General features: G+C 43.9%; 1 protein-coding gene across 1 annotated transcript; it reads right to left on the minus strand.

The window, feature by feature from the left end:
* Nucleotides 1–9,397: 9,397 nt before the first annotated feature.
* On the minus strand, nt 9,398–52,354 carry BCAS1 (brain enriched myelin associated protein 1). The gene is made up of 12 exons (XM_083873168.1): nt 52,292–52,354; nt 47,425–47,498; nt 47,231–47,333; nt 39,192–39,679; nt 33,443–33,598; nt 32,896–32,940; nt 29,643–29,774; nt 26,444–26,479; nt 25,243–25,443; nt 21,995–22,159; nt 14,571–14,819; nt 9,398–10,440 (listed from the first exon to the last, which is right to left on the minus strand). The coding sequence occupies exons 2-12, from the start codon at nt 47,491–47,493 to the stop codon at nt 10,366–10,368; spliced, it is 1,719 nt and encodes a 572-aa protein (XP_083729294.1). The 5' UTR covers nt 47,494–47,498; nt 52,292–52,354; the 3' UTR covers nt 9,398–10,365.
* Nucleotides 52,355–71,844: the final 19,490 nt, after the last annotated feature.

Consider the following 71,844-nt stretch of genomic DNA (forward strand, 5'->3'; position numbering starts at 1 on the left):
TCATCTGTGCTGATGGGAACTTAATCCCTGAGGAACCAGGAATGCCGGATGGGGGGAGTGTGTGCACACACTGACAGAAAACCTCATGGAAAATCTGCATAGAACAGAGATTTCTGCACAAAACAGACATTTCTGCACAGAACAGAGATTTCTGCATAGAACAGAGATTTCTGCATAGGACAGACATTTCTGCATAGGACAGAGATTCCTGCATAGAACAGATATTTCTGCATAGAACAGACATTTCTGCACAGAACAGACATTTCTGCACAGAACAGACATTTCTGCATAGGACAGACATTTCTGCACAGAACAGAGATTTCTGCATAGGACAGACATTTCTGCATAGGACAGAGATTTCTGCACAGAACAGATATTTCTGCATAGAATAGAGATTTCTGCATAGAACAGAGATCTCTGCATAGAAAAGCTCCTTCCTGCCCTGATGGAAAAGCAGCATCTCTGATTTTATTGCGGACGTGGAGTTTGCAGGATGAAGAATTCCTGTGTCAAACAGAAATGCAGGGAGATGAGATTTTATTGAGCTCAGTGATCCACAGGATCCTCTCAATGGCTTCATAAAACTTCAACCAAACTGATATTATTATAGAATTATATTATATATGTATGTTACAGTACCAACAGAAGGGCTATGGTTAAAAAAAATTTAAAATTAAAAAAGCAGCAAACTTTGATAAAGAACATTGAGATTTTATTGAGCTCAGTGATCTAAAGAATCGTCTCAACTGTCTCCATAAAACTTAAACCAAACTAACTATTATAGATTATAGATTGATATATTTTATATATATATATATAAAAGATTAACTGCAGTACCTACAGCAGGACTATGGTAAAAAAAAGAAAATTAAAAAAACCCCAGAAAACTTTGATAAAGAACATTGAGATTTTATAGAGCTCAGTGATCCACAGGATCCTCTCCACTGCCTCCATAAAACTTCAATCAAACAAACATTATTATAGAATTATATTCTAGATATATATTATAGATTAACTGCAGTACCAACATATATATATTATTTATATATATAAATACATAAATAATTAGATAAATAATATATTCTATATATACAAATATATAATAATATAAATAATAATTTATTTATATATAAATATATAAATAATATTATATAAAATTATATATAAAATATATAAATATATAAATTTATATATATAATATATATATCTCTATCTCGTGTTATACATATATATAATATATATGTATAACACTAATAATATAATATATATTATTTTTATATAAATATATAAATAAATATATAAATAATATAAAATATATATTTTATATATAAATATATAAATAATATATAAAACTATATATTTTTTATATATAAATATATATAAAATTATAAATATATCTCGTGTCATAAATATATATATAATATATGTATAGCACTAATTATATAATATATATTACAGATTATATAACACTATATATAGTATAAGAATTACATATATATATATATATATATATATATAACAGATTATATAACACAAAAAAAAATTAAAAAAAGCAAAAAAAAAGGAAAAGTCTGTCCTGCCTAAGAGTGAACACCTCTCAGCCAAATGGTGAATCAGAGCTCTGGCTTGTGGAGAACCAGCTCAGGTATAATTAATTAATAATTAATTTATTAATTTCCTGGGAAAAGGAAAATTAAGCACTGGATGCAGCTCTTTTATTATCTATATATTTCTGCCTTGAATCTAAAAAATACCATCAAACCCTAAGACATCCAAGAAGGATAAATAAGTGCAGGAAGAATAAATCATTCTCCTCCTGGAGTTGCCTGATTTGAAATCAACACTGCAACAATTTGCAAAAAAACACCAATTAATTTTATTATTTTTTTTCCTACAGACAGTTAGCAGCAAAATCTAAATTCAAGCTAACAACTGGAATAAAAAAAATCTCACTTTAAATCTCTGAGATGGCTGTTGGTGATAACAACGAGGCTGCTGCATTAGTTTTATCTCTCTGAGATTGCAAATTGAGACTTTTCAGGAGAACTTTGTGTTCTCCTGTTCCCAGGGCAGAGCTCAACTAAATGTATCAAGCTGTTGTGGAGAAACAGCTCAGGTATAATTAATAATTAATTTATCAATTTCCTGGGAAAAGGAAAATTAAGCACTGGATGCAGCTCTTTTATTATCTATATATTTCTGCCTTGAATATAAAAAATACCATCAAACCCTAAGACATCCAAGAAGGATAAATAAGTGTAGGAAGAATAAATCCTGGAGATGCCTGATTTGAAGTCAACACTGCAATAATTTGCAAAAAAACACCAATTAATTTTATTATTTTTTTTCCTACAGACAGTTAGCAGCAAAATCTAAATTCAAGCTAACAACTGGAATAAAAAAAAATCTCACTTTAAATCTCTGAGATGGCTGTTGGTGATAACAACGAGGCTGCTGCATTAGTTTTATCTCTCTCAGATTGCAAATTGAGACTTTTCAGGAGGAGTTTGTGTTCTCCTGTTCCCAGGGCAGAGCTCAACTAAATGTATCAAGAAGTCAGATATAAAAAAAAAAAAAAAAGCACTTAGATAAATTGTGGAGTCCAACAATAAATTGAAAACAGATAATTTCCCTCAAAAACTGTGATTTGTCCCCAAATTTCCACACCCAGTTCCAAAGTAACTTCAGATTTTTCACCTTTTATAGGAACTAACAGCACAATCTAATGAAAAATCAGCGAGGAGTAAATTCAAGATAAAGGAGAAGTTGAAAAGGAGCTGACAGTGTCAATTTGGGGTGACCTCCACAACACCAAAGGAGCTGCACTTATAAAATATTTATAAAATATTCACTTCTTGGAGAAATTACGGACAGAACCCCCCCAGATTTGAAGCCTGAATAATCAGTAGTTGCTTAGGAAATTCTTGGCAGGCTGGTGGCTGCGAGAACAAAGCTACATCTGTGAACAACAAGCCTGAGGAACACGTTCTGCAAACCCCTGAAATTCTATTTCCAGCCTCCAGCACAGACTTTTACAAGCAATTCTGCCAGGAACCAGCGAGTCATTTTTAGTGCAATGTTTGTTTCCAAGTTCTTGAAAGCACCTACTCTGTGTAAAGGGCTGGGAATAGCAGCTCCCATCTTTACCCTGTCTGCTGTAATTACATTTTTTTTTTTTTTTCCCCCTCCTTGAAGCTCCAAAAAATGAGGCACAGACTGGAGGGAAAGTGAGGAAATTTTTTTCTGAATTTTTCCCTCTTTTTCAGCATATGGTTTAGTTTCATTTTTTTTTTTTTTTTCAAGCTAGAACAATGTGCTGTACAGGAGACAAGATGATGAATGCTGAATTTGGGGCTCGGTTAAAATAAACAACTTTCTCTAAAAGCACAAATGCTTTGCCTCAAAGTGACGTTTGGTAAAAGCCTCCTCAGTGTCCATATTATGTTACATCAGTGCAGGTCAGTCCCTGACTGACACACAGGACCAGGGGGGAAAAAATGAGATTTCCTTTAACCCTCACTGTGCCACAGCCCCTGTGTGCCCTGAAAACAGAATTCAGGTTCCTTTTACACCTTTCCTTAATCCCTTTGCACTGATCAAGGCGCTTTATTTGAGTTTGTAAAGTTGTTCCTTCCCAGCACATCTTACAGGGAAAGGCAACTTTACAAACTTGAGAGATGCTGAGAATTTTATTTGTTGAGAATTAATAAAACACAAACAATTTCCCACCAAGATGAACCCAAGAAGGAATATTTCCCTTTTCCAAGAAGGAATTTTCCAAGAAGAAAATTTCCCTTTTATTTGTAGACAATTAATAAAACACAAACCATTTCCCACCAAGATTAACCCAAGAAAGTGTATTTCACAATTTCCTTCACCATGAAAGCTTTTCTGATACTGAAATTCAGATTCTTTTTAATCTTAATTCCTTAATCTCCTTGCACTAACCAAGGCAGTTACAAATTAAATTATGCTGAGAATTTTATTTGTTGATAATTAATAAAACAGAGACAATTTCCCACCAAGATTAACCCAAGAAGGAATATTTCACAATTTCTTTCACCAAGAAAGCTTTTCTGGTGCTGGAATTCAGGTTCCTTTTACACCATTCCTTAATCTCTTTGCACTAATCAAGGCAGTTACAAACTTAAGAGATATTGGTCATTTTATTTGTTGAGAATTAATAAAACACAAACAATTTCCCACCAAGATTAACCCAAGAAAGTGTATTTCTCTATTTCCTTCACCAAGAAACCTTTTCTGATACTGAAATTCAGATTCTTTTTACACCATTTCTCAATTTCTTTGCACTAATCAAAGCAGTTACAAATTTAAAAGATATTGATCATTTTATTTGTTAAGAATTAATAAAACACGAACAATTTCCCGCCAAGATGAACCCAAGAAGGAATATTTCACAATTTCCTTTCTTTCTGATGCTGATGTTCCAAAATCCATCATTTTTTCACACCCAAACTCTCAATACCAGCCCTGTTTGGGTCTCTCAGAGGCTTTAGTGTCACATCTCCTCCTCCCCAGCACATTTTACAGGGAAAGGCAACTTTATAAACTCATTATTTCTGTGCTAAAAATTCCCCTGTACTTCCAGGCTCCACTAAAGTCACATTTTAGCGTTGCTGTTCCCCTTTAAATGGATATTGAAGGAAGTCAGAGGTGTTGGATAAGGTGGCCAAGGGCAGGTTTTGGGTTCCAGCACAAAGGGGAGAGAGCAGAGGGATGAGCTGGGGCAGAGGTGGGGAGCACCTCCCAAAGGTGGGGATGGGGCCAAGGGACTGCACAGCCCTGCCAGGGGAGCGGCCCCATAAACCAGAGGGGATCACCCCATAAACCAGAGGGGATCACCCCATAAGCAATAGGGGATTACCCCATAAACAATAGGGGATCACCCCATAAATCACAGGGGATCACCCCATAAACCAGAGGGGATCACCCCATAAACGATAGGGGATCACCCCATAAACAATAGGGGATTACCCCATAAATCACAGGGGATCACCCCACAAACTCTAGAGGATTCACCCCATAAGCAACAGGAGAATTACCCCATAAACAACAGGAGAATCATCCCATAAACAACAGGGGATCACCCCATAAACAACAGAAGATCACCTCACAAACCAGAGGGGATCATCCCATAAACAAACAACAGGGTATCATCCCATAAACAACAGGGGATCACCCCATAAATCACAGGGGATCACCCCACAAACTACAGGAGATCACCCCATAAACAACAGGAGAATCATCCCACAAACTCTAGAAGATTCACCCCACAAACCACAGGGGAATCACCCCATAAACCAGAGGGGATTCTCCCATAAACAGCAGGGGAATCACCCTACAAGCTCCAGAGGATTCACCCCACAAACCACAGAGGAACCGCCCCACAAACTCCAGGGAAATCTGGACCCATAAAACCCTCTCATCACCTCACTGCTGTCCCCTTGGGAAGGCACAAAAAGACAAAAAATGCCCCAAACACACAACCCTTACCTGCTCCTGGGAAAATCCAGCCCCTCTGCCTCCCTCCCCATCCCTTTCAGGGGATTAAATCTCCCAACTGGGCTGAGCCCAGAGCAGCCCTTAACCCCTTCTGGCACCTGCAGACCCCCCTGAGCAGATGGACATGGGCAAAAACTCATTTTTACCTGGCAGTTTTACTGTTCTAGGACTGTGTGGAGGCAGCAGAGTGGGAGAAGAGAGCAAAAAAAAAATATTTTAAAGTGTAATCACAATGGCAATAAAAGCCTTTGCATGGGTTTAGTCTCGTTGGAATTAAATTTGTGTGGTTGTGGCTCTGCCAGGGCTGCCCCACTCACTGCTGGGGTCACCAAAGTCCTGCTGGTGTGGCCCAGTCCTGGGTTCTTGGGGTAAAGAGAAGTTTTTTTCTATAACATCTAACACTGGTTCTGCTCCGTGACTGGGGTTGTGAATATTGATACAGCATTTTGTGCCAATAAACAGGGAGTAATAAAGTAATCCAGTTGTGATTACTGAGTTTGATGAGTTCCTGAACAGGGCATTGGATAATTACGTGACTTTTCAATACGTGCAGTGGTGGTTAAAAATAAAATAAAATAAAATAATAAAAATAAAATAAAATAAAATAAATAAAATAATAAAATAAAAAAATAATAAAATAAAAAGAAAAAGAAATAAAAAGAAATAAAAAGAATAAAATAAAATAAAATAAAATAAAATAAAATAAAATAAAATAAAATAAAATATTACTTCAACTCAATTTTACAAGCAATTTTTTTTTCCTTCACTCATGGCAGCCATTGCCAAGGCTCAAAAGCTACAGAGAGAAAAACCTCCCTGTGATGACAGAGTCCCAACATTCTGGGCTACTTCAGTTTAATCCACCAAAGTAATAAAATTCTAAAATAAAATAATAAAATTCCAGCCTATACCAGCTCAGAATCTATTTCTCCAATGGACTCCCAACTGCTGACAGCAAAAATAAAGTGAAAATTCTGCAGCTTCACCCCCACTTCCCTTCCGTGCTCCAGACAACTCCAGTGAAATAATCACAAACATCACAAAAATTGAGTCTGCAAAACTCTGCTTTGTGTTTTAAATGTCATCGTGTCCAGGGTTTGTTTTTTATCAATCCCTGTGAGCAGAATAAAGGGTGTGCAGGTGGGTGAAGGGGCACTGCTGGGTTCTGCATCACCTGTGATAAAAATGGAATTTGGACTTCGTCCCTTTCTGGTTTAAAGTCAAATCTCTGGTGCTTCCTGTGCAAGAAGGTTTCTCCTCTTTGCCCTTCAGCAGGTGACAGATTTAATAGGAAATGATTAAGGAAAAGCAAAAAGTGCTGATGAGAGGTTTATTCTTCTTCTTCGAGGCTTTTGATAATCTGATTTTTTCAGAAAGTGTCGCTTCTTTCAGGAATTCGTGCGCATCTTCAGCCTCGGCCGGGGCTGCTGCAGAATTTCCTGTTTTTGTGTTCTCAGAACTTGCTGAGCTGCCCAAGTTGCCAGTAAAGGCCGGGGTGTGTTATCCAGAAGAGGAGGAGCTATAACAAATCCAGATTCTTCACTGATATTCTCTCACAGAGCGTGTGACTGTGCAGAATTCAGATTTATTCCACCTCCAGCCTCGGTGCCCGCGGTGTTTATCTCCTGTCGCATCATCACAAAACTTTGGATTTTCTTGCACTGAGTGGCTTTAAAGCCAGCTGTAAATATTTATATCTGAAAAAAGTCATTCAGGTGCTCTTCAAACACTCTGTGGGTGCAGAGCTGTGAGACACAAACCCTGGAGGTCAGTCCTGGCTCAGGGGGAGCAGACTCAGCTCCTAAAGTCAAGAATTTTAAATTTCTAAGGGACAAGATCCTGCTCAGAGGGTAGACACAGGTCTGGCAGGGTCGGCAGGGAGAGATTTGGTGCTTTCCAGGCACTCTCAGAGGAGTTTATAGCTCTGCAGCTTTTATTTTATTTTATTTTATTTTATTTATTTTATTTTTTTAGCTTTTTTGATGTTTGCATTTTTGTAGTAGAGTTTTTTTTTACAGATTTCAGGTAAAGAAAAGTGATAGAATATAAACTTCGTGTCTATTGCTCTTCTCTTGAGGAGGGGCAACTGATGGATTTCTAGGTTGACCAGTGTGGTTGGAGAGGTGGAAACCTCATCCTCCAATCCATGGTCATTGTCCAAAATCTCTGTAAATCAAGGGCTCAAATAAACTGCCCTCTTTTCTTGCCCTGACTGTGTGTGTCCTTCATTTCGTGTCTTTTAGTGACAGAATTCCCTCCCTGGGAATGCAGAGAGTGGGATCAGAGCGGGAAGGACACCTGGCACAGAGGGAGAACCTCCCTGCTCTTCCTGAGGGCCAAATAAACCTCCCTGTGCTCTAAGCCAGAATTTCTTACAAAAAAAACTTGCAAATTTTGATCCATTCCCTTATATATTTATTTATATTATATTTTTATATTATTTTAATTAATTATATATAATTAGATACAAACTCTTGCTTATTTCTTTGCCAAGAGCGTTTCCTGACTCCTCAAATCCCCTTTGCCAAGGGAAAGGGGCAGAGCACAGAGTGCCCTGAGCACAGGGCTGTTCCCAGGGTGGGAGAGCTCCTCTCCTCCAGAGAAGGTCTGGTCTGTCCAAAAGATAAGATTCTTTAATAACTACACAGTCTGAAATATAGTAATATATAGATATATTTTGTATTTTCAAGCCTGCAAAAGAAAAGCTTTGGGGGGGATCTCAGTGGGGCCTGAAGGAGCTGCAGGGGAGATGGAGAGAGAGGATTTCCAAGGGTTTCAAACTGCCAGAAAGGAGGTTTAGGTGGGATATTGGGGAGGAATTCCTGGTTGTGAGGGTGGGGAGGAGTGTGATGGAATTCCCAGAGGAGCTGTGGCTGTTCTGGATCCCTGGAAGTGCCCAAGGCCAGGTGGGACATCCTGGGACAGTGGGAGGTGTCCCTGCCATGGCAGGGGTGGGATGGAATGAGCTTTAATGTCCCTTCCCACCCAAACCTCTGTGCTAATATAATAATCACCATCACAATTTTTATTTGAAAACGACTGAAATGCTCTGTCTGAGGTAACCAGAGCAGGGTGAAGTCAGCAGATCACACACCTTGTCCCTCTGCTCTGAGCACAGCCCTGTCCCACCCCTGGCACTCCCACACCCTGTGTCACCACAGGGCTTCTCACCCTGACTTTATTCAATTCAATCTCATGTCATGCAAAGACAAATTTTATTTATTTCTTTTCCTGGAGCAAAGCTGGGTATGACAACCCCAATTCTTCTTTCACACTGGTCCTGCCCAGATGGACAGGGAGGGGGTTGAGGATCAGGCTGGAATCCTGTGAGAAATCACCATGGACTGAAATCCCTTTATAAGGCATGGAAATGCAGAATTATAACTAAATAATAACTTTACAAGGCATGGGGAGCAGAATTATAACTAAATAATAACTAAAGAACTAATTATAACTAAAGGCATTGAAATGCCAGGGAGAGGAGCAGAATTACAAGTAAATAATAAATAAAGAACTAATTATAACTAAAGGATCTTTACTCTGTGCTCTCTGTGCACAGAACCAGCAGCAAGTTCTGGCTGGGCACCTCAAACCTGCAGCTTTGCAGAACCCAGAGCAAAAATCCCACTGAACTGCAGGGGCTTTTCACCTCTGTCCTCTCTGATCAGTTATGAACAGAATCGTGCAGAATTTACAGAATTCTCCCTGGCTTTCCAGGTGTAATCTTCACTGAAATAAAGAGAGAATATCAAAGGCTTGTCTGTGCTGATTTATGCCCTAATGTCACATCCATCACCAGAGCACACGGATGTAAACCACAAACTCTGTCTGAAAATTGAAGCAGCGACAGATTTTTTTGTTTTAAAGGATAAATATTAGTTTATTTAAAGATAAGGACGCCAAAATATACAATATTACATCATTAAGATCAGTGTGGATGGATTAAAATGTCAGGCCAATGGTTCCCTGTACAGGCTGGGACTGAACCAACAGAAATCCTAATTCTCTGTAAAATTTATTAACTACAGTTATTACAGGAGTCTTGTGAAGCAGACAGCTGCCTGAACAGCTTTGATTTTGGTTTTTTTTTTTCTTTTAATTAGGATTAATTACAAGCACGGATATAAACAGGTATCAGGATGAAGGACTAAGTTTCCTATGAACTAAGGAACATTAATTCGCCTTAGGGGACGTGGCTGCCCTCTTGTGTCCCATTAGAACCTTAAATAGCTTTTAATTTGTTATCCCACCTCGCCCGGCCGAGAGAGAGAGAGAGAGAGAGAGAGGAGAGGAGCCGCCTCAATCACATCAAGCTTTTTGCATTTTAGCGTTTTAATTTCCATTAATAACGGGCAGGGAGCAGGATGTGATCACCGCGGGTTCTATGGGAGGGTTCAGCTCTAATTTCAGCTCTGTCCAAACTCCCCCCCAGAAGGCCTGGGCTGTTTCACATTGAAGCAGAACGTTTTTCCAAGGGAGGATTTGTGATTTTCCTTTCAAAGCCTCTCCAAACTGGAGCACTGACCGCCCGTGCCTCGCTTTGTGCCCTCCTTTATCACATACTTTGTTTTTTCTGCAGTTTATTTCTCCAATTCTCTTCCACCCTCATCCCTGACTCCTCTCCACGCTTCAAACCATCCGCACCACTTGCCTTTAAACGCGTTTCTTGGGGGGATCTTTTTAGAGCCGCTTCCTACAGGTGAGACACAAACCCTGCCGGTGACAGTGATGATAAACAACCCCGGAGTTTGCTGACAGCCCTGGGAGGGAAAAGGAGCCGCTTCTGCTGCCAGGAGCTCCCAGAGAGATGCTGAGCCTCCCTCCTGCAGCCAGGCCCGGGCACTACTTGGATTTGGCAGCAGGGAGGATGGAGACGGGGTCTGTCTGCACTTCTGCATCCGATGTCCTTTTGGAGCCCTGTGGGAATGAGAGGAGACACCTTTAAGACACATTTAGAGACGTTTCTGAGTGTTTCAGAACTCTCAGGTCTGGAATTTTTTGCTACCGGATATTTCTCACTGATTTAATCTCCCTGCTTCTCTTCATTCATCCTTTATTTAATACAAGCACCATCTGCATCATGAGAACCACACCAAGTTTCTGCCTAAGTGTGGGGGTAATTTTAATATAATTGTTATTAATATAATAGTAATATAATTGTATTATAATATAATAATTATTATAATGTAATTAATATAATTTTAATATAATTGGCATAGAAACAATTGTTTTCAGGGGCTGGGCTCACACAGAAGAGCCAGGCTGCTGAATTTCTGTAGTATTTGAGTTTTGGCACAACTTTTTTTAAAATTTCCCTGCCCTAAACGCTTCAGTGCAACCCTGCTCAGAGTCCTCCAGGCATGATGAATGGTGTATTATAGCCAGGCCTGCTCTGCTCGAGCTTAAAGGAACATTAAATACTTTTATGCATGACAGGTATTCGACAATGTTGGAGTGATAAAGCTTTTTTTTTTTTTTTACACTGCAAAACCTAATTCTGGGTTTGGAGCCGCTCCAAGGCACTAATCCAGCTTAGATGGAGGAAATGTATAGCTCTAACTATACCAACTGCATTTCTCACTGGCTGATAAAAAAAAAAAAAACTTGGCTCTGCTTTAGAGGTGCTTGACCTAATTTTGCTGGCCTTGCAGCTGCCAAAACTTCAGCAAAACGGAGCCACGAGCAGAGTTTGAGGTCAGTGTTACCACTGTGGGGTGTCAGGGCTGTTTGTCACCCAAATCAAGCACAAAATGCAGCCTGGCAAAGCTAAAGGTGACTCTGTGCTTTCCCTGGGAGAGGAACCGGGCAGAATAATGTGGGAATTGTCCTTTCCTGGAAACCTGAGTCACCCACTTCAGGACGATTGGAGAGTGAAAGGTCTCGACTTCCTCATACCCTTCAGGGGAGTAAAAACAGAGAGGTTTTTACACTGATTAAGCTCCACCTCGCTGATCTTCTTGTAATGTTTCACCTTGGAGGATCTAAGAGCAGCCAAAGATCACAATGGACTGAAAAATCCCATCTAAAAACTGATTGGAACTTTGTGCAGCTCAGGTGGCTGCAGTGGTTTTGCTTCTGCTTCCCCTGATGGTGAGTTTGGAGGATGCTCTAGAGCAGAATAAAAGGAATAAAATAAAAAGGTTTGGCCATTTACAGCAGCAAATCCATCATTTATCCATCAACCAAGACTAAGTGAGCTGTTTATTCCAAATTCACCCAGAAATCCCTAAAAATCTCCCCATCAGGTAAAGATTTCCCCCTTCAGAGGAGTGATGGGCCCTGCCACTTCCAGCTCCTGCCTGAGAAGCTGCTCATTCCAAATTCACCCAGAAATCCCTAAAAACCTCCCCATCATGTAAAGATTTCCTCCTGTGATGGGCTCTGCCAGCTCCTGAGCATAAAGAAGTCACTTCTAAACTGATCCAGGGAATAAGATGATCCAATCTGCCTTTCCTCCTATAAAAGGGTGGAGGGAGGAGACAGGAGAGGAGAGAATTCCCATTTTTTAGCACTCATTTAGCAGAGCTCACTGTTATTTGCTCACTGCAGTCTCTTGCTGCACCCATTTTCAAGGTGATTAAAGCAGGAAGATCAGACTGGCTGAGGATTCTGGTTCAACTGGAATTTCCAAGCCCGGTGTGGAACAGGAAGAAAGAACTTTGTTCTGCCTTTTTCTAATGGAAAAAATTCCAGCTCTGCCCTGGGATTCAGGAGCTCAGGGCTTTGTGACAGTGATGGTTTGGGCAGAGCATTTTGAAGGGCACACACAGAAAAATCAAGGAGCTGGAGTATTTTTTCCCCAAATTTTGTGCAGCAGCACACTCTGATCAGAATAAATCCCAATATTTTTCCATGTGCTGAGCACTCCGAGCTCCTGACAACTGGACTGTGAGTTATTCCAGCTCAGGAAACAAAGTTATTCATCCTTTTTCCCTCCTTTCCTTCTTCTTTCCAATCTAATCTTTTAAAGACTCCCTAAATACATTTGCTACAGCTTATAAATTAATCTCTTTTACCATAGGAACAATTTTATCAGTGCTCAAACCCTGCAGCCAGGCAGTGATGCTGTTTGCTTGTATAAATAGCTCCACTTGTAGCCAAAATTTCAGTGTTTTTAGCCAAAATTCCAGCGTTTTTAGCCCAGCTGGGAGCAGAGGCTGGAGCTGGAGGGTTCTAATCTGCATTTCTGTGCCATTCCCAGGGGAATCAGGGCCCAGGAGAGGGGAGTGTTAAAATACAGGAGTTGTTCAGTGAGCACAGGCTGGATCCTCCCTTTAATATCTCCTGTTCCCATTTTATCAACAAAAAGCTGAATTTTCCTTCTGAGTTGTTCCCAGATAAGTGAGTTGTTATCTTGAACTGGCAATGCTGGCACTGGTTGATCTGATACTTTCAGATCAATGGTTACACCTTCTGATCACCTTGGAGATGAGGAGATTATTATTATTTTTTTTTTTTAGCATTGCAGAATGAGTTTCTTAGCTCTTGGTAATCTTGAGGATATTCAAAGACAGGTAATGATTTTCCATGAGAGTTTTTTCCCATATGCAGACCCCATTGTTATGGGGTTTGCTGCCACTTTGAAGCACAATAAACTGACCAAATCAGTTTTGCTGTTGTAAAAAACTCCTTTTTTAAACAGTTAATGGGAGAAAGAAGCTGCAGGAGCACTCTCTATAATTGCAGCAGAAGATAAGGGACTGCACAGCCAAACTGAGGTGAGCAGAAAAAAATAAAATAAAATCCTACAGAACATCTCTACTTCCTCTACAGTGATTCTGTTTTATTCCTCAAATTGTCTTTTTACCTCTCACAATCTCCTCCCTTGATCTAAAAGCTTTTCTTGCCCTTTCAAACTGAGCCACCTTTCCTGCCTCTCTCTGTGTCTCTCATGAATTCTGGAGGTGTTTCCTCACTCCTTCAGATCTCCCTTCCTGGAAGAATTCTACACTTCATTAAACTCCATAAAGGAGTTTTGATTTTGATCACCTCCCTTGATGTTTTGAGCTTGCAGGGATTTTGTTTTGCAGGGATTTTGTTTGGGATGTCCCAGCTGCAGCACCACAGGGGCAGGTTCCTCTGGTAACCCAGCCCCACTTTCCCTGCATGAACACCCTGTAATGTGCAGGAACATTGAGCCAAGGCACAAACCCCAAACCCAGCCTTGGGACAACCTGGGCAAACCATCCCTGCTTTAGTCAGAACTCCAAGGCCTGAATTTTCCTCCCTTCCTCAAAACTTTGTTGTTCTTTACCACCCTGAGACCTGAATTTTCCTCCCTTCCTCAAAACTTTGCTGTTCTTTGGCACCCTAAAGCCTGAATTCTCCCCCCGTCCTAAAACCTTGCTGTTCTTTGGCACTCTAAGGCCTGAATTTTCCTCCCTCCCCCAAAACCCTGCTGCTTTTTGCCACCCTAAGGCCTGAATTTTCCTCCCTCTCCCCAAACCTTGCTGTTTTTTGCAGCCTGAATTTTCCTCCTTGTCCCAAAACTTTGCTGTTCTTTGCCACCCCCAGGCCTGAATTTTCCTCCCTTCCCCAAAACCCTGCTTCTCTTTGCCACCCTAAGGCCTGAATTTTCTTCCCTGTCCCAAAACTTTGCTATTCTTTGCCACCTTAAGGCCTGAATTTTCCTCTATTCCCCAAAACTTTGCTGTTCTTTGCCACTCTGAGGCCTGAATTTTCCTCTCTTCCCCAAAACCTTGTTGTTCTTTGGCATCCTAAAGCCTGAATTTTCCTCCCTCCCCCAAAATTTTTCTGTTCTTTGGCATTCTTAGGCCTAAATTTTCCTCCCTTCCCCAAAACTTTGCTGTTCTTTGCCACCCCCAGGCCTGAATTTTCCTCCCTTCCCCAAAACCCTACTGCTTTTTGCCCCCCAAGGCCTGAATTTTCCTCCCTGTCCCAAAACTTTGCTGTTTTTTGTCCCAAGCTCTTTGGGTGAAGTTGACACACAAATTCCCCCCGGATCAGACCCTGAGCGCTTCAACCAGTTGGAAAACGACCCAAAAAAAAAAAAAAAAAAGGAAAAAAAGGAAGATAAATGAACCTACAAGGCCTTTAAAGAACCCTCCAAGGGACTGCCTCTTCTCTGTCTTCTTGTAGGAGGGTTCCTTGGCGTCGCCACCGTTGTGGACGGAGTCGGGCTCGGCTGCCGGCGGCTCTCGGGGCTCTGGCTGCTCCCTGCCCTTCTGCCTGCCCAGATCCACCGTGGATTTCTTGTCCTTGGAGCCCTCTTTGCTCCTTTGGCCCCCAGGGTCACTCTCAGATGGGGCAAGAGGCTTCTCCGTGGCGTTTAAAGTCTGCAGAAGTTTCAAACGGGGGTTATTTTGGAGCGGGGAATAGGAGAGGGCAGAAGGAGATCAGTAAAAATTATAAAAAATAAAAACAAAGTGAAAGGGCAGGTGGCAGGGAGGAATCCTGCTGCCCCAGCAGGTTTTGGGATGAGCTCCTGCAGTGTTGGCTCAGGGAAGGGCTCGCAGGGAGCTGCTGGAGTTCCATGAGCAAAGACTGAGAGGTGGAACCATCCCTGAGAACGGGCACAGGAGTCCCACTGAAACACCCCCAGGGTCTGCACCCCAAAAACTGCAGGGAAAAGATCTGAGAGAGGACAAAAAATCAAAAGAGATCATAAAGCAAAAGATGAAAAATTCCCTGGAATGAGCAACAAATCTCTTGGAATTCCCTGAATGAGCAACACTCCACCAAAAAATTTAACAACACAGTGGAAGGCCAGAACATCATAGAAAAAATTCATGTACAAGTGCAAAAGAAGAGACAGGAAATCTTCCAAAATACCACAATCACAAAGCACCTGTCTGGAGTAAAGGGGAAGGTTGTGGAACTCAGAGAAGTTCAGGAAATATTTGATGTTCACACAAGAAAAAACATACCTGGCAAACAAAGGATCAGACAGTGAAATTGTCACTGTTTGGAAAGCAGTAAATGAGGGTGGTTTTTGCCAGGAAATCTGTTTGCAAATAGGATTTTCTTTTTTTTTTTTTTCTTATGGAAAGAAAAAGACCCATATGGCTTTATTTATTACCATCATTAAAACAGCACAAATTTACCATGTTGAAAAGCTGGAACTCTCACATCTGCCCTCAGGCCATGGCCCAAGCTTAATGCTGTGTATTTTTCCAGCTCTGGGAATTTTACCATTTAGTCTTGAAATATTTGGTGTTCCTCTGAAGGCCTGGGGGTTATGTGCTCACACGCCAGGCTCGGCTTTCATTCAAAACAAAAAAACATTTTTAGATCTCGTGATTTCAGAGGAAACCCTGAAAGCAGAAACTCTAGAGAAACAGAATGCAAATACACCTCTTGGAGTTAAAAATAAAAAATAAATGTTCAAGCCTGTCTCATTTTGGGGAAACAAGAATGAGAGGGGACAATCCTTCTGCTTGCCTTTTCCACTCTATTCACCTCTTCTTCCTAATCAATCTTAAAAAAATTCCATGTTTAAATCACAGAACCCATTTAATACATTCAGGTTTGACCAGGAGATTCAACTCCTCACTAAATAGGAGCTTTTGGAATGATTTCTTTATCCAGAGACAGATATATGTGGGTAAATATTTCCTCATATTTTATGAATTTAAAATTCCAGTCAGCAGCTTGACTTTGTGCAGGAGAACATGAAGGAGGGGATCAGTGGGTTTATGGTTCATATTCATATTCATATTTTATATATAAAAACATCTATTCTATTCTATTCTATTCTATTCTATTCTATTCTATCCTATCCTATCCTATCCTATCCTATCCTATCCTATCTAATAATATGATATATACTAATATATTATAACAATATTAATATATATTAAATATATAGAATATCTATTTTTATATGGTTCAAAGTTTATATTTTAGTTTATATAGTTGATAATATAGTTTATAATAGAGCTTATAATATAACTTATAATATAGTTGATAATATAGCTTATAATATAGTTGATAACTGTTGATAATAGAGCTTATAATATAGTTGATAATATAGTTGATAATAGAGCTTATAATATAGGTGATAATATAGTTTATAGTCCATCCCAGCAGACTCAGAGGGGTCAGAGGAGAGCAGAGGTTTGGGCTGGGGCTGCACAAACACCTCACACACCCCACCCATGTCCTGTCACCTGGGAAATGCCACTTTGCAGCACCCAGGGGATGCAGGAGCTCTCCCAGGACACAAAGGATTGACAAAAAAAGATTAATGTTGTCTCTGGGAGCTCTGAGCTGCTGCCCCAGCAGTTGGTTCCCAAGACTTTTCTCACGGTGATTTCCCTCAGTTCACCTTTAAAACAATCCTTTGGTGAAAATTGCCAAAGTTCACCTTGGCTGCAGCAACAACCACAGCTCTGGGGCTGAGCCCAGTTCAGAGGGACCCAGGAGAGCCTGGAAGCCTCAGAAACACTCTGAGCAATGTGTGGCTTTGCTCTGTGGGTGTAAAATGAGAATTTTCCTCCCCACACGTGGCTGAGACAGCGCTGCAGCCAAGGCACAACGGGCCCGGTGGCCCAGAGCAGGTGGGGTCTTTGATGTCAGCCAGGCAGACAAAAACACTTCTTAAAAAATATTCATATTACATTTTCCAGGCAAAAAAAAAAAAAAAAAAATTAAAAAAAATCAAACCCTATCAGATAATGTCTTGGAGGTGTTTCATATTAGCCATGAAAGGCAGGAAATTGGCATTTTTGATATCGACAGGAGCAGATCAGGAAATGCAGAGTGAGGTCTGTGAGAAATGAGAGATGTGAAGGCTCCTTGTTCCAAAGGGGAGCAGCTCCTGTCAGGCTGCTCTGCCTCCTCAGCACCAGCACTGCCACTGAAATAAAAAACCAAAAATGGACAGTATTTTCCATGTTGTCTTAGAGGAGGCCTTGGCCCAAGGCTGGATTTTAAGCCCAGGATTTCTGTGGGTTTTGGTGCTGAAATTAATTTCTGGAGGGGCAGGGATGGGAAGGGGAGAAGAATCGCAGCATTGCAGAGACACTAGAGCATAATTTGAGGAAATCCTTTCAAAGAAATCCCCAAAAAAGGAAGAAGTCAGGAGCAGATCCAGTTTTCCTTGGGCTCCTCCGTGGAATAAAACTGTTCTACTTCACACCAGGGCAAGGGAGAGAAGGAGGAAGAACAACAAACTGATTTACAAAAATGAAAGAAAGGTGGCTGCTCGTTAAAACAGTAAAATAAATGAGCTGGATGCTCATTTATAAATAAAATAAAATAAAATAAAATAAAATAAAATAAAATAAAATAAAATAAAATAGATCCAGGGCTGAAACTTTTGGTGTCTTACCCAGATCACAAAAGTCTTGCATGAAATAAGGATTAAGTGTCACAAGACAAGGCCCTTCTATATTTAGGATGTTTTTACAGACATAATTTGTAAACTTTAACCTTGGTGTCATCAGACGTTGTGAAAAGAGGAAGAGGGAGATATAATTTTACAGCTGTTTGAAAAAGGAAATTCTGAAATGTCAGTTTTGAATGTAACTTCAGTTTTCCTCTGAAAGGAAACTGTCTGTAGACAGAACCTTGTTTTATTTCTCATTACTGAGAGATTAATTCTTCTGGATATTCCTCTCTTGCAGCAGATGAGGGTTTGGCTCTCCAATTAACAGAATTTGTATTTCTGATGAAAATATGAAGGATTTTGAAAGCCATGAAGAATAGAATGCAAATATCACACCCAAAGGTTGAGTTTAGGTTTTGTGAACACAGAACGAAAGAAACAAAAACAGAACAAGAAACAAAGATTTTTCGTGGCTTTTGTTACATTGCACTGAACAGTTTTCATTCTCACTTTCATTTCTCTTCTGTAGAGTTCCCACCTAAATGATTCTTTCCTCAGAAGACGAGTAAATCAACAAAGTAAAAAGAATTCTGTGTATATTTAGTTCCACTGCCTGTGCCAAGGTACTTGCAGAAAATCAAAAAGCAGCAAGAGAGAGGAAGAAGACTGAACATAAACCCAATAATTATTTTAAGAAAAGGAACACATCTGGAAAAAGCTTTAAAAAAAAATGATGTTGACTCTTTAAAATATTAATATTATGACTAGATAAAAGAAACAGAGAAGTGCTGTGCAAACAGATGAAGCTCAGTGAGTGCAGCACTTTTCTCTCAATTTGACTTTTACACCTCAAGAGGTTGAGCTCTGTGGAAGGAGGCGACAAGAACCCAACACCAGAGGATGGAAAAATCCAGACCAAAAATAAAAAATCCACTTCCGTGGGGTCTGGGGCTGGGCCCACCTCCCTCTTCTGAGCTGGGGCTGCCTCCATCACCCTTGACTGACTAAAATAACAAAGGGTCCTGTTTGAGGTGCTCAGTCAGGATGGAAACCCACAGGAATTGAAGTCTGAAGGCACTTTGGCAATATCCCCATGTCCAGGGTGGATTTAAATATCCCCAGGGTGGATTTAAATATCCCCATCCCCAGGGTGGATTTTGCTGTGGTTCTGTGGGATTGTCTCTTGCCAGGCAGCTTTTCCTGGGCAGGGATCACTTCAGGCTCTGAAAATCTCACTGCTGTAGCTCTGCTGCTGGAATTTTCTAGGAAAGAGCTTTTTCTTGTTTTTCAGAGCCAAATCTGTCCTACAGGACCTGGTGGGACTTGTTCTCTATTTATCCACCCAACTAAGTGCATGTGCTGTGAATAATTAAAGCCCACTCAGCTCTAGAGAGATGTTTTTATATTTTGTCATCATCCTGATTTTTTGCTTTCCAGTTTATTCCTGCAATTCTTAAACCTCTAAATAATAATTTCTCCTTGATTCCCACTCTTCCCAGCCAGGACAATCCAAGCAGAGCCCGAGGCTGCAGCACTGGGAGGTCACTCAGAGCAAACCTTGACTCTGAAATATCTTTTTAAGGTAAAATCTTGTTTCCATCTAAATTTAAAAATGAGAATCACCCTCGTTAGACCAAACTGAGTAAATAGCACAAGCTTTGTGAGAATTAGGCTAAGCTTAAGTTATAATTAGTTCTATAAAAGAGACAACAGGGATGAGTATTTGTGTTTAAAAAGGTGTTGGAGGGTTCATTGCGCTCTCCTGGGTGCAGAGCTCAGCAGCAAAACATGGAATAAACTCCAGGATTTCAGAGTGCCCGAATTTAAAAATGTCATTTTTTTCATTGCAGAAGTTCAATGAAAACAATGAAAGGATGTGACTTTTTTTTTTTTTTTTTTTTTTTTTTTGTTTTGTTTTTTTTTTTTTTGTTTTTTCTAAATTTATCTCAGGCAGAACTGCGGTTTGCTGCAGCTCTCTGCATTCATAAGGTGAGGCACAGCAGCACCAGCCTGCTCCCACACATGGGGTTACTGCAACTCTGAGCCTGATTCTCCTCCAAAACAACAACAATCAATACCTGGCAGCAGCAGGAGAGAAAAGGAAAGCACTCCATGAGAATTCATGGTTTTTGTGGGGACAGTGCTGTCCCTGGGAGTGGCACTGCTGAGCCTGGCACGGGTTTGTGCTCGTGGAGCTTTATCTGTGCAGGAGGGGAGGAAGCACAGTGTGGTCTGTGCTGGAGACAAACCCGGTCCAGAGTGTAGAAAGATGGGTTGTGATAAGATCTACTCTGCATTTCTGTGTTAGCAAGTCCTCAAGTGCCTTGAGAAAAAACAAAAATCTGCTCTGACAGTGATCAGTGTTACCTGTCCCTCTATAAACACCCCAAACCCAGATAAAAATAGCTCTGCTTTAGCCAATCTCTCTATTTTTATTTAGTTTTATTATTATTATTATTACGATTTTGAACCAAAAATAACAGAGTGAAGACCTTGAGGTCTAGACAAAGCTTCCCCTTGCTGCCAGTGAGATGAAGATGAAACAATCCCAAGGATTTTTCTCTCCAGAGCACTGCTGACCTTTTATCCTTGCTCTGCTCACTCGGGGCTGCTGCTGGCCAAGGCTTCCCAAAGTCTCCTGCAGCGAGCAGGGTGGGCTGGGATGTTTTAAATGGAAGAAGGTGAGGACAGCCAACACCCTGCTACATTTTTCTTAATAGTTGTGACAACACAAAACAGTGATTCTCGATTCTAAATACTATTTATTGCCTAAAAGTTTGATTATGTGGGGGAGTAGGGCAGCACAGGCACTGATTTAGGAACAATTTTCCTCTGGTAAGCAGGATTAGATTCTACTTTCTGCTTTTCCTTTTTTCCCCACCTGATGGATCTGTGCAGGAGTGACTGCCTCCTTTCCTTTCAGTTCACCTAACCTGCATAAACTGCTAAAAAAAACTTGTGTCAGTAAAAACACAACTCCCTGGAGGCAGAGCAGGACAGGACACAGCACAGGGAGCCCTGACGGGGCCGCAGGCAGCGGGAGATGGATTTGGAGGCGGGTTTGGAGGTGGGTTCCTCCACCGGGGATGGGTTTGTGAAGCAGAGCGTCCTCTGGAGCTCCCTGGGCCACCTGGGCGGGGAAAGGGCCACCGGAGCCCTCGGGACGTTCCGGGAGGAGCCGCGAGAGGGAGATGGAGGACGGGGAATGCGCGGGGGAAGGAGGGGAGAGGTCTCAGCCGAGCATCCCTGAGCACCGCGTGTCCCTGAGAACCGCTGAGCATCTCTCACCCCTGAGCACCCCTGAGCATCCCTGAGCATCCCTCATCCCTGAGTATCCCTGAGCAATCCTCATCCCTGAGCACCCTTGGGCATCCCTGAGCACTTCTCATCCCTGAGCATCCCTGAGCATCCCTCCTCCCTGAATATCCCTCATCCCTGAGTATCCCTGAGCACTCTGCATCCCTGAGCATCCCTGAGCATTCCTCATCCCTGAGTATCCCTGAGCACTCTGCATCCCTGAGCATCCCTGAGCATTCCTCATCCCTGAGTATCCCTGAGCAATCCTCATCCCTGAGCACCCTTGGGCATCCCTGAGCACTTCTTATCCCTGAGCATCCCTGAACATCCCTCATCCCTGAGTATCCCTGAGCACTCTGCATCCCTGAGCATCTCTGAGCACCCCTGAGCATCCCTCATCCCTCAGCATCTCTGAGCATCCCTGAGTATCCCTGAGCATCCCTCAGCATCCCTAAGCATCCTTGAGCACCTCTGAGCACTCCTCATCCCCGAGCATCCCCGAGCATCCCTGAGCATCCCTCATCCCTGAGCACTTCTCATCCCTGAGCATCCCTGAACATTCCTCATCCCTGAGCATCCCTGAGCACCCCTGAGCATCCCTGAGCATTCCTGAGCATCCCTGAGCATCCTTGAGCATCCCTGAGCATCCCTGAGCATCTCTGAGCATCCCTGAACATCCCTGAGCTCCCTCATCCCTGAGCACCTCTGAGCATCCCTGAGCATCCCTGAGCACCCCTGAGCATCTCTGAGCATCCCTCATTCCTGAGCATCCCTGAGTACTTCCCATCCCTGAGCACCCCTGTGCCCTCCCAGACAAGGCCAAGTGTTTTCCCAGCCTCTCCCCCAGCCCCCTGAGGGATTTCCAGAGGGAAGAGCTGCTCTCACCAGCTTGAAGAACTTCCTGAGGTTTGCCTTGGGCGTTTTGCTCTCGGCCCCTCGCGGTCTCCCCTCGGCGCTCTCCGCACTCTTGTTCTCATCCCTGTCGGGAGCCACGGCCTCGGGAGCCACCTCTGCCTTCTCACTGCCCACAGCCTCTGCCTCCTCTGAGTTCTGGGGTTGGGAAAGAAGGTGGGAAACACATTCAGACTCAATCCATGAGGAGTTGGTTGATTTTTTAAAGTTTTACAATCAAACAGGGCAAAAAAGCTTCCTCAGGTTCACTTGGTGTTGCTTCAGGAACTTGATGAATCCCAACTGAAAAGAAGTTATAAGTGTTAAAATCCCACCAGTTTATATAAATGAAAGAAATAACCTTTCTTGAGTTGCTGGTTCCCAGTCACAAGAGTCTAGCTTTGATTATGATGTGAAAAGAATGAAAATGAAATTACACACAGCAATGGGTGTCCTGAGGAGATGAGGCTGAAACAAATCCAGTAAATACAAGAAAAATCATACTCAAGATTACTTAAAGATTATTTAAAACACACTATGGACACTATTAATTGCTGAAAGCTGGCCTTGGACACTTCCAGAGATGGGGCAGCCACAGCTTCTCTGGGAATCTGTGTCAGGACCTCACCTCCCTCACAGGGAAGGATTCCTTCCCAACACCCCATGTAAACCTCTCTGTGTCAGTTTGAAACCATTCCCCCTGTCCTTGTCACTTGTTTATTCTTATTTGTCACCACATTCTTTTATTTGGACTCTGCCACTTTTCTGATATTTGCTGTTCCCCTGGACAGCAGTTTTTCTGTGTGCTGTTGTCATCTCCCTTTTTGAGCAAATAAAACCCAAATTTATTTAGTCCTTCATACAGAAGCCATCCAATACATTTACTCAGCATTCTATTACACCTTTTAGTTCTGTCATATTTTTAATTTGCAGGTAACTCCAATTCAGGAAAGGGACTCACCATGGTCTCCTAGAGCAGTGAGAGATTTTGCTTTGTTCCTGATTCCTCTTTTGTGTAAGAAACAACATTTTGGAGGTGGGGCAGTGGGAGAAGATGAGGGAATAAATATTCCTTATCCCCTGCTGCCTGGGGTGGCTGCAGCACATCCCACTGCCCCATGGAATTGCAGGTTTAATTTATATTTATGAACAGCTTTGAGATAATCAATCTGTAATAATTTTCCTCTGGATCTCCGCCTATTCACACATCCATATCATCAATTCCCCATCTATTTGCTGGAAGGAAATAATTCAGAGTAGAGTGGAACCAGTGGCTCAGCAAAGCAGAGCTCAGCTCCTGGGATCTCAGCATTCCCAGGGGAAGTTTGGGATCACATTGCTGCATCCCAAAGGAGTTTTGTCCCTGCACTGGAATTGGTGACACAACCAACAAAAGCACCCTGGGACCAAATGCCAACCTCCAAAAAGCCCTGTCCAGTTAAAGGAGGGTCAGTCAGCTGTTCAGAGATTGAGTTGTTTGAAGTGTCAGGGATTTTTTGCACATTTCTTCAGGAAATTCTTCCCCAGGACAAGGGGGAATGGCCTCACACTGAAAGAAGGGAAATGCAGGTTGGATATACAGAGGAAATTCCTCTCTGTGAGGGTGCTGAGGTCCTGGCACAGTTTCCCAGAGAAGCTGTGGCTGTTGTGGATCCCTGGAATGTCCCAGGCCAGGCTGGACAGGGCTTGGAGCACCCTGGGACAGTGGGAGGTGTCCCTGCCATGGGACTGGATGGGCTTTAAGGTCCCTCCAACCCTCCAAACCATCCTGGGATTCCATTTTCTCCTTCACCCAGGAATTAACCAGTTTGCTGTGTGCACATCAGTGAAAAGAGGACAACTTTCCTGCAGTTGCATGGCAAGAGTTGCTTAAAATTCCAGTTTTTTAATCAAACACATTTGCTTTTAAAGACAGATCCCAGAGCAGTGTAAATAACAGTGCCTTGATCACCTCCCACCCTGGTCTGGCCTGCTTTGATCAGATAAATGTGAAGCCTCATGTTTCTCTGCCCTGATCAGATATCTACGAGTAGCTTTCCAACACAAATATTGGAAATTGCCCACTGTGATTCCCTATTACTATTCCTTCTGAAAAAAAAAATAATAAATGCTGGCACAGCAAATATTTGAGTAACAGCTCTGAAAATTCTCGTGAAGACTGATCAGGAAATGGGGGCAAATACAAAGTGGCTCCCAGCTGAGAAGCTGAATAAGGAATTTTGCATTTTCCCTTTCCATATTTATTCATCTGCAGGCAGAGCAGCAGCTTTTACTGCCACGTGTTGACAGGCACTTCATTAGCTGCACTTTGAAGTGAAAGCTCATCAGAGGATGGATATTTAAGAGACTGCCTGGAAAGAGAAGCTGGAGCTCAATCCCACATCTATTGAGTGTTGTGGTTGCTGTTTGTGAGTTCAAAAGCAAAGCTGCTCCTGACTTTGAGTTCTCCACCTATTTGAGCTTGGATTTTCTGTCCTAGCAAAAGGACAGTGCATTAAATGTGCCTGAAAAAGATCAATTCACTGCAGAACAGCCCACAGAATCTTCAAACCAAGCTGAGTTTGAGGCCAACCTGTTGTCTTTTGGGTTTTTTTGTACATCTCTCCTCATTTTCTTTAGTTTTGAGCTGACTGGGTGTTTGGAAGGAACAAATTTCTGGGATTTCAGCTTGAGTAGAAGCCCAAAAAAGCAGTTATTCAACATCCAGTGACTCAGTAAAGTCTCATACAGCCCTTCCATGAAATGAAATGAAGAACAAATAAACTCCAGCTCATAAACCATAAGGAAAAACCTGTGTTTGTAGAGTTAGCCCTAAATTTTGTTAAAATCATTATTTAACCTGAGGAACAATGTGTCTTCCTAAGCCATTGAGACTCCCAAACTTAAAGAAACAGAACATTTTCTGTTGAGTAAGAACTGACCCACCTGGTCCCAGCTTTTCAGACATTTAAAGCAAAGAAATGAAACGAGTTTCATTCAAACCTAACGAGGTTTTAGAGGTTTATCTCTATTGATGATAAATTTTAGTAAAGAACGCTGTGACCTCTGGGGGATATTTAGAAATATTGAATTGAGAGAGAACAACATTCCTGATCCCATAAAAACAAGAAAAATACCCCAAATCAATTCATGGCTCTGATGTTTTGTATGCGGGAACTGCTGCCTGTGGTGGGTTTGGCTGGTTTGCTGCACCTTGGCATTAACTCCAGTCTCTGCAGGGATTGATTTCCCAGCTCCAGTACCTTTTTCCAGAAGAGTTTGCTCAGGGGCAGAGGGGTGGCCGAGCCCTTGTCCTTGGGGGCCTCCCGGGGGGGGTCACTGCTCGCTGCCTGAGGAGGCACCACGGCCTCGGGCACCTTCGGGTTCTGCTTGGGCGGCGGCTCTTGGGAGGGAGGGACATTCCTGTCTGCCTTGACACAGGGGACAGCGGGCTGCTCAGGGCTCTGGGAATCAAAAATAGAAAGGACAGGGATGTTGTGAACAAATCCAGAACGCCCAGGGAGCACCTGGGGCAGGTGAGCATCACCACTCTCCATTTAGCTGCATCCCTGCCCTTCCATCCTTGCCCTTCATCCCTTCCCTTCCACCCCTGCCCTTCCATCCCTGCTCTTCCATCCCTGCTCCTCCATTGCTTCCCTTCCCTTCCCTTCCCTTCCCTTCCCTTCCCTTCCCTTCCCTTCCCTTCCCTTCCCTTCCCTTCCCTTCCCTTCCCTTCCCTCCCTGCTTGAGCAGAGGAAGGAAAAGATCCAGCAAACCCAGACCACTGATAAAGAAATTAAAACATTTAGAGACTGTTATAAATGCATATTATATGGTTGTTTTTTTTGCAAATATTAACATAAGTACTATATGTATAATTGTATGGTATTATGTTTTATTAATAGAGTTTAGAAAAATAATGAATGTATATTTTTTTAAATATACCAAAAAAGTTGACAGTAAAAGACTGAGGTTTTTTTCTTCTTTATAACATCTCAACTGACCAAGCCAAAAAGTACAAAGGAGAGGTCATCAGCTTATAACCTTTCATAAAAACTGCTAACTTTGTTTTCTTATCCAAAAAAAAAAAAAAAAAACAACCCCTGAGAAAAAAGATTTATGAGACCCAAATAAAGTTACCTGCAAATAAATCTAGATAAAATGATTGAAAATATTTAAAACAGATAGAGCTCAAAAGAATGTTTCATACCTAAAGATTTATTAATATGCAACACAAAAATTCTTAAAATATAGAAGTCCAAAAGGGTGTGTGTGCTGCTGGCAGACCTTGTGCCAAGCACCCTCAGCTGAAAGAATTTCACCTCTCTGTCTCCTAATTGTCTATTTTTAATTTTTATTAAACTTATAAATTTCTCTAAAAGACTAGAACTCGTTTTTCACAGAGACTGAACCTGCCAGGGAGAATTCCCCCTTGCAACAGATAATTGAACCCCTCCTACTCACTTTGGTGTTGGTTGTCTGCTGGGTTTCTTTCGCAGCCTGCAGGGAAAACAAAACACAAAGATGAGTCTGTCTGAGGCACTGCAGCTCCACAGGGCCAGGAATTGTCTGTGCCACCGATTATTTGGTTTTTTAGTCAATGTGTGTGCAAGTCTTGGTCCTGCAGCCATGGAAACTGATCCCTGGAAGAGGGGAAGGAATGCCAGGTCCCATCCTTGTACCTGCACCAGCCTGGTGCTGAATTCTTTGTGCTCACACTCCTCAATTCATTCTTTAAAAATTCGTGTATTTATAGATGTGTTGCCACATTCACATTCAGTTCGGGTGAATCGTGACAGAGAATTTAAAGAGAATAAAGAGAATCGAAAGGCATTGACAGATTTTTCTGGGTGTTTTCCAGTGCTCCTGGGTGTTTTCCATGGGAATCCCAACACCATCACCAGGGATGTGCTCCCATCACCTTCCAGCAGGAGGTTTGGATTTCTGGGATCCAAAACTCAGGGAGAACAGGAAATCCTGGAAAGCCAGGGCACAGAACAGCCCTGCCTTTGGAACTGGGGCAGGAGCTGCAGCTCTGCAGGTGCTGGAGTTGATTCCACCCATCCTCTCATATTTTTGAGCACGAGGTGGGATTTCTTTTGCTAAAAAAATTCAGTGATGGGGCTCCTGATTTCATCAGGATTCACAAACCCTGGAGGACACAGTTAAATTCCTCCTCAGCCAGGGATGTTACCCTGCAAATCTCATCCCTCACCCAGCAGAGCTCACACTGAAGAATTATCTGAGCTGTACAAAATAAAATAAAATAATAAATCCAGCCACAGCCTGAGACCAGGTTCCAGCAACCTGAGAAGTTCCAGCACTTTGGGAAGTTCTGGACAGAACTTTTGCAGGTGAGATATCTCACCTGCCCTGAAAATATTTTGCAGGAGCCAAGAACTTTTTTGGGTTTGTTGGGTTTTTTTTGGGTTTTTTTTTTTTTTGTTTTTTTTTTTTTTTTTTTTTTTTTTTTTTTTTTTTGTGGTCAGGTCTGACAAACAACATCCAGAATGGGAGGTGAGAACAAAGGTGGCTTCAAAATTAGTGCTGCAAATGAGGGAAAATTCCATAAATCAGCACAGTTATACCTCAAAATTAGCATGGGATGAAGGGAAAGGTGCATGGATGGGAAGAGCATCACAAGCTGCTTCAAAGTTAGGATTTTGTAACTCAGGAGGCTGAAAAACAATGTTTCTGTTAACTCACAGCCAGTCCAAGCTGGATTTAGGTAGAGAAATGTATTTTGGACATGCACAGGAAGCACTGTCAGAGGAGAGAGTCAAGTGTTTAAACACAAATATATCTATTAAAATGATCATTTCAAATAAAGGAATTGGTTATCTATTCATCCAATTCATACAAGAATCACAAATTTAAGGATCTAAACTGTATTTTTAATTTTTTTTTTGTTTTACTAGGAGTGGTAACTGCAGGGCCTGCCTGTCACATCCCTGCTCTGAGCTCAATTCCCACTTTTGATCAGCCTTAAAAGCAAATTGTTTACAAATTTTAGAAATTATTTACAAATACACCATTTTAATCCCTCTCCTTAATTCCTAACCGGTCACAAATAATATCCCAGCTCCTGCTTCTGTATTTTGGATGTGGAAAGAAAACTGTGATAATAAACATAGAAATGAGAAAAAGGCTATTTTAGAAGTGATATTTTATTAAAAAGATTTTACTGATATAAAAACTTACTGCTCTTGCATTCCTTCAAGGTAAGTGTTGTCATTCCAGACAAAAAACTCTTTAAACTTCCATTAAATATTCCAGGGAATTTTCTCACTACAACTTATTGCAAGATTAACTAATTGTTGGAACTGAATCTTTAAAAATTCCAGGCAGGTTTGGTTTTTACCAGGAAGCCTCAACTCATTATGAACAAATAATTAATATTTTAATTTTATTAAGAAATGAAGCTGAGATCTCACATTAAATTTTTGGCCAGAACTGCACACTTTAATCCATTTGGAATATTATTATTCCTTCAGTAATATGCAGATGAATTTTTTTTTCTCAAAAATGGGATAGTGGAAAGAACATTTTTGATTTTAAAATGTATTAAAGAATGACTTATGCCCTTGATTATAAAGCCCCCTACTCACCAGAAATTCCACGTGGGTGTCTGGAGGGAGAATTAAATATTAATTATGTTCCTCCCCCACTGGAAGGGTCTCTGTTTCTGCATTCTCTGGGTTAAAAAGCTGCAATTCTCTGCTTTCCTGCCATGATTATCTCCAGAGAGTGCAAAAATCCCCAAATACAGAGTTTGAGACCAAAAGTTTTGGTGATTTCTGGGGTTTAATATAAAAGCTCACAGCCTCTATTGGCTTGACTGTGCATTTTAAGCACTTTAAAGTACCCATCAAACCCAGACTTTTTTCTACTTCAAACTAAAGTTGGGCTAAAATAAATTAATTTTCTTGTTTGCAGGGAGAAATCCCTATTTCTGCAGGAAATTCCATGTATCAGATGCCCCAAAATGCCAATTTTAGCCAAATTCTGGTACACATTAAAACAGAAAACCTGAGCTGTGGCTGAGCTCCCAAACCTCTCTGGTTTCAGGCTCTGTTCACCTCTACACAACTCATTGTTTGTCAGCAACTCGGATTTTATTTTGGTTTTTACTGGACAGGGGAGTTTAGTCCGAGTTAGTAACCAGGGCAGGGATTGTTATAGGAATTTTTAGAGGAATTGTTGAAGGAATTGTTGTAAGAATTGTTATAGGAATTGATACAAGAATTGTTAGGAATTGTTGTAGGAATTGTTGTAGGAATTATTATAGGAACTGTTGTAGGAATTGTTGTAGGAATTGTTGTAGGAATTGTTGTAGGAATTGCTATAGGAATTGCTATAGGAATTGTTCTAGGAATTATTATAGGAACTGTTATAGGAACAGTTGTAGGAATTGTTTTAGGAATTATTGTAGGAATTATTCCAGGAGTTGCTGCAGAACCCCGAGCTCACAGAGGGCTCAATGAGAGGAACGCTGCAGCTCAGGATGGTTTCCATCCCCCCAGGCACAGAAATGCTTTTTTGGGGATTTCCAGAGCTCTGCACATCTGGCCAGATGTTGGGAAAGAGCTCCTCTCTCTCTCTCTGTGCCAGCAGCCAGCTGTGATTGCTCAGGGCTCTGCTCCTCCTGGAGCTTCATACCGACCTTGTGCCTAAAGAGTTTGCTAAAGGTGCCGTGGCCCAGCTTGGGGCTCTCTGCCTTCTTTTTCTTGGCTCCTTTGGAGGGGGATTCTGCTCCTGCCTTCGGGCCAGGCTGCCCCCCTGGGCCCTTCTCCACCTTGTGCACAACAGCAGGTGCAGGTGAGTGTTTATTGCTTGGTCAAAGATGTTATTCCATCACTCACACACGTGGGGTTAAAGGAAAATATTCCCTCTTAGCCCTGGACCAATCGTGGTTTGTTTTTTCCTGAGTGATTTCTCAGCTCTCCTCAGATTTTCTTTCATATGAGCAGCAAAATAAAAGCCAAGGAAATCCACCTTATTGCAAATTAAACCAAAACCTTCCCTCTCAAATACCTACTAAACTGAAACCTAAATCCCACCAACTTCTGTCTTTTCAAGACATGAAGAAGCAATTTAGGAATTATAATTTTAAACCAGGCAAATATAGAAATCTTTGGAGGAACCTTCAGTCTTTTTATTGCAGCATAATAGGGACTTTAAAATGTTCTATATAATGCATTATTTAGGAAAAGGGCAGTGTGAATATTAATGATATAGACTGCCTGAAATATTTCAAGCTTGCATTAATGTCCTTGAAATTAATGAATGAATTGTTCAAGGTCTCAGGCTTTAAAGCAGGAAGATGCCTTTGATTACCTGGCAGGGAGGAGGATGAAGGATTATTCCTTACTAATTTTTACAGCAAAGTTCACCCTTTTTCCTACAAAATTCTCACTTAGAGTGACACAGGATCAGCTCAAGGTCTGCCACAGGAGGGTCAGGGCTGTGATTTGGGGCAGATTTTGTCCAAACAACCTCCTGGTTTGTAGGAAGTGCCTGAGGAGGTGTCTGTGGCCCTGATACCTCTGGGGCTGAGAGATTTCAGCCTGCTGGCAGCTGCTGACTTTTTCCCAAGGAAAAATTTCTCAAAAAAGCTTCTTCTCAAAACAATCTTGGCAAACAACTCTCCTCTCTCAGAACAATCTTTCTCCAGGTGGAGTTTTGCTGTTTCTCTGGTTTAACCAATGGGGTCAGAGAGGTGTCGTTCCTATTCCCCAACCATGTTCAGTCTGGATGGGAACACCTTATAAAAGGCAGTGAGAATTAGACAATAAAAGCCTTTTTTCTGTGCTCTTTGCCTTCTGGAATATTTGGAGTCTCTCATATTTTCTTTTGTGTCCTACAAGGACCTGTGTGACCGGGCTGAGACACAGAATTAGGGCCAAAGGGACAGCAGGAGGGTGTGCCCAGCTGCAGCACTCGCGGCCCAGCAGCTGATTAGAGCCGGAGCCAGCGCTGATAAGAGCCTGATCTTACAAAAACAGAAAGATTTTTTCCCCTGCAGAGGGTGCTGGGGAACTCTCCAGAGATTGTTCCCTGCTCCAAACCTTCCAAAGCTCCAGGAGTGTCTCAGTTGTACACCACAATGACAGAGACTCCGATTTCAGAAGGCTGAAATGACTCCTTTATTTCTGGGATGTGTCTCCCTTTTATCCCATTTCACACAGACCAATTGGATTGGTGACACAAAGACAAACCTCTTCACTCCCATTGGGCAGAGCAGAGGGACAGCAAGGAGAAGTCCCTCCTGGGGAAAGGAATGAATAACAAAGTTACAACAACAAAAAGATGTCTCTTGTTTACAGAAAATTCCTTGAGAAAAGAATTTCAGAATCCAAAACGTGTCAGGCACAAATCAGGGCTACACAGAAGCACTTGGACAATGCTCTCAGTGGGATTGTTTGGGGTCTGTGCAGGGCCAGGGGTTGGAGGATCCTTTGGATCCCTTCCAGCTCCAGGATATTCCATGATTTGAAAGCACAGCAGCCACCCAACAGCCCCACAGCACTCGGGAAAACTTCACTTAGCAAAGCTTTAACACACAAGTTTGTAGCCCTGATTTCATGTTTGAGGTGTTTTGGTTTTCTGAAATTCTTTTCCCAAGGAATTTTCTGTAAATGAGAGACATCTTTTTGTTGTTGTAACTTTGTTCTTCATTCCTTTCCCCAGGAGGGACTTCTCCTTGCTGTCCCTCTGCTCTGACCAATGGGAGTGAAGAGGTTTGTCTTTGTGTCACCAATCCAATTGGTCTGTGTGAAATGGGATAAAAGGGAGACACATCCCAAAAATAAAAGAGTCATTTCAGCCTTCTGAACCTCAGAGTCTGTGTCCTTGTAGTATAAAACAGCATCACAAGTTGGGTTTTTTTTTTTGAGGAAAAAAGAAATTACCATTATTTCCTATCAGCCAAAAAATCTGCAGCCTTTCTACCTGGAAGCTGATAAATTAATCTCCTAAACATATTTCCTTTTTATGAAATGCCATATCAGATAAAGGAATTCCCAGTAAAGGAGAACTCCCACTTAATCTCCTGGAAGGAGTTTGCACATCCTGCAAGTCACCTGGATTTGTTTGCCCAGCCAGGTGTGTCAGCAAAGCAAACCCACCCCCAACATTGGTGCCCAAATTACAGCAACAGTCACCTGGCACTGGGACAGGTGACACAGGCAGGGATGGAAATGGGGTTGTTTCCATCCAAACTGGATTATTTCCATCCAAACTGGGTTGTTCCCATCCAAACCAGATTGTTCAGCACCTCTGGGAAGAGCTGAAGAATCTCCCCGAGCCAGGGTGATTTAATAACTCCATTTTCTGCCCAGCTTGGAAGATTTTCACCCTTATTCGATTATTTTATTCTGAATTATTGAGAATAATTTTCAGGGTTATTCAGAATTAAATCCCCCCTGTACTCATCAAGCTTGCTGCAAAGATTGATCATTGAATAGGAAAAAAGAATAAAAAAATAGCAGAAAACCCAAAAAATGTTGTGATTTTGGCTAATACCTGCATGGAAAAATCACTTCCATTTTTGGGGTTTTATTCCTTGTTTCTGAATAAAGTTTTTTTCAAGGCACAAGGAAAACTGTTCTATGAGCAAACGGATTTTTTTTTTGTGGACTCAAAGTTTTCACTGAAATTTTAGACCAAGGGCAAGTCAGAGAAATAACCAAAAGTGTCACCAGTCATCACCCAGCCTGCAGAAAACAAAACAAATTTTGATTGTAACAGATGATATTAAGAACTTCACTCTTTAGTCTCTTCCTTCTCAATTTATCCAGGAGAAAAATATTTGAAATTACTTTAAATGATGATATCAGCTGGGGAAAAAAACCCAACAAAATGAAGAGAAAATCCCTGAAAATCACCAAATGACCAATGAACAAGGAATTACTTACCTTATCTTCAGAATCACTTTTGGCTTCAGCTTTGCTTGGGGAGACCTTAAATGGATTTGAGAAAAAAAAACAGTCACTGAATCCAGCCTTTCAAAGGATCACAAAGATATATTTGAAATCAGCAGGTTTTCTTTGCACAAAGGGAAAATACAAATATTGCTTCCCTCAAATAGGAAAATTTATAATACAAATATTCCTTGAGAACAACGTAATGGCTAAAATGAAAAACGCCTGGATCGAATATTTACTGTTCAAACTTCTAATCAATTAATAAAAATGAACTTTTAGAGGTGGTACAAAAGGAATATCAAGCAGAAAATCTTTGAGAGAGTTAAAGATCTGTGCAGAAGTGGAGTTTGCAGAGCAGGTGGTGCTCACTCGATCATTTCACTGTAACCCCTCACTCACCCCTCCAGTGCCCAGCACGGAGAACATTTCACATTTATTTAGACATTTTTACAATATTTATACAATTTTTTTCAATCCCAGAGAAGATTTTTGGAAACAATTAAAACACAAAGAGATGGAAAGGTGAGGCAGAACTTACCAGTGTTTTGAGGAAGCTCATGACTGAGCCCTGTCCTGCAGCAGCTGCCTGGGGACTGTCCTGCTGTGCCTGTGTCCCTGCAGGTGCTGCAGCAGCCTGGCCCTGGTCACCTGCAGAGTCCTGCCCAAGCTCCTGTTGCCTGCACTCATCTATCTCCTAAAAAAAAAAAAAAATAAAATAAAAATGGGGGCAGAGATCGCTGGGTGCCAGCTCGCCTGATTCCCGGCGGAATGTAAAAGTGACTTTTGTGACTTGCCCGGGAGTCACAACAGCAATTCCAACCATTCCTGCCCAGCCCACGGGCTCAGAACAATCCAGCATTTATCCCTCTCCTTGCCCTCGCTCCTCACACATTCAGCACTTGCTGCTGCTCGGGGGGAATGTTGTTCTCAGCCACAACAAGCACAGGGCGAGTCCTCAAACTCCACTTTTCTCTTTTCGAGGCTGAAGTTGTGAAAAAATGGGAGCAAATGTTGAGGTTTTGGCCTCTGCCAGCTTCTGATTCTTCTCTGTTTTGCCATGCCAATAATCATAAAAGGAATCAAATCTATCTATATTTATTTTACACAATTGTGACACCCATTAAAAGAAGGGAAAAGGCAACAAATCCAAATAATTCCCCTTAGCCAGACAGAGCTGCCTCTTTTCTTCATGGATTTACAGTTCTCAGTGCCCCAAAAGGTTTTCCAGTGCTCAAACACTCACAGGTAGGTAATATTGAGGTACTTGTTTTCTGTTTAGACACCTGGAAAAGGGTCTGGTTCTAAAAGATCATTTCTTGAACCAGTTTTGGAGAGTTTGGCACCTCTCACACTGAATTTACCTTCCATTGTGGCCACCTTTGCCTTGAGCCTGCACAGGAAACCTCCACACAAGTGTTGTGCAGTGACATCAGACAGTGCCTGAATGATCAAAGGGTTTCTCCCTAACCAGCCCATTAAGCTCAGTGTTTTTTAGTGGGGAAAAATTAGAATAAAACGTTCTAAAGAACTTTTCGCTGTGCTGGGTGATTAAAATAGCGCAATAATTTTATAACATGGATTTCTTTATGCCACCAGTGGAAGGAATTGACTTTAAATGCTTTTTAAACTTCAGAGAGATGAGGACAGCTGGGATGTGTGGGGTGGGCAGTGCCAACAGAACACAGAGAGTTAAAATGTACATTAAAATGCCAGAAAAGACTTGAGTGCAATTCCCCACCCACCAGGTTCTCCAAGGCTGGCCCAGGAAGCAGCAGAGCAGTGCAGGAATGCTCAGCAGGAATGCTCAGCAGGCTGCCCGAGGGTCTCACACAGCACTTTGTGCAGCTGCCAGCCCCAGAGGGGCCCCGGGAACAATCTGTCCCGTGTGGGACACGCGTGGCCACGCCAGCCCAGGGTGCCATCCACACTGCCCTGGTGCCATGGAAAAGGCTGGCTCTGCTCCAGGGGTTAAAGGGACAACTGAGGCAGCAGCAGGAGGAGGAGGAGGAGAAGAAGGAGGAGGAGGCTGATGTGCTGCTAAACAAAACCAGCTTCACAGCCCGAGTGCTTGGTGCCATGCAACTCTTTAGTGCTGGATGCTATCAAGAAAAAAATAAACAGATTAATTTTTTTTCTTTTTTTTTAATTCTAGGCAAGCCCAAGCCCTGGCTTTGGGATGCATTTCAGGAGAGAGCTGCACACAGCTCCTTCCAGCACCACCTCTGGCTGATCCAGGACATCTCCCTGACAAAGAAGAGAAAGCCACTGCAGATCCTGAGAACTGGGGCCTTCCCCAAATCCCTGAACTCCAAATTCAGAGCTCAGATGTGTCCCATTTGATGTGCCCATTTCAATGTGCACTTTAACTCCCTGTGCTCTGCTGGCACTGCCCACCTCACACCACCCTGCCCTGACCCCTCTGAAGTTTTAAAGCATCTAAAGTCAATTCCTTCCCCTGGTGACATAAAGAAATCTATATTATACAATTATAGTGGTATTTAAACCACCCAGCATAGGGAAAGGCTGTTTAGAACACTTTTATCCTGATTTTTTCCCACTAAAAATGACCCTGCCCTGCTGGAAGATCCCTCTCTGTGATTCCCTTGGCCACAGAGAATCCCTCAAATCTGACCTCGGGAAGGGGTTCAGATCCATCCAGAGGAATATTCCTGGGATGGGGCACAGGGAATGCACAGCCCTAAAGGATCTCGTTTAAAATCACCACAAAAGCCTCTGTGGCTGCTCCCCGCTCAAAGCCCTGGGGGTGAATAATGAAAGAAACCCCCCGGAATAACAGAAGATCAGTATTAGGAGTTAATAAATGCCATGTAAATGTTCAATTCATGCCTTTGAGGAGCTAAATTTGGGGGTAATAAACACCTTAAATATATACTGTAGTTTCAGTTCAGTCATCAAGAGAAAAAAAAAAAAAAAACCCAACAAAAAAACAAAAAACCAACCCCAAACATATCAAAAGAATGTATTCCTGCCAGCACTTTTGTTTGCATGAATCATGGCTCAGTGAAACATTTCAGGCATATAATTTATCTTTTCTTTGGCTCACATAGTCAATGCTTCATGAATTCATGAATTCTGCCCTTGTTTTAATTATGCTGCGCTCTGAATGTAGTTTTGTGGACCACAAAAAATAAAGAGTGGCTCAGCAAACACAGAATGTTTGTGCAGCTCTTAAGCTACAACTGTGGAGCCTCTCTCTTACTCACCAGCAACGCTGTTTGTTTTGTCTTGGCACTCAGTGCAGGGAAACTTTGCTTTTAGCATTTACAGATACTACAAGCCATAATCCACAAAGAGATTAAAAAAAAAAAAAAAAAAAAAAAGAGAGACAGAGAGAGAGAGAGAGAAAGAAAAAAGGAGTTGTTGGCAGCGATATCTTGATTTTTAGTATGATTATTTGGTAACAGTTTGTAGTTACTGCAGTAACAGTAATTAAATTAGGCTTGGTCATTCTCTCATCCAAAGGGAGAATTGGAACTTCAGAGGGAACAGAAGGCAACTGTGCTGCAAGGCAGAGCCACAGCCTTTGTTTTAGGGATTGAGTTAAATTTGGCAACACTTTGCAGTGTTTGGCTGATGTGTTTTCCCCAGAAAAGGTGTTTAACTCCTCTCTGCCCCCAGCATATATTCCTTTTCATGGCTGAAGAACCAAAGGCAAAATTATAGCCCAAAAAACTCAAGCATAAGGTTAAAATTCCTCTCCTTGTGCCCCAGATCTGTCAGTTATTTACAGTGAACCCCGATTTGGTGAGTCCTCAAAGATTTCCATGGTGCAGCTTTGAGCACAACCGAAGAGATGCAGAGGAATTTTTGATAACCAGAGTTGCCCCCAGGAATATTCTTGGGATCCAAAAAGCTACAGGCACTCCCAGACTGACCCAAAACCATCCAGGGCTCAGCAGGGCCTGGGATTTCCAGGTTATTCCCAGCAGGGACCTCCAGGATATGGATGGGTCTAAAGGGACTGGAGCAGAATTGCAAATCAGTGGGAATTAATAAGAAATCCAGGTGTTATTGATATAATAAAGCTTGATCTGGGTGAGCAGTGCTGCCCTGTTTGAACTGGGAGAATGATTTTAACTCCCTTCTGTCCCTGATGATGCTCCTACTGTGCTGCCTCATCTGAGCTTTCAACAGGACTTTCTGCTCCCAGCAATATTTAACTCTGAATTTTAGTTAAAACTGCTCCAAATTGTTCTTTCCTTAGACTTTCACACCACTCACTCAGCAGCACCAGCTGTGCCTTTCCCCACTCTGTAAATGAAAGGCAGTGTCACTGCAGTGACAGCAAAATAGAAAATGAGAATTTAGTGTTTGGGAAATGGGAAAAGAGACAATTCCTGCAAACCACTCATGTGTGTGACAGTCAAAAATAAAAATATCCGCAGGAATTTGGGGTGCTGAAAAGCCTCTCATTCTAAGAGGTTGAGCACAGAAGTGCCAGTGAACAGAGGAGTCATTTCAAATGTACCCTCAGAAAACTATCACAATGTGTAAATGTATAAAAGAAATGTGATCTTCAAATTTGAGAAGGTTTAAGATAGAAAAGAGAAAGATTAAAAATAAAAGGATTTTGGGGCAGTTTGCAGTGCTGGCAGTGAGTATCTCATGAGTTAAGTTCAGCACTACCCAAGGCAGCAGTGAGCACAATCTTATTTGTCAGACTGAATTGGCCAATAAAAGCAGTTATTGAAATGGTATTTACACATTGGTTTTTCCCTCCTGTTCCTGACAAGAGGCAGGGTTTCAATTTGATCACCAGTTCCTGTGTCCCACCTCTCCAGCAGAGCTCAGAGTTACACCATTATTCTTTTTCTGCAGTTAATTCCCTAAAAATTAATGTTCTAATTCCCTTGTTGAGCTCAGACTCAACAGGAAGTGCAAAAATCTAAACTCATATTAACTTTCAGATCAGAGTGTTCATTCAGTTAAGATCCATAGTTTCTTATATCACATCCTCATCCTGTAAAATAATTTCTAATGAACCACTTTTCCTTGACTAAAACATCACAATAACCTGGAGTACAAAAATCGTTGTTCCATAATATTCCTTTTTGAATATTATTATTTTTGTAAATATTATTATTTCGAATATTATTCCTTTTGAATATTCATTTCCCTATTTTGATGAATAGGGGTATCCAGCATCTATTGCTTGAGAAGCAGGACTATTTTAAAAACGGCAAAAAACATACCAAAAGAACTTTTAGAAAACCACCCCGTGTCAAACTCCGAGGTCCTAAAGCACAAGAAAGAGTTTTAGTTCCAGGTACTTTTGCTTTCATTCACACCTGGCAGCTGCTCCTCCTGGCAACTGGAGCTGTGCTGCCCAACCCTTTCTGGGAATTATAAATTATAATTATTATAAATTATAATTATTATAAATCATAAAATAATTATAATAAAATTAGAATTATAATTAGAAATGAAATTAAACTGGAGGTGATGGAGTCAGAGCTTCACTCCTTGGCCACAAGGTTCATCCTCCACACCTCTGTCCAGCCACCCCTGTGGTATTTTAGAGTGAAAAACTGATTTATTCCCACCCCTACATGGAGTTTTCCTGTTGTAACATGGCAGGGCTTTAAGGGCTCCCACAGGTTCTTCTGGGATGGGTGTTACCTGTGCTCATTTTAGAGTGAAACACTGATTTATTTCCACCCTTACACGGAAATTTCCTGTTGTAACATGGCAGAGCTTTAAGGGTTCCCACCTCCCCACCTCTGTCCAGCCACCCCTGTGCTCATTTTAGAGTGAAACACTGATTTATTTCCACCCCAACATAGAGTTTTCCTATTGTAGCGTGGTAGGACTTTAAGGATTCCCACAGATTCATCCTCCTCATCTCTGTCCAGCCACCCCTGTTCTCATTTTAGAGTGAAATACTGATTTATTTCCACCCCAACATAGAGTTTTCCTGTTGTAACATGGCAGAGGTTTAAGGATTCCCACAGATTCATCCTCCCCACCTCTGTCCAGCCACCCCTGTGCTCATTTTACATTGAAACACTGATTTATTTCCACCCTTACATGGAGTTTTCCTATTGTAGCGTGGAAGGACTTTAAGGATTCCCACAGATTCATCCTCCCCACCTCTGTCCAGCCACCCCTGTGGCATTTTAGAGTGAAAAACTGATTTATTCCCACTCGTACATGGAGTTATCCTGTTGTAACACGGCAGGGCTTTAAGGATCCCCACATTACCCCGCTCTGCCCCCATTCCCAAGAGGAGAAGATGAAATTAAAGGACATTTAAGGCCATCACTTGCCTTTCCCAGCGGGACCCCGTTGGGCGCTCCGGCCTCGATGCTCCCGTTGGGAAGGTCCGAGCTCTGCCTTCCCTCCTCAGGGTCACCTCGTGTCCTTCCCTTGCCTTTTTCCACCCTGAAGATCCTGTCCAAGAGCGTCACTGGCTTGGCTTTTGTGGCGGCCTCATCGTGTCCCTCAGGTGTCCCCTGGGGCTCGATGGTTTTGTGGCTTTTCTGCTGGGCCGCAGCCGCTCCGGGCCGCTCTGTGCCCTCACTGGGGGCTTTGTTCAGCTCGGCGGCATCGAGAGCGGGCTCGGCGGGGGCTGGAGGAGCGGCTGAGAGCTCGGAACGCCCCGGGACAGCCCAGGGAAAGGGCAGCAGGGACCGGGGCCGGGCGGGTGGGGAGGCTCCTCTGGCGGCGCCCCCGCCGCTGCGCCCGCCCGCCCCGGGGCCCGGCCCCGCCGGGGAGATGGTACTGTCAGCGGGGTCTGCTCCGGCCCTGGGGTGTCCTGGAATGGAGGGGAAAGGGAGTTATCCCTGAGAAATGCAGTAGCTTTATCCCGGTGAGCTCCCGCCGCTCCGCCCGCCCGCCCCGGGGAGATGGTGGTGTTATGGGGGTCTGCTCCGGCCCTGGGGTGTCCTGGAACACAGGGGAAAGGGAGTTATCCCTCAGTAAAGCATCAGCATTATCCCGTTCAGCACCAGCCTTGGCATCCCCTGGAATAGAGGGAGAAAAGGAACTATCCCTCAGCAATGTGGCGGCATTATCCTGGCCAGTGCCTGCCCTGGCATCCCTTGATACAGAGGGAGAAAAGGAGTTATGCCTCAGTAATGTGGCCACATTATCCCTCAGCAATGCAGTAACTTCATCCTGGCCAGTACCAGCCTTGGCATCCCCTGGAACAGAGGGAGAAAGGGAGAAATCCCTGGCAGCATTATCCTGGCCAGCACCAGCCTTGGCATCCCTTGATACAGAGGGAGAAAGAGAGTTATCCCTCAGCAATGTGTCACCATTATCCCAGCCAGTGCCTGCCCTGGCAACCCCTGGAATTGCCGGGAATTATCCCTCAGCAATGCAGTAACTTTATCCCGGCCAGCACCAGCCTTGGCGTCCCCTGGAACAGAGGAAGAAAGGGAATTAACCCAGAGAAATGCATCAGCATTATGCCAGTGAGCTCCGGCCTTGCTGTGCCCTGGAATGGAGGGAAAAGGAATTATCCCTGAGAAATGTGGCCACATTATCCCGGTGAGCACCTGCCCTGGTATCCCCTGGAATAGAGGGAGAAAGGGAATTATCTCTCAGCAATGTGGCGGCATTATCCTGGCCTGTTCCCTCCCTGGCATCCCCTGGAACAGAGGGAGAAAGGGAGAAATCCCTGGCAGCATTATCCTGGTCAGCACCAGCCTTGGCATCCCTTGATACAGAGGGAGAAAAGGAGTTATCCCTCAGCAATGTGTCACCATTATCCCAGCCAGTGCCTGCCCTGGCATCCCCTGGAACAGAGGGAGAAAGGGAATTATCCCTGAGAAATGCAGTAACTTCATCCTGGCCAGTGCCTGCCCTGGCATCCCCTGGAACAGAGGGAAAAAGGGAATTATCCCTCAGTAATGTGGCCACATTATCCCGGTGAGCAGCTGCCCTGGCATCCCCTGGAACAGAGGGAGAAAGGGAATTATCCCAGAGAAATGCATCAGCATTATGCCGGTGAGCTCCGGCCTTGGTGTTCCCTGGAACCGAGGGGGAAAGGGAGTTATCCCTCAGTAATGCAACAACTTTATCCCAGCCAGCACAAGCCTTGGCATCCCGTGGAACAGAGGGAAAAAGGGAATTATCCCTCAGTAATGTGGCAGCATTATCCCGGCCAGCACAAGCCTTGGCATCCCCTGGAACAGAGGGAGAAAGGGAATTATCCCAGAGAAATGTGGCCACATTATCCCGGTGAGCACCTGCCCTGGTATCCCCTGGAAGAGAGGGAGAAAGGGAATTATCTCTCAGCAATGTGGCCACATTATCCTGGCCAGCATCAGCCTTGGCAACCCTTGATACAGAGGGAGAAAGGGAATTATCCCTGAGAAATGCATCGACATTATCCCGGTGAGCTCTGGCCTTGGTGTGCCCTGAAACAGAGGGAGGAAGGGAATTATCCCTGAGCAACGTGGCTTGGCTTCTGCTGAGCTGGTTTGGAGATGTGGAAGAACAAACTCTGGAATCCCAGTGCTGCTGCTCATCCCCCAGAGATGATTTTTGCTTCCTTGCCACTCCTGCATCCTGAAATCAGTGCAAATTTTACCCTCTGCTCATTCCCCAGAGATGATTTTGGCATCCCTGCCACCACTGCACCCTGAAATCAGTGCAAATTTTACTCCCTGCTCATCACCCTCACAGTACCAAAGTCAGCTGCCAGCCCCGTTTTGACACTACTCAGGCCAGTGGACAGCAAATTAAAATAGTGAAATGCAAAATAGAACCACCCCAGCAAAACCCGAGACTTATATAAAGCTTTACCCCAGTAAAACTCCAGGGTTATATATCAATATCTCACCCTCTCCTCTGTCAAAGCCAAAGAAACACAAAGAATGGGATTGATCCCGTTTCCTGGCTCCTACCTGCACTCCTCCTTTGCCTGTGGGTTATTTTAAGCCTGATTTGAATACTGCTAAACCATATCCGATCCAGGTTTCTTATCCTTACATTTTTCCTCTTTATCCACAAACCATGGCTCAGAATCACATTTCCTCCCCCAAAATTCACACAAATCATTCCACGTGGCCATCACACCTTAGATGCCAAAAACCCCTTTTGATTTAAAAGTATATTTTGTGATTTTATAGAACACAGTAGAGGGGGAAATCCTTGGGATGGGATTCACAGACAGGAAAAAGCAGATCCTGCTTTACACAAGACAAAAAAAAAAAAAAAAAAAAAAAAAAAAAAAAAAAAAAAAAAAAAAAAAAAAAAAAACCTAACCAAGAGACAGAATAAAAATAATCTTTCTTGGATGTGTTTTGTGGCTGGGAGGCAGAACCACAAATGATGTGGTGTGAAACCCCAACAAGAGAGGGGTAAATCTTACAGCTCCCCCTGAGCTTCAGCTGCTCTTCCCTCCTCAGGCTGGAATATGGATCTGATTTCCCTGTCAGTCATCACCATGTTGCAGGGATGAATTTAGATCTATTTAATTATAACTGGGGAAAACTGACAGGCTCACACCGACTTGCTGAATTAGAACAGGGAAAATTGTCAGTTTCAATGCAAAATTGAAATTATTTCAAATGATAATTGTAATAGTCTAGTCAATATTATGCCTTTCACATTTTCCTTTAAGAGAAAGAAAACCCCAGATACCAAAAAAACCTGACTGAAACACGTCTTCCATAAGGCACAGACTTTCAGTTTGAAATCCTTTGAGATTGGGAAAACAGAACAATTTTAGATCCCAGGTTTCAAAGGTACCGCTTGGCTTTTCACAGCAAAATTCCCCCAGCTTCCCACCTCCCCAGGGATTCTGGATAATCCCACAGAACATCAGCAGGTCCTGGGCTGTGTGTCTGTATCCATCAGGTTCTGTCCTCCTGTGGCAGCACCCAGAGATCCTGGGACAATCCTGGGGACACCCAGAGCAGAGCAGAGCCCAGGGCCCAGCCAGGAGATTCCTTTTTTAATTCCATGGCTGAGTGTCCCCACTGGACCATCCCCAGGCTGGTCCTGATGAGCAGCAAGTGGGATTTTCTGTAAACCACAGGATTATGGAATGGTTTGAGTTGGGAGGGACCTTGGGGACCATGAGCAGGGACACCTCCCACTGTCCCAGGCTGCTCCAAGTCCTGTCCAGCCTGGCCTTGGGCACTGCCAGGGATCCAGGGGCAGCCCCAGCTGCTCTGGGCACCCTGTGCCAGGGCCTGCCCACCCTCTCAGGGAATGATTTTTTTTTTCCCTCCCAGGGAATGATTTTTTCCTACAATCCAATCTAAACCTATTTTCTTTCACTTTGAAGCCATTCCCCCTTGTCCTGTCACTCCTTCCCTTGGAAATCCTCTCTCTCCATCTTTCCCCTTGGCTCCTCCAGGCCACACTGAGCTCACCCCAAATCTCCTCCTCTCCAGGTGAACAATCCCAGCTGTGCCAGCCTTTCCTCCCAGCAGAGCTGCTCCATCCTCTGCCCATCCTGGAGCCTCCTCTGGGCTCTCTGCAGCAGCTCCAGGTCCTGCCCATGCTGGGAATGCAGTGGGGCAGTGCTGGAATGTGCCAGCATCACCTCCAGGGACTTCACCCAAACATCTGCCAGAGCAGAGGCACAGCTGGCACTGCTAGGGCTGGGTGACAGCACCCCACAGCTACCCCAGCACCCCACAGCTGTCCCCAGCACCCCACAGCTGCCTCAAACACCCCACAGCTGTCCCCAGCACCCTACAGCTGCCCCCAGCACCCCACAGCTGCCTCAAACACCCCACAGCTGCCCTCAGCACCCCACATCTGCCCCAGAACCCCACAGTTGTCCCTAGCACCCCACAGCTTCCTCCAGCTGCCCCCAACACCCCACATCTGCCCTCAGCACCCCACAGCTGCCTCAAACATCCCACAGCTGTCCCATCACCCCACAGCTGTCCCCCAGCACCCCACAGCTACCCCAGCACCCCACAGCTGTCCCCAGCACCCCACAGCTGCCCCCAGCACCCCACAGCAGCCTCAGCATCCCACAGCTGTCCCCATCTCCCCACATCTGCCAGGACCTGACTCCCTTGGATCATTTTACTGTGCCTTTTTCTCCCTCTCTGTGTTTTGGGCAGAGTGGCCAAAGCTCCTGAGCACAACCTGTTCTGGCCAGGAAAAGAGATTTCCACTTCCTGGGTATACACGAGTTGTTTTTTTGTTTTTTTTTTTTCCTGGATTCTGCTGCTGCTGTAAGGGAGGAATTCCACTGGCAGGAATCCTTGGCCAGTAATTCCCTCCTGAGATATTTCAGGAGTTTCAATTTCAGTGTCAATTTCCAGTTTCAATTTCAATGTCCTGACAGGCGCAGCAAAAGTACAAATTACAGCTACTCCAGCACCTATTTACATACTCAGATGGGGCCACTAAGGATCACTTGTAGTTTCCTGAGCCTCCTGCAGTAATGTTTGAAAAAGAAACTTCTAATTATAGCTGGAAACTTGGGAAGGAAGCAAAAATCAAAAACTCTTCCCCTGCTGAAGGAAAGATAAACAATATCCATTGGAAATTAATTGTAAGAGATGCTGAGCCTCTGCTTTATGTAACAGATAACAAATGAACCACAGGGAAAAACTTTTTTTTCTGTTTCAGCATAAAAAATAAGGAGAGAAGCTGAGCATTAAGAAAACCAGCTAAACAAGCAGCAGCTCAGGAACCCACGGAGCTCCTTTTATCTCTGATTATGGTGGGAGGAATGGAAGCCCTGGCAAATGTCACTGCCACGGGCTCAGTGTGTGTGTGTTGTGTCAGGACAGCTCCAGCTGCTCCAAGGAAAATCTGCTCAGACAGAGACACAGCACATCCCACCACCAGCACTGGGCTGGCCAAACTGAGGGAGAAAAGCCTTGAAATTCCTGTATTTGGGTGAAAAGTGAGTGATATTTTTATTTTTAAAGACACGCAAGTGCCATTTTTTTTCCCCCTCCCAGATTTATTCCTCAATCCAGAGGCAAAATCGCAAAGATAAGCAAAAAAACCCACCCCAAATTCTAGGCCAGGTCTTTGAGCAGATCAAAGCTGTTTGTTGTGACTGAGATTAAAAGCTGCTCTGAAATGAAAATCAATACACAATTTCCAGGCTGCATTTCAGGCTGCTCCTGCTCGGGCATTTGCCTTTCAACTCTTTAACAAAAGGCAGTCACACTCCAGCAGATTTGTTTCTCTTTTCCTTTTCCCTTCACCAGGGTGTGTTAAAAAGGAAAAAATTGTGGCTACACAAAGTCCCCTCTTCTGTAAGAGCACACTCAAGGAGATTTTTATTTTCTGGAATTTTTTTTGGCAAATTAGACCAACATTGTTTTCTTGATTTAAGAAAAATAAATTAAAAAATCAATGGTTAATGCACTATCACAGAATCGTGGAATGGTTTGGGTTGGAAGGGACCTTAAAGCTCATCCCATCCCTTTATCTTGAATAAAACCAGCCACAAATAAATATTTTGCTTAGCCATGGAATTAGAGGCACACAGCACTTTTTTTTTTCTCCCCTGGTGTTGAGATAAACGTGGAGAAAATATTTTAATGGCCCTGGAGAAACCATCGAGGGCTCTGAGGCAACATTTGGCACCAGGAATTCCAGCAGTGCAGGGCAGCACAGGGGGTACAACTGCTCTAAATGAATTTCTGCAGCAAATACTCATCCAAAATAAAACATTCCTCCTTCCTTAAAAAAAATAAAGAAAATAAAGAACACACTAATATCCTTTGGCCATCTTACTCCATTATTCTATGCAAATAATTTTTTTTGCTCCAAGAATCATCTTGTTTCACTAGTTAACTAACACTGATTTAACAATTAAATAACAATTTATTTGTTATTTACCTACAGATTTCCAAAAAATTAATGGCGATGGGGGAAGAGGAACCAGCAGCAAGAATAGCAACAATCATTCTCTAAAAAGATTCCTGAAATATTTCACATTTCAGGCCCAGGGAGCTGCTGAAATCAAGATTTCATTTTCTAGCAGGATTTGCTGAATGGGATTTATCCTCTGGGACAAAGGAGCTGCACTTTCACTCAACTTTTCTCCTTTGTAATCTTTTTAACTTCTTTGTAATTCTTTTTTAGGAGCAGGTCGTTGTTTCAATCTGCTGTGGAATTACCACCCGATTGTTCCCGTTTTGTCCTGCCCATTTCTGCTCTGTGCAGTGCAAATCAGAGACAGAAAACTCCACTTCAGACCTTCCTCCCTTCACCTGTTGCTCACCGAGTGCTTTTATCACTGAAAGGACAAAAAGTTCCCTTTTTTTCAGCTCTGGCTCCCCCCAAAATCCTCACTTTGCACCCAAAAAAACCTCTATTTTTCAAGTATTTCATTTTAGAACTATATTTTCCATAGTAACAACTTCTATCACTTTTATTTCTCCAAGAGCTGGAGAAGAAAACATTGGAGAAACATGGAGCTTTAAATTGTATCTCAATGATTTAAACTGCTTTTCAAACAGGAAAAAAAAAAAAAAAGTTAAAATACAAGAAACATCTAATTTTTCAACTTGCTACTTAAACTGATTCAGCAATTACATTAATCAGGTAATCCATTTAAGTAAAGCAGTCCCATATGCTCTCTTACATATGAGGAATGAAATGTACGTGTATTTTCTTGGTCTTCAGGCAGTGTAAATCATCTGGCTTTTATTTCCTCCTCAGAACTCTGCTGATTTACACCAGAAAAAACACACAGAGAGGTTTTGCTGGTAGGTCACTGCCTGAAGTGACTTTATGGAGGGATGGCACTGGGAAATTTGGGCCACAGAACAGGAACTGAGCTGTTATCAGAACCATCTGCATGTCCCCACACCAGCCTTGGAGTATTTTAACCTAAAATCAGAATTTTTCAAGCGCCTGTGACAGACTGAGAAGCCTCTCTTAACAACAGATCATAAAGTATTTTTTCTCAGCATCGAATTATAAAGTATTTTCTTTCCTTGGCTTGTTGGAGACACAAATTCCCCCAGGAATTTCCCCAGAGCCGGGGCAGGGTTTGTCACAAACCTGGCAGGGCCCAGCACCAAACCTGCCAAAGCCCTGCCCTCTGTAAATCCACTTTTTGGGGGCCAGGCAGAACCAAATCCCCAGAATTATTACTATTATTACTATTATTACTATTATTACTATTATTACTATTATTGCTATTATTACTTTTAACCAGCATCCAGAAAACTTCAGAAAGAATTCCCTCTTTTTCTTTTTGTTGTGTTTAAACTTTCCAGCTTCTGTAGGATCACATTTACAAGTAAGAGCTGGAGCATGTACATCCCTTAATTCAAAGCTGGGCCTAAATATTAATAAATTAATATTTATTGTGCCTTCAGTACCATAAATACTTCCAACCTCCCTTCCCAGTCCTTACCTTCACCATTCACTGCTGGGGGAGAGTTCTGAACAAACACCACAGATCCGTTTTTAATTCCATCAGGAGAGTTTTTAATTCCATCAGGAGAGTCGGGGAGAGGCTGGAATAGCGAAGAGAAGAGTTTTTAGGACATCAAGGGGGTGGAAATTGCACTGGCAGCAGCCAGGGGAGGTGGGAGTGGGATTGCTCACCTGGTAACTCTTCACTGTGCAGGATTTGTCATCCTCAGCCTCCTCTGGCACACCCGGGGTGTTCCCCATAGCTCCTGGGGGGTGGAGGAGAGAAAAACCTCAATTAATCATTTTTCTGTCGTTAATACAACATTAATGGGGACAGGCTGTTAAAATCCCTGAAATCCCACCTGCCCCATCCTCATCCTGCCCCACCTGGTCTGACACAAACCCATCGTGCTCAGGGCTCGCTGCTGCTCCCCAAAAATGCCTCAAATCAAACAAACTTTTCTGGTTTGTGGCTGCAGCTCCACCTGCAGCATTCCTCGGGGCTCAGGAGGGAGCAATGGAGGCAGCAGCAGCAGAACCAGGCTGAAATCTGGGCATAAATCACATCAGCTCCTGTGGTTTGGTTGGGTTTTATTTAATGAAAGGCAGAGAGAAGGAAAAGAGGCAGCGTGGAAAAGGATCACACACGGAAACCCTGAACTGCAGCCTGAGTACAAATTCACATAAATCTTCTGGGGGTTTGTTGTGTTTTTATTTTCTTCTTTATTTCAAACCCATTTGGGGTCTCTCTTCTCTTCTCTTCTCTTCTCTTCTCTTCTCTTCTCTTCTCTTCTCTTCTCTTCTCTTCTCTTCTCTTCTCTTCTCTTCTCTTCTCTTCTCTTCTCTTCTCTTCTCTTCTCTTCTCTTCTCTTCTCTTCTCTTCTCTTCTCTTCTCTTCTCTTCTCTTCTCTTCTCTTCTCTTCTCTTCCCCTTCATTTAAAATACATTTATGTACCTCTGAGCTTGTTGTGTAAATTCTTGGGGGCCAAACACTCCCTGAAAAATGGCAAAAAGGCAAAGCAGAGCCAAGCCAAGAGGGGAGTTCCTATTGATTTAGGATGTAAATGTGTGTTTCCTGTTAAGGCACCCAAATAAACAAAGGGAAATTTGTTTATTTTATTTATTCCCCGAGCCACACCTGGAGAGAGGGAGGTGCCCAAGGAGAGGAGGCTGGAGCTCATCCTTTGGGATGTCCTGCACAGCCATCACAGCTCCCAGAGTTATTATTGCTCTGCTTCCTGACACCTCCTTTATTTAAATTATATTATAATATAGCTATTATAAAATATTATTATAAACTATTTATTTAAATTCTATTATATTTATTTAAAATATTTATTTAAACACATCTTTTAAATAAATTATATTAAATTTTAATGAAATAACTGCTGCTATCAGAGAAAAAAGGAAATAGTTTTATAAATCTCATTCCCCAGGATTGGGATGGGAGAGCAGGATCAGCTCTCAGCCCCAAACACGGGTCGGCTCTGGCTGCTGAGGTGTTGCACAGGGGTTTTATCTCCTCAGGATAAATCAGAAGTTCTGATTTGGGGGGAGAAACAGGCAGTGCCTCCCCGTGGATGCACAGAGATCTCTTTTCCTTGCTCTGTGATTGTCTCCTGGCAATTCCCAGGGTTATCCCATGGCAGGGGAAGAAAACAAGATTCCAGCCCCTCAGCTCGATGGTGAATTCAGTGTCTGCTTGAACCTGGAGGATTTGCTGTTGTCCTGCACTGCCAAGGCCTGGTCTGTGCCAGGACACAGCTCAGGCAGAGGGTGGAACATTCACAGGTTCACTTCCTTTCTCACACTGTAAATTTTACTGTGCTGTAAAATCTGTGTGGGGAGAGAGAAGCAAATTCCTCTATTTTTAAAATTTATTCCAATGGTTCGTAGCTGATTCTCAGCCCCTGCAGCTTCCTGTTGGTGCAGATTTCCTCACACCAAGTGAGTTGTCTGGAGCTGACGCAGGGCAGGGCCCACAGGCTCTGATCTCTGGCAGGTTTTGCTCCAGGGGGGCTCAGCCATTTCCTAAAACCCAGTTTATAATTCCCACAAAAATAAAACACACACGGCCGCCATGGGGAATTTCCAAATGTTTTCACTCACAAAAACTCTCTCAATGAAAGATGGAGATGATGGAGATAATGGAGATGAGATGGAGATGATGGAGGTGGAGATGAAGATGATGGAGATAATGGAGATTGAGATGAAGATGATGGAGGTGAAGATGATAGAGATGGAGGTGATGGTGATGGAGGTGATGAAGATGAGATGAAGATGGAGATGAGATGGAGATGGAGATGATGGAGATGATGGAGATGATGGAGATTATGGAGATAGAGGTGATGATGATGGTGATGGAGATGGAGATGGGAGATGGAGATGGAGATAGAGAGATGATGGAGGATGAAGATGGATATGGAAATGGAAATAGAGATGGAGATAATGGAGATGATGGAGATGGAGATGATGATGGAGATAAGAAATGAGAGATGGAAATAAGAGATGGGAGATAGAGATGATGGAGATGGAGATGAGATGGAAATGAAGATGGAGATGATGGAGATAATGGAGATGGAGATAGAGATGAGATGGAGATGGACATGGAAATGATGGAGATGGAGATGGAGATGATGGAGATGGAGGTGTTTCTTGCTAAAAATGGGAAAACTCACTACACAATCCTAAATGTGATCCCCAAACACAAAAATATTCTCTGCTGTGCACGTGGAACAGAGCAGCTGTGGCTGCCCCATCCCTGAAGTGTCCCAGGCCAGGCTGGACAGGGCTTGGAGCAGCCTGGGATGGTGGAAGGTGTCCCTGCCATGGCTCGGGTGGGACAGGACGGGCTTTAAGTTCCCTTCCACCCCAAATCACTTTATAATACAGAAAACATCCGCGTGTGCTCCTTCTGCCCGATTTTAAAGAAAAATGACAGGTCACTGCCACCTACAGACAACCGAGAGCAGCAGCAGCGATGACACAAACACAGAGACTGGGATGGGGCTGGCAGCGATTCCAGGTGATGTCACAGCTCTGCCCTCCTGCCAGCACAGCTCCAGTCACCTCCTGCAGCTGATTGTCCCCTGTGTGGCTCCAGAGCTGGGCAAACCCACAGCTCCAGCCCTGCTATTCCCACAGAATGGTTTTGCTTTTCCCAGAGTGCTCAGACCTCCCTTTGTATGGTCAGATCCCTTTTTCTCTCATTTTTCTCTCATTTGATATACCAAGTCCCAAAGCTGAAGTTATTCAATGCAAGGGCGAAGAGGTTTTCTGGAAAACAAAGGGGCTGCACAGTGTTTGTGAATGAGATAAGAATGAGATAATCAGGGAATTGCAGAAGAATTTGGTTGGAAAGGACCTCTGGAGATGAGCCAGCCCAAGCCCTGCCCAGGCAGGGCCACCTGCAGCAGGTGACACAGGAGCTCATCCAGGTGGCTTTGGGATGTCCCAGAGAGGGAGATCCATCCCCTCCCTGGGGCTGTTCCAGGGCTCTTGGGAAGAAATTCTTCCTCAAATCATGAGAGAAAATTTGACAATTTTTATAGAAGACAAATTTTGAGGACTGAGAGGGGAAAAGAGATGATTCTGATACAAGAACATTATTCAGGATGAGAGGAAAGCCCTTAAAATCCAGGAGGAGCTGGAGTAATTCCTGTCCTCAGGTTTCCTTTCTCGGTACAGGCTTTTCACCAAGCCCCAGTGATATTGTCCTGGTGGGACAGGGGCTCCTGAGGCCAGCTGGAATCCAGCCTGACTGGTTCCAAAGGGAACATGAACTACCAGCTCCTACAGCTCTGAAACAATCCCTTTCCCCAAATTATGCTGCCATTGTAACGCAGAGAATAATTCAAAAGGAAAATAAATGTATTTTTAATTGGTTTTAATGGTACGTGAACCGTAGTGTGCCAAGTTCAAGGCTTGGGAAAATCCTCCTTTTTCACTCTCCCCCCCTCAAAAATCTCTTGAAAATCTGAGAGAAAATCACAGCAAAATCCTTGATCTGCTGTGTACTCTTAAAGCAGCCAAGCCTCACCTTTCCTGCTGTATTGACCAGCCTGGAATATTGTAACCACCCGTATCCATTAATGCCAAAAGTCCACCATTAACTCCTCACTAAAACTCACCATATGTTGTATCCAAACATCAGAGACAACAATCCATTTCCCTGCCCTGGGAGGGAAAGGCTGAGCTGGAGGACACAACCGTGTCCAGGTGGAAAAACAGAATTTTCAGCTCTGCTGGACTCAGAGTGACGAAAAGGCTGATAGAGCAGAGGGTTCAGAAATTATAATTGTGCTTACCTTGAGTGCAGCTCTGCCTTGTCCTGCAGGGAGAGGCTCAGGGACACCTGCTGGGGCTCAGGAGAGCAGGGCCAGGTGGCTCCGAGCCCTGAGGAGGAGCACTGGGCACACACAAGGGACAGCAGGAGGGACAGGACGAGGAAAGCTCAGGATGAGTCACCTACAGCAAACAAGGAACACCCAAGAACACCTCGAATCCAGCCTGGCAGGGGCTGGGCGTGCAGGACAATGCTGAGTTACAGTCCTTGAGGCTCTTGGGATAGTTTGATAGAATTCTTTCAGCCACTCCACTCTGGAGCCAAGTGGGAAAAGCAAAATAGTTCAAACATTGACGCCCTCAGGGAGGGGACAGAGCCACAGTGTCACCAGGTGAGTGATCAACCCCAGGCTGGCTGGGGAAAGGCTCTGCCACCGAGCTGTGCCTCCCATCCTGCTGCTGTGCCTCCCATCCTGCTGCTGTGCCTCCCATCCTGCTGCTGTGCCTCCCATCCTGCTGCTGTGCCTCCCATCCTGCTGTTCCTCCCGCAGGAAAAGCCTGGGCACAGAGGCTTGAAAGCCCAAACGGAGAAAACAAGACTTGCAGGAGATCCCAGGGTCCTCCAGCAGGAGGGAACAGGCAGGAGAGATGGAGCAGAGCAGCAAAAAGTGAAAAAGCAAATGCAAAAAATGCTTTTGGAAAAGGAAAAGCCAAACCAGCAACAGCAGAGCTGCACATTAGGAGAGGAAGGAGAGGAAGGAGGGGAAGGAGTTACCTGGGGAGAGGGGCCAGGACAGCCTCTGGAAGCTGGAGCTGGTCCAGGTGAGATGCTGCTCACCCAGCCCCGACAGCTCTGCCCCTGTCCCTATCCCTATTCCTATCCCTGTCCCTGTAAATCTCTCCCTGTCCCTGTTCTGTCCCTGTCCCGATTCTGCTCCTGTCCCTGTTCTGCCCCACAGTCAGCCCAGGGAGTGCTCACAAACACTGGGTGCAAACACAGCCAGGGTGGAGCAGCCCCTCCCCAGCCCTCTCCAGGTGTTTTCTGCTCTCTGGCCACCCAAACCTTCTCCAAAGGCACTTCAGGATCCCTGGGCACACTGCTCTGGGAATGGTGACATTGTGCTGGACACCCACAACCCCCTTCCCAACTCTTCCCAAAATGCAGGAAAAACCCCAAAATTCTTTTACTGGCACGACTGTTTGCTGTTGCCAGCGTGGCTCCTGATCCCCCTGCAAAGTGTGATATCAGACTGACTAAGTGCTGATATTTTGGATATTTTGTCACGATTTGCTGCTCCCTCAGGTGAGTCACAGAGCCCACGCTGGCACTGGGGGTGTCTGCAGCAGGCAGAGCTTTGTGTCCTCAGTTTTCACTCAGGCAATAAAAACCTGCCTTTTGCAAAGTGAAATTTCCACAGGCAAAATAGCAAGAAAAATAAAAAAAATTCCCCAATGTTTCAGTTTGGAAGGAGCACCAACAATCCCCAGGATCTGTTTCCTCACTGACTTCCATCATCCAGCTGCCACTTTTATTTCAGGGTTGCTTTATGGGTTTGGGTATAAATCTGTTATTAACCATGACAAAGAAAGGAAAACAGATTTGTGTCCTCAGTTTTCACTCAGTCAGTAAAACTCTGCCTTTTACAAAGTGAAATTTCCACAGGTAAAATAGCAAGAAAAAAAGAAATTCCTCAATGTTTCAGTTTGGAAGGAGCACCACCACAATCCCCAGGATGTGATTTTCCCAGCTGATTTTCTTGCATCATCCAGCTGGCACTTTTATTTCGGGGTTGCTTTATGGGTTTGGGTATAGATCTGTTATTAACCATGACAGAGAAAGGAAAACAGATTTGTCACCGGGGCTGTGCTGGCTCTGGAGGGTGGCAGGTGGTTCAGGGATGAGGAGGAGGAGCAGGAATCTGCATCCAGCACTTCAGCAGGGCGTGGGGAGGGAGGGGAGATCCTGATTCCTCCAGCATTGGGTAAAGCAACTTTCTCATCTTCTCCTTGGTGCAAATCCCTGCCTGATACAAGTTCAGGTGATGAGTTCATGAGTTCAGCCTCAAAATCCCATCCAGAGACAGAACCTGGTGTAGGAATGGGCTCTGGATGGGGCTGGGAATAGGATTTATCCCTGTGCTGAGGCGCAGAATCCCAGCCTGGCTGTCAGACCACTCACCCAGGCACTAATGCTGGACTAATTGTCTTTTTTATTTTTATTTTTTTGGTTACAATATTCTCATGAAGTGATTTTGAAATGAAAGATATAAATGCTTAACTCCATAAATTCTTCATTTCTGTAAGAGAAGGTCATTGAATTCACCATAAGTTTGCACCATATTTTGCCTTCCGTGGATCTATTTGCTCCTAAAATGTCTTCAAATCCAGCCTTAAAACCTTAATATTCATCATGAAGGAATTAATTTGGATTATCATGTCCTTCACCTGTGAATACAAGAATAACTATGCTCCTTTTCCTCAAAAAAAAAAGACTTTTTCTTGAACTGAGCCATGCCAGTGAGCTTTATCCTGATTAATTTTTCCCAGTTGTGTGGAATGAACCAATGGACCAACCCTTCTTTTGGGTGTCTTTCAACTCTTTAATATTCTTTTCCAGTCATTTCAAACCCATCCCATGTTTTCACCAAGGACAGACCACAGGGGCACATGGTGAGTTTTATTTTGCCAAACTGGGAATTATTTATCTGGGTGGCAGCCACAGAAAATCTCCTCCAAAGCACAGAAAACTGTGCTGCTTTCATGATTTTTCATCCCTCAAAATTCTATATTTTTTCCTTTCTAAAAAATCTCCAATGAAGCTGTCACGGAATAAATCTTCCTCCCCTGCAGGAAACGCTCAGCTCGTGCATCTGACAGCTGCAAAAAAACTTCCTGCTCATTAATGGCACCGAGCTCCCAACAATTATCAATGATTAACCAGCTCCTTTTATTACTGTCCAGAACGAGAGCCAAGAGCTTTCAAATATTGACAGTGGAGGAGCAGATGACTCCTGGTCTATATTTGCATCTGCTTTTTTTTTTGCCACACGTGGTCTGGAGAGGAGCTGCAGTGTGGGTTTGAGGTGAGGGTTTCCATCTGGCTGCTGCTCTCGTGGTTCCTCTTGGGTTTAATCTGGTTCTTTCTCACTTGAGATTCCAAAGCTGGTGGTTCATGTGGATTCCAAGGGAGTGATTTTCCCTCTTGACCTCTGAAGGATTCAGGGTCTGATTCTGTGTCTCCATGTTCGGTGTTCGGCACGAGAATGATGAGGAGTCTCAAGGTCTTGGTTTTCTTGGTTTCTCGCATTGTTTATTAATTCTTATCTTACAATTCTCTGTGTCTGGCCAAGGTGTTCACAGCAGCTTGGACACGATGGGACTGCCCTGTGATGGGAGGTCACTGCCTCTGATACAGATAACACATATCCAGTATTTACAATTCTGTGCCAATGTCTATCACCTGCACTAACAGGATAATTTCTACTTTGACCCAATCCACTGAAATGACTTTGTGCCCACGTCACTGCAGACAATGGAGGCCAAGGGAGAAGAAGAAGAACCCAGGGCACTGCCCTAAAATCTCCATCTTGTCCCTTTGCATCTCCATTCTAAAAATCCAAAACTACAAAATCTTCTGCACAGTGATAACTACACCACTGTCTGTTATACATTTGTGACTTGCAATTCTTCTCTGTGTTGGATGTTTTTCTCATGGACCAAACTCAAAGCCTGTGTCCTCCTGGGCTCTGTGCCAGGCAAACCCCCCTGGGCAGACCCCAGACCCTCCTTCTCAGGTCCCAGGCCTCTCTACCGAGCTCTGTGACTTTCCAGGGTGCCCAGAGGGATGCCCTGGACTCCAACAGTTCTTTCAGCGGAGCACGAGGGACCAGCAGCAAAACCCCTCTGGCAGCACAGGGTTCAGAAATTGTAATTTCCGTAATAAATTGTAATTTCTGTAATTTCTTGTAATAATTGTAAGAAGGAGGGAGGGCAGAAAGAACCTGTGGCTCTGGGGAGGCAGCACCATCCCTGATTATTCCCATGCTGGCCCTGGCTGAGGCTGCAGCCTGTTCCTGCTCCACCAAACCCAGAGGGATCCCCACAGATCCAGGCTGGGGTGGCAGCAGCCTCTGCCTCACACGCTCCAGCTGGAGCTCAGTGGGAAACATTCCCTCATTCTGCTTTCCCAGAGATGCCTGAGCAGCGTTTTTTAGATGATATTTCAGCCTCAGAGTTTCTGCAGACTGTGAGTCACGGTGTTGGTGTAGGAAGGGGAGCTGCTGATCTGATTGTCTCTTCTTCCCCCATCACAAAATCCCCCAGGTTCCTGCTGCCACTATTATTTCATTTTTAAAGGGGGAGAACTACAGACTCTACACCAGCTATTTCTCCATGTGGGAGCTTCTAGAACAGAGAAAAGGTTCCTGTGTCAGGATTGAGACAGAGAGTTATTGTAGACGTGGTGCCTCAGTGGGTGGAACAGGCATTTCAACCACGATTATTCTCCTGTAGGAGCACTTTAACTCTCTATCAAATATGCAGCAATGATAACAATACTATGTCAAATATTCACTTCCTTCAAGCAGCTTCTGCACGGCCTGGCTCACAACTTTCCTCTGCTTTGAATCCCCTGGCTCTGCTTTCCCCTGTCAGTGCTTCACCCTTCCCAAGCCTGAAATATGGACAATCTGAGGAGCTGCAATGACTAAAAAGAAGTGAAAAAAAAAAATCTTCTTGTAAATTTTGCATTTAATTATTGAGTTTAGCGAGGAAGTAGCAGGTCCATGAGCATGGCCCTGCAGTGGGGTGAGGATTTTTGGGAGGTGTTGGATCCACCTGGGTCAGGTGTAGGATGTTCTCCTGTCCTGAGGAGGGGCCAGGCACGAGGCTGAGCTGCCCCGGGGGGATGCTCAGAGCTGGGATTGGCAGAGTCCCCACAGCCAGGGGTGTCCTGGCAAATTCCTGGGGCCAGCTGGAATCAGGTGTCACCCTGATCTTTTTCAGCCTTCTGATGTTTGCGTTTTTGTAGTGGAGTTTCTCACAGATTTTCATGTAAACAAAGTGATGTTATTGTAAACTGTCCTTGTTTTCATTCCTCTCTTGAGGAGGGACAATTGATGGACTTCTAGTTTGACCAGTGTGGTTGGAGAGGTGGCAACCTCATCCTCCAATCCATGTTCATTATCCAAAATCTCTACAAACAGAAGTAGAAAAATAAACTTCCCTCTTTTTTCCCTATGACCTGACCATGTGTGTGTCTTTCATTTCGTGTCCTCTAGCGATAGCTGGGCACAGGTGAAGCCACGTCCACACTCCTGCCCTGCTCCCAGGGGCTGCTCTGAAACTTTTTCCCCCCACACCCTTGTGGCTTTGGGCTGAGGGAAAAGTCTGAATTTTCTTCTATTTCCTTTGGACTTTTTCCAATAAAAGGTATTGATGGCCTGGGGTGTTCTCGGGTTTGGTTTTCTCTGCCCAAGAGTCAGGTGGTGGTTCTGGTAGTTTGAGAGAGTTTTCTTCCCTCTGAAGGCTTTGAGTGTGGTGCAAGAATGAAACAGAGTCTCAAGTTCTTGTTTCTTCTCTGGTTTCTCACATGTTTATTAATTCTTATCTTACAAGTTTCTTTCTATGTCCAGCCAAGGTGTTCACAGCAGCTCGGACACGATGGGACTCCCCTGTGATGAGAGGTCACTCTGCTTTTATACAGATAATTACATATCTATTATTTACAATTTCATACCAATACCTAGTGCTTGTACTAAAAGGGTCATTTCTACTTTGACCCAATCCCCTTAAACCACCTTGTGCCCACGTCACTGCAGGAGATGGAGAACAAGAAGAACCCAGGGTTCCACCTGAAATCCTCCGTCTTGTTCCCCAATTCTAAGAACCCCAAAACTACAAAACTTTCAACCCAGTAATAAACTACACCACTGTCTGTCACACCTTTGTGACTTGTAATTCCTCTCTGTGTTGGATGTTTTTCTCATGGACTGAAATCAAAGCCTGTGTCCTCCTGGGCTCTGTGCCAGGCAAACCCCCCTGCACAGACCCCAGACCCTCTTTCTCGGGTCCCAGGCCTCTCTACCGAGGTCTGTGACCATCCAGGGTGCCCAGAGGGATGCTCTGGACTCTGACAGGGCACCTTGTACTGATGTTCACCTGGGAGAAACCTCCCTGCAATTCCAGCTGGGAATTCCTGCAGCACAGGGTTAAAACTCCTCTCCAGTCCAGGAGAGACCCCTGGGGTCACTGCAGGATTAGAGCAGCTGGAGCCAATTTCTCTCTAGAAAAAAGACCATTTGCTAAACTTCTCCTGAGTGGAAAGGCAAGGATGGATATCCCTGATCCGCTGAAGGGATAAAAGCTTTGCAGCTCGGGGAGGAAACATCAATCTCAGTGAGGGATGGGAATTTGATATCATTTTATTGCTGCCACTGGAATATCCAACAACTCCTGGGTTGTTCTTTCCCTTTTCTGAACTCATCCCAACTCCACTGGATTACTCAGCAGATTCTGCATTGCTGAGAGGGAAATGTTTATTCCTGGAGGATTTCAGAGCTCCCTGAGCAGGGCTGGGCTCCAGCACAGCTCCCTGGAGGGCAGAGACATTGCAGCACAGCAGGAGGAACAAAACAGGGATTTCAGGTGGCACAGGGAGATTTGGGGATCCTCCTGGTTTGTGGAACTGCTTGTTTTGTGGGGAAAAAAAAAGGAAAACAAAATAACAAAAAAAAACCAAAAAACAACAACAACAACAACAACAACAAAAAAAAAAAAAAAAAAAAAAAAAAAAAAAAAACACACACACAAAAAAAAAAACCTAAACAAAACCCCAAAAAACCCACAAAAACAAAACAAAAAACCCCCACAAAAACAAAACAAAAAAACTCCAAAAAACAAAAAATCTCCCAAAAACTCCCAAAAAACAAAAAGACAAAAAAACCCACCTCAAAATAAAACAAAACCTAGAGAAAACCCAAAAAAAACCACAAAAACCAAAAAAAACCCCACAAAAACAACAACAAAACCCCCAAAACAAACAAAAAACCAAAAACCCTAAGAAACCAAAAAGACCAAAAGAAAAACCACCCCCAAAACAAAATAAACAAAAAACCAAACCAAACCAAAAAAATCCCCACCAAAAAACCCAAAAACCAAAGAACAAAAACAAAAACTAAAAAAACACAAAACAAAACAAAAACCCCAAAAACCAACCAACCAAACAAAAAAAAAAACCCAAAAAAACCCAAAATTAAAAATAATTAACACACACACACATACAAAAAAAAAAAAAAAAAATAAAAAAAAAAAAATCACCAAACCAAGACAAACCAAAACAAAGCAAAACAAAAAAACCCAAAACCTGTATCTGCACCTGGGGATTTTGTTGTTTCATTGACTCAGTGGTGCCTGGCTTTGAATGCCTTTAGAAGTGTTCTGATAGGTTTGGGTTTAAAAAAATTAATTATCAGGGTGAAAAAATTGTCAATATTGGAAAAAGAGGCAAAGAGGAATTATCAAATATTCAGAATTCGTACAGCCTAATTTAACTCACTGGCACTAAAATCACTAATACCCAAATCCAGGAATAATCTACAGTTTTGAAGGGGAAATTCAGGGATGTTCCGGGAAGTGCAGGGATGTTCCGGGATGCTCAGGGAAGCTCAGGGATACCCGTGGAAATTCCGGGATGCCCGACACTGTCAGCAGGTGGCGGCGTTAACCCGCGCTCAGCGAGATTCCTTTCCTTTCCTTTCCTTTCCTTTCCTTTCCTTTCCTTTCCTTTCCTTTCCTTTCCTTTCCTTTCCTTTCCTTTCCTTTCCTTTCCTTTCCTTTCCTTTCCTTTCCTTTCCTTTCCTTTCCTTTCCTTTCCTTTCCTTTCCTTTCCTTTCCTTTCCTTTCCTTTCCTTTCCTTTCCTTTCCTTTCCTTTCCTTTCCTTTCCTTTCCTTTCCTTTCCTTTCCTTTCCCTTTCCCTTCCCTTCCCTTCCCTTCCCTTCCCTTCCCTTCCCTTCCCTTCCCTTCCCTTCCCTTCCCTTCCCTTCCCTTCCCTTCCCTTCCCTTCCCTTCCCTTCCCTTCCCTTCCCTTCCCTTCCCTTCCTTCCCTTCCCTTCCCTTCCCTTCCCTTCCCTTCCCTTCCCTTCCCTTCCCTTCCCTTCCCTTCCCTTCCCTTCCCTTCCCTTCCCTTCCCTTCCCTTCCCTTCCCTTCCCTTCCCTTCCCTTCCCTTCCCTTCCCTTCCCTTCCCTTCCCTTCCCTTCCCTTCCCTTCCCTTCCCTTCCCTTCCCTTCCCTTCCCTTCCCTTCCCTTCCCTTCCCTCCCCTCCCCTCCCCTCCCCTCCCCTCCCCTCCCCTCCCCTCCCCTCCCCTCCCCTCCCCTTCCCTCCCCTTCCCCTTCCCCTTCCCCTTCCCCTTCCCCTTCCCCTTCCCCTTCCCCTTCCCCTTCCCCTTCCCCTTCCCCTTCCCTTCCCTTCCCTTTTCACAATTTTATTTACAATTTTTTTTTGTCCTGACAGAAGGAATTCCCCCAGTCAATGGGAATTCTGCCAATGAATTTGTGGAAAGCTCTGCCTGGGGAAAGCTCGTTATGGGGGAGCTGGAAGGAGCTGGGGCTGTCTGATATAAAAATGATGATTTTTGGGGCCCAGGTTGGCATTGTCACCCTGCAGAGCTGCAGGAGGTGCCTGGAGGTGCTCAGAGGAGCTGCTCAGGATCCCAGGGATTTGTAAATGTGGGATTTGTGCTGGGTGATGTGCGGGAAGCAGCACTGGGGGAAGGATGGAAGGGGCGATCAGCGTTTCCCATGGGCGCTGCAGTGACTCACTGGGAGTGCCGGGACACTCTGCCCGCCTGGCATTTCACTTTCCCCATCAGGGATTGCCACAGTCACCTCAGGGGTCACGGGGCCAGGAGTCACATCCAGCACTGCTCACGGACTCGGGGTTTGGGGATTTATCACTGGAGCTCTCCCAGGTCCAGCAGTGACCTCATTCCCTGCTTCACATCCCCGATAACCTGCAGGGTTTATCTCTGCCTCCTGCCACACCTGCCTCCTCCACCACTTCACGCCTCACACTTTCAGGCTTGGCATTTCCTTTCCTCAAATGCTGCTTTTCAAATTCTTCTTTCAAATGTTGGTGAGTGTCACCCTGATTTTTCAGCCTTCTGATGTTTTACATTTCTACTGGAGCTTTCTCACCAATTGTAGGAAAAACAAAGAGTGATGTTTGGTAAATAATACATTCCTTTCCAGGGGAAGGACAAATTGATGGATTTCTGGGTTGACCACTGAGGTCAGAGAGGTGTTACCCTCATCCCTCAATCCCTGATCAAATTCTGAAGACTGTATAATTTGAGATCCCAAAATAAACTTCTTCTTCTTTCTCGTGTCCTCTGGTGACATGTGAGTGCAGTGACCAACCCCTGGCAAAGCCTGGGCCACAGAACATGGAATATTCAAATCAAATATTCCAGACACCTCCAAAGGACATTGCTACTACCACCTGAAAAAAAAGAAAAAAAGAAAAAAAAAAAAAAAAAAAAAAAAAAAAAAAAAAAAAAAAAAAAATCTGGGATAACAACAGTTGCTGCTGCTGTGCTTTTGAAATAACATTAAATAAAACATTTTAAGCGCTTAAGAAAATCTCTTAGTAGAGATTCAGAGACCCCTCTAATAAGGAGCAATGGGTTTGGGATCTGCTGAAACCACTTTTCTCCTGCCTTGCTTTGGAAGTCCTGGATCACTCCTGGATCCAGCAGGATCCTTGGCTCGCCCAGGTCTCACCTGGAACAGCAATTCCACTGATTGTCCAATAATTTCAATGCCATCCAGGTAACTGGGAAAGAAAATTCCTACCAACCAACCATATCCCTTCACACTATTTCTACCAAATGGGATCATTGTATCCACCAAAATTTCCATTATTGCAGCAAGCACCAATTTTGTCCATGACTTGGCCTTTCCTTCCAATCCACCTTCAGGTTCCTGGAGGATCTGACAGTGATTCCAATCTGAGCACGAGGGATTCCAACCTCCTCAGCTCATCCATTGAGGGGATGGCTTTGGGAATTTGTCTTTCCAGATGTGTTTGGTCTGGCTCAGAGCTGTCCCTGTGTTTATCTTTGTGCAACTGCTCTGCCTTCTGTTTATCAATTTGGGATTAGAGAGAACTCCGGGGGAGTCTGGTTAAACCCAGCAGATTTCTCTGACCCATTTACATCATTTCCCCAGCAGAAACCCCCTCCCAGCCCATGTCCTGGCCCCACACCAAAGGCCAACTGGAATATCACATTCAGGATTACTGGAAACACAGGTTTGGGCTGCCCAAAATCCCTCTGGGACTTCACACCTTGCCACAGGATCTTGACCCACTTGGCAACTGCTACAGGGGAGTTTGAAGCTGATTTTCCCTTCACCTGTCCTTAAATCCAAAACTCAGCAGGGACTTGGACTTTATTTATTTAACTCCTTCTGTGTTCTGCAACTCCCAGGGCTGGAAAACACTCCCTGCCTTGACTTTTCCTCCCAGGGAGAAGGTGCCACAAAATAATCAACTTCAGTTTGAAGTTTCTGAGCATTTTCCTCCCTGATAGAGGGTGCCACAAGGTGATCAACTTCAGTTTTAAGTTTCTAAGACTTTTCCTCCCTGGCAAAAGGTGCCACAAGGTGATCAACCTCAATTTTAAATTTCTGACTCTTTTCCTTCTTGGTAAAGGGTGCCACAAGATAAATCAACTTCAGTTTTAAGTTTCTAAGACTTTTCCTCCCTGGTAAATGGTGCCACAAGATAAATCAACCTCAGTTTGGAGCTTCTGAGCATTTTCCCTCCTGGTAGAGGGTACCACAAGGTGATCAACCTCAGTTTCAAATTTCTGACCCTTTTCCTTCTTGGTAGAGGGTGCCATGAAATAATCAACTTCAGTTTGAAGTTTCTAAGACTTTTCCTCCCTGATAGAGGGTGCCACAAAATAATCAACCTCAGTTTCAAATTTCTGACCCTTTTCCTTCTTGGTAAAGGGTGCCACAAGATAAATCAACCTCAGTTTGAAGCTTCTGACCATTTTTGTCCCTGGGAGAAAATACCACAAGATAAATCAACCTCAGTTTGAAGTTTCTGAGCATTTGGGACCCCAAATGAGGCTCTCTCGAGCAGCCTTGTGCCTTCCCAGGTACTTCCAGCCACTTCCCTCCTCCTGCAAAAAAATTTTCTGCCAAGGACAGACCTGGCTGAGGAGCTGCCCCTGTCTCTGCACGTTTGTGCAGCTCAAACTGGAAGTGGCATTTCTGCTCTTTAATTGCCTGCTCTGGAAAAAAAAAGAAATAATCTTTTCAAGCCCTCTGGGTTTCCTCCGTGCTGCTACAACACCAACTCGTGTTGTTCAAACAGGCTGTGGTGACTGAGGAGAGAGTTTGGCTGCACCAAGAGCTGTTCTTGTCGTGGCAGACTCATGGGCAGGTTTGTTTTTAGCATCTTGAGTAAAATCCTAAGTCCCAGCAGTGAAAATAAAATGTGGGGGTGGACAGGTCAAGGACAGACTCATAAAGATCCTTTAAAAAAATGAGATTATCCTTGTGATTGTCTTTTAAATAAAGAAACACCACCCAAGAGAAGTTGATTTGAACATTGATATTTGGGTAATTAGGAATAACTTAAACATTTCTTGAAATATCAAATTTCTCTCTTTAGAGAGAACCAGCTGTTATGATTGACTCCTACTCCAGCTTCATCCCTTTATTTCCATTTTGAACAAAAAAAATTCCCCAATTTAGGCTTGACAAAACCCTCCTGAAGATGCCTCTGGTGCAGGCAGAGGTGGAGGGGAGGTAAATGCCAACCCTGACTCAGGCTCAGACTGCCACTGTTTGTTCTGAACCAGCCTCATCCTAAAGTTAGCTTTATTTTTTTATTATTATTATTATTTTTTCCTTGCTCAGATCAAGTTTTTGTGTTGTTAAATTTGTTCCCTGGGGTCAGAGAGTCCAGCGCTGGTGTTTTCAGGTGTGGTTAATGATTTAAGGTGACTCATATGTCAGGGCTCACTCACTCAGGCTTCACAACAAAGCCAGCAGTGACTCAGGGAGGGTTGTTTTTTTATTTTTTCTTTTTTTTTTAAATCGTTGTCTTGAGATGATGTGTGCTCACAGAATTCTAGAAGAAAGAGGAGGAATAGATATTTCAGCAGCTTTTGTTAAATTGTTATTTATTTTTTTTGTGTTGCTACTATGGGTTTGTAACCCTGTGAGGGGATTATCTGGCCCTTATCATGGAGAGCTCAGATGTCCCAGAATAAAATCAGGTTTTGGGCTCCTGCAGCTGCTGCAGGGCTGGGTGGACAGAGGACACCGTGGTTAATGTTTTGGCAGATGGCATGTGGCTTCAGAGGGGACACAGAGGGGACACAGAGGGGACACAGAGGGGACACAGACCTCTGCACCGTGTGGCACCTCGGGGTTGCCGAGTGCAGGAGGCAGGATCTCCTTCCAGGTCTCATCTGAACACGTTCAAAACCCCAGGGAAAGGAACCCTCCCATTTTTAGTCAGCTCTGGAAAGCACCTTTAATGTGCACAGAGATTACAGAGGGAACGTGGGGCAGAGTCACAGAATGAGGCCTGGGCTGGGGTGGGATGGATGTTAAAGCTCATCCATCTTCCCCTGCCATGGACAGGGACATGTCCCACTGCCCAGGGGGCTCCAGCCTGGCCTTGGACACTTCCAGGGCATCCCTCTGGGCTCCCTGGGAAGTCACAGACTTTGGTAGAGAGGCCTGGGACCCCAAAAAGAGGGTCTGGGGTCTGCCCAGGGGGGTTTGCCTGGCACAGAGCCCAGGAGGACACAGGCTTTGGTTTTAGTCCATGAGAAAAACTTCCAACACAGAGAAGAATTAAAAGTCACAAATGTGTAACAGACAGTGGTGTAGTTTATTACTGGGTTGAAAGTTTTGTAATTTTGGGTTTTTGGAATGTAGATGCAGAGGGACAAGGTGGAGATTTCAGGGCGGTGCCCTGGGTTCTTCTTCTTCTCCCTTGGCCTCCATTGTCTGCAGTGACGTGGGCACAAGGGAGTTTGAGGGGATTGGGTCAGAGTAGAAATGACCCTTCTAGTATAGATACTAAGCATTGGTACAGAACGGTAAATAATAACTACATAATTATCTGAATAAAAGCAGAGTGACCTCCCATCACGGGGCAGTCCCATCGTGTCTGAGCTGCTGTGAACACCTTGGCTGGACACAGAGAATTGTAAGATAAGAATTAATAAACAACGTGAGAAACCAAGAAAACCAAGACCTTGAAACTCCTCATCATTCTCACACCGTGGTCAGATTAAAGCCTTCAGAGGTCACAGCGAAGACAGAGAGAGAAAAACACCCACTTGAACCACCAGTCTGAAATCTTGGGCAAAAATAAAACAAAAACCCGAGAGCCTTGGACACCTCCAGGGCTGGGGCAGCCAGAGCTGCTCTGGGAATTCCATCCCAGCCCTTCCCAGAGAGGAATTCCTTCCCAAACAGAGATCACAGAGGGAATGAGTTCCACATGTCACTGTCCCCTGCTAGAGGCAGGCACAGCATCAGCAGGAGCTGAATTTTTGGTCAAAAATAAAGAATGAGCTCAGGGCATTGAGTCAGACCAGAAATACCAGAGGAAAATTGTGGGTGCACGCCATAAAATGAGATTTTTTTCATCAAGTATTACTAACACCCTAAATGTCCTGTTCCAGAAATGTCACTTTTTGGGATGCTGGGGAGAGATTGGGACTATTTTATTTTATTATTTTTTTTCCCTAGGATAAAAATTGGTTGAGAATTTTAAAAACCATCTTTATTGTATTTGTGTGCCCTGCAAATTCCACGTGAAAACACTTCCCTGGCACTTCCCTCAGTCCGGATTTTGGGGAGTTATAAATAACTGCCAGGAAGTTCTGCACGTCCCACTGGTTTGGGTAATGTTTAATGGAGGTCAGTGTGCAATGAACTCCCCAGGTAACGGAGTCCAGTGGACAATCATTGCCTGACACTTCAGTTTTCTATTGGCATCATTTGACCTTTTAATTGAGCACTTAACCTGAGAGTTTACACAGGTTTGAGGCCGCTCTCAGGGGAGGAAAAAACCCTCAATTATTACATATATTCTTCTCCAAATTTCCAATTAAAGGGGAAAACATGAAAAAAATGCGATTTTCCTGTGGCTGCTGGCTGGTGTTGGAGCTCTCAAGTGGAATTTTTGAGGTGTTTGAGGGGTTTTTGAGGTGTTTGGATTCCCCAGTGGGGCAGAGAGGGTCACGCACTCCAGGGCTGGGATGGGCTGCACTCATTGGCCTCTCCCTTATCACAGGAGGGATTCCTGCAGAGGGTCAGCTGGGTTTGCTGTGCACACACACACACACAGAGCAGAGTCATATCCCGTGTTTTCCCTGCTGTTCATTCACTCAGCAAATCCTCCGGGCTGGGAATTGAGGCCAGGGATACGGATAATGAGAGAGGGTTGGACTGAGACAGGCGCAGACACGACCAGTGTGGTTAATTTTACATTGTTTCTCTATTTTATATAAAATAGCAGATTATATATACTCTTTTAGGTAGTTTACAAATGCAGACACATTTTCACTGGCACACAGCAGAGGAAAAAATGTAAACACACATTGTTTGGTTTACCCTTAATGTGCCTAACACCTGCATACTAACAATTCTATTTAATGACCTTCAACACTCTATTATCTTTTCTAAACACCTTAATATTTAATTCCAGCAGCGCCACAGCTCACTGAGAATTTTTTGTTGTGTCCCTGGGCCTCAAGTTATGCCTCAGTCAAGGTAGTTCAATATCTATATATAAATCTTTTTTTTTTTTTTTCCCTAAGAAATTTAGCAAGAGGGAATTTCTGCTGGCACAGCCAGGCTGGGCTCTGGGTGCTGCTGTAGGGTCTGTGTGGCTCCCTGTGCATCCCCTGATGCTGCAGACACTGCCTGGCTGCATTCCTGAGCTCTGAACCCGCTCCCAAAGGGAATCCTGCTGAGAGCCGTGGTTAGAGAAACCACAGCACGATAAAATATATATATTTATACCTCCTTGTGGCACTTTTGCAGCTCTGGTGGATCCCCCAGCTGCTAAAACAGGTTGTAACGCAGCCAAGGAAGTAGCTCAGAGATTCAGAGACCTCAAAGTCCAATTTTTATTTTTTTTTTTTTCACCCTTAAAAATGTCCAATAAAAGATTAAAAAAAAAAGGTGGGAACTTTTTTCCCTACAGATCAGCAACTGCTGAAAAGCCAGGGCAGTGCTGTTACTCACAGCCTGATAATCCCAAACTCACTCATCCATTCTCCAACAGGAATTTATTCCAGCCCAGATCACTCAGTTCATTGCTGCTGAGAAGGAGGAAAAAAAAACACCTTTTGCAATAAGTTCCTCCTGGCCAATCACCCTTTTGCTGCTGGATTTTTTTTCCTCCCAGGTTGCCCAAGAATGTTAAAGAAAATTCAATGAGATTTTTTTTTTTTTTTTTTTTTTTTTTTCACACCACTGACTGCCCAATGTTTTTGTTGGCAGAAATGAACTTGAGCTTGAAAGTTTGTGCAATGTGGAGATGGGGTGGGTGGGTGGGTGGGGGAATAACTGAAAATGTGAAAGGAAACTCAGGGTTCAGGGTGTGGGATTTCGGTGATTCTGCTTTGGGTGAGACAAAGGGAGAGTAAAAGAGAAAGGAATTCAGCACAGCAGCAGTTCTAGATAAAAATTTTGTGAAATTGTAGAGAAAAAATGGGTTTGGGAGATGATTTCTCTGAACATTTTCATGGCTAAGGACAAAAACAGAGGCCACAAAGACTTTTACATCTCTGAATATTTTCTGTATCCTCTGTGAAAACAAAGTGGTTTTGACTCAAGCCCTGCTGGACAAAATCTCCACAATTTTTCCTTGTTGACAGTTCTGGCTGAAAAAAACCTCAACAATTAACACATAAATTAATGAGAGCTTCTGTGCTAGAACAAACTCCTCGAGGTAATGGCTAATGGAGCTTTAATGACCTCTCTAGAAAATGGAAATGGTCATTTCCAGCACAGCCAGCTGTTATTCCAGCTTTTTAACCATCACTGTCAGCCCAGGAAATATTGTTGTGCTCTGAGCTGCTGAGAGCTGGTGGAAATCTTGCTCTCAGTGAGCCTGTGACAAAAACATTTAACTTGTGAGAGCAGGGAAGAGCAGCCAGCCATTCTGTTTGGTTTTATTATTTATCTCAATCCCGTCCAGTCTGGAAAATGTAAAAACAAAGAACTCTTTATTTCTCTTGTAATCATAAATATGGATTAATGCTCTGAACCTTACAGGAAAGCTGAGGGTGCTGAGACATCCAGAATGGGGGAAATCCACAGGAGATTAGAGAAGTGCTGGCATTTCTCACCAACAAACACCACGAGCAGGGGGATGATCAGAGCTGCTGCACTTGTTCCAATACTGTCCTTGGAAAGGAGCCACGGCCACTCCATTTCTGACTTAACTTTTTGAGTAAAAGTCTCATTACTCATGGGGGTGTCTCACACTGCTCTGGCCTGATGCTGCTCCTGGTTTCCTGCTCTGCCCCGGGGTCACAATGAGCTGGTGACCCACACTCTGACACTGACCCCCACCCTGGGGGCGTTTTGGGGTCACAAACTGACCCTCATTGTCTTTACAAAGTCTCTTAAGACGACCTGGATCTTTTATTTCTTCTGACACCATCATTCTGTCCTGACGCTGTTTTGTATTACCATGACACAGACTGAGTTCAGAAGGCTGAAAATGACTCCTTTATTTCTGGGCTGTGTCTCCCTTTTATCCCATTTCACACAGACCAATTGGATTGGTGACACAAAGACAAACCTCTTCACTCCCATTGGGCAGAGCAGAGGGACAGCAAGGAGAAGTCCCTCCTGGGGAAAGGAATGAATAACAAAGGGACAGCTACAAAAACATTTCTCCTGTTTACAGAAAATTCCCTGGGAAAAGAATTTCAGAAAACCAAAACACCAGGGCTACAAACTTGTGTGTTAAAGCTTTGCTAAGTGAGGTTTTCCCGAGTGTTGTGGGGCTGTTGGGTGTCTGCTGTGCCTTCAAATCATGGAATCATGGAAGATCCTGGAGCTGGAAGGGATCCAAAGGATCCTCCAACCCCTGGCCCTGCACAAACCCCCAATAATCCCAGAATTTCAGAAAACCAAAACACCTCAGGCACAAACCAGGGCTACACTGCCCTGCTCTTCAGACTCACAACAGTCCCTAACGTGGTGATATTTGGGAAATCTGGGGAAATGTGAGAGCTCTGAGCCTGTCCCCCTGCTCCTGGAGATGTCCTGAGCACAGCCCTGGGCTGCCCTTTCCTCCCTCCCCTGGAGCCCCAAGGGAGGAATCTGGGGGAAGTTTGGCCTCGGCTCATCCCAGAATGGTTTGGGTTGAACTTTCAAGTTGATCCCATCCCACCCCTGCCATGGCAGGGACACCTCCCACTGTCCCAGGCTGCTCCAAATCCTGGCCTTGGGCACTTCCAGGGATCCAGGAACAGCCACAGCTTCTCTGGGAATCTGCACCAGGCCCTCAGCACCTTCACAGGGAGAGATTTCACCTCAATATCCAACCTAAACCTCCTCTCTGTCACTTTGAAGCCATTCCCCTTGTCCTGTCACTCCATCCCTGTAAATTGTCTCTCTCCATCTTTCCTGCAGCTCCTCCAGGCCACACTGAGGTCACCCCAAAGCTTCTCCAGGCTGAAGAATCCAGATTTTCCCAATCTTCCCTCACAGCTGGATGGGGTTACCAGTGCCAACATTTCCTGTGGCCCTGATATCTCTGGGGCTGAGAGATTTCACCCTGCTGGCAGCTGATGACTTTTCCCCAAGGAAAAACTTCTCAAGAAAACTTCTCCTCAAAACAATCTTGGCAAACAACTCTCCTCTCTCAGAACAATCTTTCTCCAGGTGGTGTTTTGCTGTTTCTCCAGTTTAACCAATGGGATCAGAGAGGTGTCGTTCCTATTCCCCAACCATGTTCAGTCTGGATGGGAACACCTTATAAAAGGCAGTGAGAATTAGACAATAAAAGCCTTTTTTCTGTGCTCTTTGCCTTCTGGAATATTTGGAGTCTCCCATCTTTATTTCTTGTCCTACAATGACAATTTCCCACCCAGGATCAGCCAGCCCAGGCCGTGTCCCCTTTGCCCTGGTGGGCCCTGAGTTGGTTTTTTTGTGTTTCTGGTTGAAAAAGTCTCAGGTTGAAGGTTTCCCCCTCACCCCATTGCCCTGGCACTGGTTACTCATTAAACCCCCTGCTATTAATAGCAGAGCCCAGGGTGGGAGTGCAGGTTCACCCAGTGCATTCTCCTGCCAAAAATAGCCACACAAAAGTCCAACCCAGATGAAACTTTAACTATTTTTAGTAAAACAACCCCACATACTACACTGACTGACTGACCCCTGACACTCACGTCCGAATTCCTCTGAATGGAATAAATATGGACCTTTATAAATGTCCCTAATAAACATTTATACAGAATAAATGTGTTAAAAACCCCACACCATCTGTTGTATTTACAGGTTATATTTAATATCTCTTTTGGCTGTATTTCCAAATTAATAGATTTTTTTTCCCCTGCTCCTGTCCAAACCAAGGTTTGAGAAAACAGCCCAGGCAGTGACAGAAATGGGGTGGGTGGGGGATTCCAGGGAAGGATTCTGCCAGGCTGAGATGAGCCCTGAGGGGGAGAACTGATGGATCCTCAATTCCTGACCAATGGAACCAGGAAAATCTGGCACAAAACGAGAGCAGAGAACTCTGAGAGGGAACAGAGGAGATGGACCCCACCTGCTTTTGATACAGAATGAATTTTGAGTTACCTGCTGCTCCCTGAGCTTTTAGAATTATTGTCATATTTTTAATGTCATATCTATGATTTTTCCTATTTTCCCATTAATGTCATATTTATGATTTTTTTTGTGAGAAGATGAGAAAATCCTGCCCAGGCTGCTGGAAGTGGCTCAGGAGCAGGTTTTCCCCAGGACTGGCACTGTCTGACTCTCATCCCATCTCAGCAAAGCTCCATCTCTGGATCAACAACTGAAAATAAATCAGTTGACTCTGCACAGCCAAGAGCAGCCAGGTAGAAATGGTAAAAAACTTTCAGAATATTTCTGAAAGTTTCAATTCTATCCAAGCACCAAAAAGGTTCAGCTTTTGGCAGAAGTAAAATTTTCCTGCTCAGACCAAGATTGTCCAAGGTTTTCTCACCGTTTAATGGTGCTGATGATGCTGTGCCTGAAGGTGTTTGGGTGGAGCTGATTTCTAAAAATCAAAGCACGCCATGAGCCTGAGGTGGTTCTCATGAAATGCCCTTTCAAGATGAGAATGAAGAGCTGTTGACATAATAATGTTAAAAACTGCAGGTTTGGAGCTTGGCTGGAAGAGAAATCTTTGTCCTGGAGGAAACTCTTGTAGCAGCCCTGCTCATCTTAAAAACAAGTTTTCCAAAAGGTTCCTCCCCTTTGGGTTTGCATCCAGCTGATGTGTTTTCTCCTTCCCAAACTTTTGCTAAAGAAACCATCTTTGCTTCAACCAGGCTTTTAAGCATAGAAGGATTTTAAATTTCAGGGTTGTCTAGAATAAAAGCACACCTGGTTTTCATTGTCCTTCAGCAGGGCTGGTGTGGGGCGCTGACACTGTGACCTCCCTGCTTTAACCTTCCTCAGGAAAAAAAAAAAAAAAAAAAAAAAAAAAGTCATTTCCACATCTCTGTTTGCCCAGGGGCTCTTATTTCCCCCAGAAATTCCTGTTGCTCCTGCTACTGTTTTGGGTTTTTTTTTTTTCTTTTCCATGTGTGCCATTGATTCTATAAATAGCACACTCCTCTCTCTCTCTGTGTCACAAATTTATTTGGACCAAAAAAAATAAAGTTTTTCCAGTCTGGCACCGCTCTGGGTGCCAAGCACAACCCCAGAGGGGCTGGGAGGAAACAGCAGCTTCCCCAGGGGATGATGAATATGCAATAAAAACCCCTCTGTGCTCTGTGTTTGTGAGGGCACAGGCCAGAGCCTGCTGCAGGATCACACATCAAACATTTGGCATCAGCCACATCCCTCCCTGAGCAGCTCCTGCAGGCAGCACAATGTGCTATTTTTAAAACCTTTCTCCCATTCATTCCCACAGACAAATAAAACTTCCCCCAGCGCAGTGCTTGGTTATCTCTTGGCTCTGGTTTCTCTGAGCAATGAGTTTCCCTTTCCAAATTCTGCCTTTGGGCGAGGAGAACTTTGCAGGGAACTTTGATGAATCAACTGCACTTGGAGCTTCTGTCCTGCCTGGAAAATG

This window comes from Zosterops lateralis (assembly GCF_965231275.1).
Source record: "Zosterops lateralis genome assembly, chromosome: 16".
Taxonomy (NCBI): Eukaryota; Metazoa; Chordata; class Aves; order Passeriformes; family Zosteropidae; genus Zosterops; species Zosterops lateralis.

Excerpts from the sequence above, each read along its gene's own strand:
- BCAS1 (XM_083873168.1), bottom strand. The coding sequence starts at position 47,493 with ATGGGGAACACCCCGGGTGTGCCAGAGGAGGCTGAGGATGACAAATCC. Across the intron at positions 47,334-47,424 it reads GCACAGTGAAGAGTTACCAG|CCTCTCCCCGACTCTCCTGA; the intron begins GTGAGCAATCCC and ends TCGCTATTCCAG. Across the intron at positions 33,599-39,191 it reads ACGGGGTCCCGCTGGGAAAG|GAGATAGATGAGTGCAGGCA; the intron begins GCAAGTGATGGC and ends TTTTTTTTTTAG.